Source organism: Onychostruthus taczanowskii, unplaced genomic scaffold, assembly GCF_017590055.1.
Source record: "Onychostruthus taczanowskii isolate IOZ18803 unplaced genomic scaffold, ASM1759005v1 scaffold83, whole genome shotgun sequence".
Taxonomy (NCBI): Eukaryota; Metazoa; Chordata; class Aves; order Passeriformes; family Passeridae; genus Onychostruthus; species Onychostruthus taczanowskii.
The window spans coordinates 3,170,653-3,240,705 of record NW_024506221.1 but is presented as its reverse complement, the minus strand read 5'-3'; the positions used below and the strand labels follow the sequence as shown (position 1 = coordinate 3,240,705).

General features: G+C 42.4%; 4 protein-coding genes across 11 annotated transcripts in view; 2 read left to right on the top strand and 2 right to left on the bottom strand.

Moving 5' to 3' along the window:
• The window catches only part of ZNF131 (zinc finger protein 131), a 16,527-nt gene extending 8,692 nt beyond the window's left edge, over positions 1-7,835 (top strand). For 2 of the 3 annotated variants that reach the window (XM_041424632.1, XM_041424633.1), the window contains 3 exons: positions 32-254; positions 3,775-3,905; positions 6,157-7,835. In XM_041424632.1, the coding sequence (XP_041280566.1) occupies positions 32-254; positions 3,775-3,905; positions 6,157-6,819 (1,017 nt within the window). In that variant the 3' untranslated portion in view covers positions 6,820-7,835. Of the gene's footprint in view, positions 255-3,774; positions 3,906-6,156 lie in introns of all 3 variants that reach the window. The other variant, XM_041424631.1, reaches the window with a different exon arrangement.
• Positions 7,836-28,693: 20,858 nt separating this feature from the next.
• NIM1K (NIM1 serine/threonine protein kinase) lies at positions 28,694-38,739 on the top strand. Of its 3 annotated transcripts, XM_041424581.1 has the most exons (5): positions 28,694-28,712; positions 29,081-29,271; positions 29,839-30,077; positions 35,709-35,977; positions 37,888-38,739. In XM_041424581.1, the coding sequence occupies exons 2-5, from the start codon at positions 29,201-29,203 to the stop codon at positions 38,635-38,637; spliced, it is 1,329 nt and encodes a 442-aa protein (XP_041280515.1). In that variant the 5' UTR covers positions 28,694-28,712; positions 29,081-29,200; the 3' UTR covers positions 38,638-38,739. The 3 variants fall into 3 exon arrangements, with proteins under 3 accessions (XP_041280515.1, XP_041280517.1, XP_041280516.1); XM_041424583.1 differs by lacking the exon at positions 28,694-28,712 and having other exon boundaries at positions 28,924-29,172; positions 29,689-30,077; XM_041424582.1 differs by lacking the exon at positions 28,694-28,712 and having other exon boundaries at positions 29,142-29,271; positions 29,689-30,077.
• A 1,574-nt stretch (positions 38,740-40,313) lies between these two features.
• On the bottom strand, positions 40,314-51,561 carry HMGCS1 (3-hydroxy-3-methylglutaryl-CoA synthase 1). 4 transcript variants are annotated; one of them, XM_041424588.1, is made up of 10 exons: positions 51,449-51,561; positions 46,648-47,105; positions 46,152-46,277; positions 45,472-45,636; positions 44,595-44,763; positions 44,305-44,475; positions 43,402-43,508; positions 42,931-43,056; positions 42,496-42,659; positions 40,314-42,098 (listed from the first exon to the last, which is right to left on the bottom strand). In XM_041424588.1, the coding sequence occupies exons 2-10, from the start codon at positions 47,093-47,095 to the stop codon at positions 42,006-42,008; spliced, it is 1,569 nt and encodes a 522-aa protein (XP_041280522.1). In that variant the 5' UTR covers positions 47,096-47,105; positions 51,449-51,561; the 3' UTR covers positions 40,314-42,005. The 4 variants fall into 4 exon arrangements, with proteins under 4 accessions (XP_041280522.1, XP_041280521.1, XP_041280525.1 ...); XM_041424587.1 differs by lacking the exon at positions 51,449-51,561 and adding an exon at positions 48,299-48,344; XM_041424591.1 differs by lacking the exon at positions 51,449-51,561 and adding an exon at positions 48,103-48,292.
• Positions 51,562-58,211: 6,650 nt separating this feature from the next.
• On the bottom strand, positions 58,212-69,469 carry CCL28 (C-C motif chemokine ligand 28). Its single transcript, XM_041424643.1, has 3 exons — positions 69,372-69,469; positions 59,109-59,235; positions 58,212-58,368 (listed from the first exon to the last, which is right to left on the bottom strand). Exons 1-3 carry the CDS (start codon positions 69,433-69,435, stop codon positions 58,212-58,214), a joined length of 348 nt encoding a protein of 115 aa, XP_041280577.1. The 5' UTR covers positions 69,436-69,469.
• Between the last annotated feature and the right edge of the window lie 584 nt (positions 69,470-70,053).

Below are 70,053 nucleotides of genomic sequence, written 5' to 3'. Positions count from 1 at the left end.
CCGTTCATTTAAATTGTTTTACCATTTTAAGGAACACATGAAAACACACTCTACTGAGAATTACAAATGTGACATATGCAATAAAAGATACCTACGAGAGAGTGCTTTGAAACAGCACCTCACCTGTTACCACCTTGATGAAGGTGGTGCCAGCAAGAAGCAAAGACCTGGCAAGAAAATACATGTATGCCAGTACTGTGACAAGCAGTTTGACCATTTTGGGCATTTTAAAGAGCACCTTCGGAAGCACACAGGTAAGAACATTGCTACAGTCCTGTGCTTGTGGCCTTCATTCTAGTATTTTGGGCTTTTGCATGTTTTGGGGAAATAGATAAAATGCTGAAGAAAATAAATGAGTCCCGAGTGCTAGAAATACTTGGCTTCTAGTTATAACTAAAATGGTGGTATGTATTTTTGTTTGTTCATGTTTTTTTTGTTTTCCATTGATGTTGGAAACTTTTGGGGGATTGAGTCAATTAAAAATAGGCACCTAAAACCAGAAAGTAGTCAGGGATCTTCTCTGTCAAGTGTATTAAATCTTAAGAGTTTTTTTTCAAAATACTCCCTTAAGTCATGTTCCTTTCTTCAGAAATACCAAACTGAGGAACCACTTTTATTTTCAAAATTTTCTAGTAAATATTTCTGTTGAAATACTATTTGAATCACAATCTTCTTTGTGGAATACAGTCTAGAGAGTTTCTTTATCTAACAGAACATCTGAGCAAATGCCTATTAGACATAAAATACCCTCAAAGAATTATGTCTTGTACCATCATGTTTGAAAAGTTTTATGTATGCTCTGGTTTCAATTCATCTATGATTTGAATTTTCTTGGTTAATTAAGGAAATCTACTAAAACTGGCAAAACATTCCTATTCATTATAGTACACTTTTTTTTTTTTACTGTGAAATCTGCCTCTTTGAAGTCTGGGTAGCAAAAATCTTTTGAGTACAAAGTGATTTGTGGTCCTCCCTCCTTCTTTTTAGTATAGGAGATTACTTCTACATCTCACTGAAAGGTCAGCTGACTGAACAGACACTGAAAATGACACAGATAACTGAATGTAAAATATATGTCGTCTTGACCTTCAGATGCTTTCGTTTAATGTGCCAGTCATGAGTCCTAAGTAAAAGTTTAATGGAGGGTAGCAGCTCTATTTCTTTTGCAGTTTGTTATTGTTAAAGCCTTTTAATTTCATTTTAAGAATGTCTTAATTTAATTAGAATGTATCTGTGTATGGGACTGCTGAGTATTGATATATGGCAGTGTCTGGTCTGTTCCCAATAGTCTCTTAAAAGTTCTTTTTATCAACAAGCTTTGGGAAACCCTTATCCCCTGTAAAGCAGGGAGTGTTTCTCCATTACAAGCAATTCAAACAGGTGCTAGTTAGCAAAAATCTATTCATAAAAAAAAATTGTGGCAGATAACCACAGTAATCCAAACTATGTAATATGTTGGTTGCTCTTGCAAAGAAAGTATTTTCAATTTAAAGCAAGTTAGCACATCACAAGAGGTACAGGATAGTTACTAAATATATACTGATGTAATAAGTATAACATACGGAATCTAATTACTTGCAGTTTAGCATTTTCAAAAACCTTAAGGTTAAATCAGAACGGACATCAGCATTTAACTGTGGTCTCCTGAGGAGAATAAAAAAGCTCCCATTCCGTTATAGGCTTTCTAAATTCTGAGTTCTGTGCAGCACTGGTTGAATGCTAAAATGAACTTGAAAGGTCTGTGAGAAAATGTCCTAAAATATTTTACCCTGTTGTTGTTCAATCACTACACCAGCAATCACATTAAAGTAGCAGTGGGGCAGTAATAGGATGATAAAATGTCTTGGGTTGGAAGGGACCTTACACATCCTTTAGTTCCACCCTCTGGGGCCATGGGCAGGGTACCTTCCACTAGACCAGGTTGCTGCGAGCCACATCCAGCCTGGCTCTGAACATTTCTTACAGAGGGCATAACCACAGCTTCTCTGGGAAACTTGTTCCACTGCATCACCACCCTCTGAGAAAGTAATTTCTTCCTAATATCTAACCTAAACCTACTCAGTTTCAGCTTAAGGCCATTCCACCTTTGTCATTATCACTACATTCTCTTATAAGTCCCTTCCAGCCTTCCTGTAGACTGCCTTTAGGCACTGGAAGGTGCTCTTAGACCTCCTTGAAGCCTTTTCTTCTTCAGGCTGAACAACCCCTTTCAGCCTGTCTTCACAGCATAGCTACCAGGAGGATCTGCTCCATAATTTTTAGGGCATGGAGGCGAGACTGACTGGCCTGCAGTTGCCCAGCTCTTCCTTATGTCCCTGTTTTGAAAGGGTTGTGCTTCTGCTTTTTCAGTGATCTTGAACTTCATCAGACTGCCACACCTCAAATTTTATGGATAGCTGCTTAACAACTTCCTTCACCAGCTCTCTCAAGATCTCACGAGGACCTCCCTTTTATGTTTTGAGTTTGTCCAGAACCTCTTTGGTCATCCATGCGTGCTCTGTAGAATCATAGAATTACAGAATGGTTTACAGAATTGGTAGGAACCTTGAAGATCATCTAGTTCCAAACCCACTAGTTGCTTGGGCAAAGTCCCATGATTTTTGACCTGCAACACTGAAGGCAGTTTAGCATCCTCTGCCTTTCCTGTAGGACACTCTCCAAATATGTAGCGTTTTGTAACCATTGAGGGGAATGTTCCCACCACTTAACATCTTTTTGTAGCTTTCAGGTGTATAAATGATGCTTCAGCTACTTGTGAATTTCTTTTGAAATGCTAATTAGGAACTTGTAAATGTTTCTGAAGATTGTTTTTCCACTGCATGTCCAATAACTATTGCATGCCTGAAAATGCAGGCTTTTAAAGTAGCCAGGAGTGACCCTCATGGTATGCACTGAAATGGCTCAGCCTCTTTTGGAGTTCATTATCCATTTGTTTCAGTAGTGGTGTTGGTAGCAGTACCTATACAGATTTTTACAGTCTTTCAGAGGAAACACACTCTTCAAGGTTTTTTTGTAATTTAATTTGCTTGATTGTCATTGTGTTTGTTCATGGTGCAACACCCTTTGTCTATTACCACTTGATGATGGCACAGCACCTTGGATGATAAAAAGACCTACTTTCAGCTTCCCCTGCTGTTGTCCTTAGCTGGCTTCTGTGTTTGATACCATGGTTGAAATGAAGTGGCCAAACTGAGAGGAATTTTTATCTTGCTTGTGCCCATTTATGTCCCTCTGTGCTTTCTCTTCCATGTATTTTGGAGGAAAGTTGGATGCAGGGTTTTTTTGTTTTAGTATTGATGCACTGTTATTTCACAATAATTCTGTGCCAGCTTCGTTTTCTGGGGCTCAGTTTCAAGCATAAGCTGTTATTACTGAAAATAAAAGGTTGTACTATTTAAATTTTTCCTTCTTTAATATGTCATTTTGTATATTGACTTATGTTGATTCTTTAACTATTATCAGATGAAGTGTGTGAAATAGCTCCTATTTCTCTAAAATATTTTGCCAGAATAATAATATAATTTCCACAACTACCTTAAAAGCTACTGGTAATTGTTACATTGGTTTTCTTCTAAATGAGACTTACGACTCTACATCAGCTTTTTGCCCTTTTATATTCAATTTTCATTTCTTTTTCTGCAGAATAATCCCATTGGCCACATCTTTACAGTGTATTTATCAACCTAGACAGGAGAGAAAGAGAGAGAGAAGAGAGACCTGAAAGAAGACTGGGTAGCTTTATACACTTACAAGTCCTTGTATCTGTCTCAACAGGTGAAAAACCCTTTGAATGTCCAAACTGCCATGAACGTTTTGCTCGGAATAGCACACTGAAATGTCACCTGACAGCCTGTCAGTCTGGAGCTGGCGCTAAAAAGGGAAGAAAGAAGCTGTATGAATGTCAGGTGGGTAATGGAAATAGGTTCAGTACCTCCCTCCTTCGGGGAGCATGGGAGGACTGAACAGGAGAGGCAATGGGAGTGGCTTATGTCTCTGAGAGCTACTTCAGTAAAATAATACAGAATCACAGAAAATGCTGAGTTGGAAGGGACCACAAGGATTGAGTCCAACTGCCAGCCTTGCACAGGACACCCCGAGTCTCACCCTGTGCCTGAGAGCATTGTCCAAATGCTTCTTGAGCTGTCAGGCTGGTGCTGTGACCACTGCCCTCGGAGCTGTTCCAGTGCCCAGCCACCCTCTGGGGGAAGAACCTTTTTTGATATCCAGCCTAACCTTCCCATGGCACAACTTCAGGCCATTCCCTCAGGTCTTGTCACTGGTCACCACTGAGAAGAGATCAGTGTCTGCCCCTCCTCTTCTAACCAGGAAGTTGTAGACAATAGTGAGGTCTTTAGATCACATTCAGCCACAATATGCAGATAAATTCTCACATCTAAGAATCTCCATTTAAAATTTGGGATTACTGATGTGGAGCCTCATAATACTTACAATCATAGAGATTCTTCTGGGTAGGCTGCTTCCTTTACAAGATTCTTGAAACAGTGACCTCGGTCTTTCTCACTTCTGAGCATGCTTCACTAAAAGTGAAGCCCAAAGTCCAAAATACAAATTATTTCATTTATTGTTCTATTATTCTCTGTTGTGATACCAATCACACTGATTTTGTTTGGAAAGTAATTCAAATTTATTATGGCAGTGTATTTTTTTAGCAAAATAAATGCTGTAGAGATTGCTAGGATACTTGGTCACTAGATGTAACTGACATTTGAAAAGCTGTTGAGATAAATCTTACTTCACTTTTGAAGAGCTGATTCAAGTCATAACTCATTTTGTAAACTTCCTCGTCCTCTCACAGATGTTGTGAATGTGGCTTTGTGTCCCTTCAGCTTGCAGAAACTGCAGCAATTCTTGGATAAATTTTTAGTTTTTCTCTTTAGAACTAAATTTGAACAACTTTGTTCACTGAACAAAGATGAGAAAAAGTTGTGCTTTCTTGATGAGTCCTTTTGTGTTCTTCAGGTATATGCCTTGAATACTGAATTAGATTCTGTGTGGCAAGAACAGTAATTATGTGCCTAGGCATTGCTGATAGTCATTATCTTAATGTATGACCAAGTAATTTTGAGTGCTTATTTATAACATTAGTATTTTAAAAACTGTATGTGCAATGTCTTTCTGAAATGTGAGCCTGGGAGGGGGAAATGTGTGGCAATAGTATTACAACCCATTTTAGCAGACTTCAGAAAAATGGAGATGTTTGTCTTGACTACACAGACTTGCTCGAGTTAATCCTGTCAGATACTCCCTCCATCACATTTCTCTGCAGTTACTGAAAATCATGAAGAGATGGAATGTCCTGTTTCTAAACTGTTTGTCAGCAGTGAACGAGTGTTGATATGTATGTTCTTGTTGCTTTCTACAGCTAAACGTATTTCCATGGACAATTTCCTGAGCCTCTGGGTTTTTTTACTCCAAGCCTGACTCTACCCCACTCTTCTGTCTCCTCTACCCTGCATCTCATTTATTTCTGCATTCTCTCTGTGTTGTTTTCCAGCTATTTACCTTCAGTGCCCGCTGAAGGGAAGGGAGCTCATGTGCTCTGTAAAAACAATATGTTTGATGTTAAGGCAGTACTTTTGGCTGGAAGAGAATCAGAAGGATGGAGTTTTAAAAGTTTTACCTGCTGAAATCACTCACGTGGGCTCTTTTTAAAACACAAAATGGGAGAGTTCAGCCTCACAATGTCATGAGCAAGTGAAAGCTGATAAGGAAAAGTTGTTCAGTAGTACTGCATCTAGAATGTCAGTAAAACAACAATTTGTATTAGACTTTCAGTGGGCCCTATTAATGCATAAATATTTTTCCACCCAAAACTCTAGTGCCAGACATGTATTGCTTGGGTGTATGATACTTACATGAATATCAGATGAGAAAACTTTCAAATGTTCTACTGACTTATGAATTTTGTAGGTATCTTATGCATGCACAACTCAAAATATCTCACAATTCTTAAAAAATAAATGTCAAGTTTTCTGTTTATTTGGAGCTTTCTTCTCAGCTTTTACCTCTAAAATGTAAGTTTTTTGAATCCAAGTAGCAAGAAACTATAGAATGTGAAGCCATGATCTCAGATAGGCACTGTGTTTTGTCACATTTCTGTTGGCACTGCTTAACATGCTGTATCTTTTGTTCCAGGTTTGTAACAGCGTGTTTAACAGCTGGGATCAGTTCAAAGACCACTTGGTAATACACACTGGTGACAAACCCAACCACTGTACCTTATGTGATCTGTGGTTTATGCAAGGCAGTGAGCTGAGAAGGCATCTCAAAGAAATGCACAATATTTCAGAACTATTAGTGACAGAAGAGGTTCTTCCAGTGGAAGGTATGGAAGCTGAACCAGTAACATCAATGACAATAATAGAACAAGTTGAGCAAGTGCATGTCCTACCAGTAATTCAGGTACAAGTGGATCCTGCACAGGTAACTGTGGAACAGATGCACCAGGATCTCATCCAGGACAATCAAGCGAAAGGCACACAGATGGAGGAACTACAGGAACAGGTGCAGATTAGTTACTTGGAAGTTGAACACATTCAGACTGAACAAGGTGCTGAAGTTCATGTGGAGCAGTTACATGTTGAGCATGTAAATCAAATACAGATGGAAGAAGTACAGGCAGAACTTATAGATGGAACAGACCTTGAACAAGTAGAATATCGAAGTGTTGATCAAGGAGAAGCAGAAGAAAAGGATCATAATCAAGCAGATGATACAGACAAGGAACATCATGAACCAGCTGAAGACTTAAAAACACAACAACTAATGGATACACAAAATGCAAAAGTGGATGAGTAGGACACATAATGACACTGCAGTTTTAAGAATGAAATACCAAATTATTTTTGTTAACTTTTACATTGGTTTTTGAACCGTCACTGGTCACCTTTCCAATATGCTGTCCATAGGGAACTGGACAAGTGGACCAAAACTAGCTTTCTTCATGTACAATTAAACTTCTCTCATATGTGAAAAATACTTCCCCATTCATGTAGTGCCATGAAACAGAAACTACCACAGTCACGGACAGTTTTGTGAGATTTTTAGCAATGAGTATCTTGTATCATTGTATCATTACACCATTCCTGGGCATCTGTAAAAGTAATTTCACCTCTTTTCCTCTTGCCAGTAGCAGCAAAGTCTTGTACAAATTTGCAGGATGTCTGTAGCAGGAGAGTCAGTAAAATCTGAGGGGTTCTGCTGTAAGTGGCAGTTACATACCTGTGAATTTTTGGATCTTAACTTTCAGGCTGGGCTAAAAGCACTGTTGCTGGAGGTCTCTGAGCACAAAAGTCCCGTGCCTTTTCAACACTGAGTGGTTAAATTATCACAAGGTTTCTAGAGTTTTTGAGAACTTAGTTCTGTGAAAGGCAGTGTAGGTAATGTTATAGTGCTTTATATTTTTGCTTGAAATTGCCGGTTACTGATTTTCTTTTTGCATTAAATTTAGAGGCGGGGGGGGCTGAGGGAGGGAACAGACTTCACTTGGAGGCAGCAGGACACGCTAAATGGGACACTTAAAAATAGGAAGAGCTTGGTAAAGTCTGTGATAAACATGATTTGGAAGAAAGCTATGAGCAGGCTCTTTTATAAATAATCACTTTTGAAAATGAATTTGTTTAAACATAAACATAGAGACTTGTCTATATGGTATCAGGTTCTTGGGTTTTTTTTTAAATGAAATTCTGACACTTGACTAAAAGATATGCTAAACATAAAAGTAAAAGCCATAGGTATGAGTGCTAAACTGTGGATTGAAAAGTAGAAGTGTAAATAGTTTAATCAATATTAGAAAATAAAACAATACCAACCATCAAATGTTGCATTATTTGTTTCATCAATATATGAGGAACAACTGAATGACTGGCAATTAAGTGCCAAGTTCCAGTGTTAAAGATCAATCTCATTTATAATAGGATTAATAGCTTTTTACTGTAAAGTTGGATTCATTTAGAAAATGCTTGTCTGTCTATGGTCAAGGATGTTAAGAATGTCTTAATTACTGCTGGAGGTTAGAGGTGCTCCAAACTCCTAAAGAAACTATTTTCAAAGCCTTAAATGAAGGGAAGAATTTGCAAGGACAGTCCGTACTGCTCTTAGTAATACTATAGATCTTAGTTAAAATCAGGCTTTTCTATTCCATCTTCAAATGCCAAACTGTTTCCTGGGATTTGTGCTTTTATTTAGTTTCATTATTGTGTTTCATCATAGCCTTTGAGAAACTGTTGCAAAAGAAACATGGATCGATCGCAATTAAAATTTCAAACAATCTGATTAATGTAACTTGCATTTTTTTTTAATTACGTTTTGTGTTTCCTCGGATGCAAGTAACCTGTGACGAGATTCTGTGCAGGGGAAATGATGTGGCCCAACACTGATCGTGAGAGTAAATTTTAGCTATTATACCTGGCTTCTGATAACATGGAGGGGACTGGCCTGTTTGGTTAGCTGCCAAGCTCCAAACCTTTTAGGTATGAATGCATATAGACAAAATCTGTCTCAGTGGAATTAAAGGAACAATCTGACTGTGCATCTGACCAACAAAACTAACTTTTGTGTAGTTTTTCAGTCGAGTGTAAATTGAACAATTCCATGCTATTGCCAGCAAGGCCATGGTTGGTAAGCACAGTTGTGCTGTTTCTTGGTTCTGTTTGCTGTGCCCTTTCCAACAGCGGTTCACGGGGATTTATTTGCAGGACAGGAGCGGTGCTCGGCGGTGGTGCCCAGCTGTCCCGAGTGCCAGTGAGGCCGGGAGGGAGCACGGTGTCCCCTCCTCACCCCGAGGGACACGGAGGAAAGCTGTCCTCTACAAGTAACGTTCCCCCGTCCCCTGGAACTTCCTTCCCAAACGACTGAAGCCCAGATTTTGCCAGCGCCGTCCTTCGTGCCCGTTCCCACACCAGCGGACCTGTGGGAGCAGGGAAGGTTGCGCGGCATAGGGGGCTCCCGGCCGGGAGGCGGGGAAATGGCGCGGCCGCCCAGAGCAGCAAATGGCGGCGCCGGGCGGGGCCCATGGCCGCGGCAGGAGCCCGGGAAGGGCCGGGCCGGCCCTCCCCAGGCGGCGGGAGGCAGCCGGCTCTTCCCGCAGGAAGCTCGGCCAAGGGCTGGGAGCGGCGGGCCGACGGTCGAGCCTCCCCGCCAGCTTCCGCCGCAGTGCCGCCGCAGGTGTTTCGGTAGTCTCAGTAATAGCGCGTCGCTGCTGTTTTACCCTGTGTGTTGGTTTGCCTAGAGACGAAGTACAGTGGCGAAGTGGAGTCATGGAGACACTCCACACCCACCTGGACGCCTTGCTTTGTCACCTGCTCCAGGTGATCGTGCCTTGGCAGGGGCTTGGGCTGGATTATCTTCAGAGGCCTCTCCAACTCTAGCGAACCTGCGCTTTTTCCCAGAGATTACTGGTGCAGCGTCCTTCATTTTCCTAATGCCGAGCCTCTTCAAACCCCTCGGCAGCACCTCGGTGTGAGCCCCCCGGGTTCCAGTGTTTATTAAATGCAGATTGTTTAAGGCATATGCGTGTTTTTATCCAAGATACTCTCACACTTGGGGCTAACTGGAGCCTGAGGAGAAAACGTTTTGATTCAAAGACATTTCATCCCATGTTTGACCTACAGAATACACGACAAATTCCGTGGGAGGAGCAGGGACATGCTGCAGTGTTTTCTGGGTTGGGTTGTTAATTTGGACAGTGCAGTCGGTGTTCCTACAACTTCACAGCAGGAGGGACAATCCCCGTCAGACCAAACCTGTCATTTCAGGACCTGCTCCTTTGAGGATGCAGTCTGGCATCTCAGTTCATCTACAAGTAGATTTGTTGACATCATGGATGCACAGGTGTTCCAACCTGTTCAGGTGATCCCAATTCAGAAAAACGAAAAACTGGTGCTTGTTATCAGAAAGAGTATTTGCTCATGTGTACCTAAAAAACCCCCATTTGCATTTAAGAAATCTATCAAAAAGGGGCCCAAATTACTTTTTTTTTTTTCTTGCACTAAGTAATTTCTTTTAAAGTATTTTGTCAGATCTGCAGCAGTTCCAGGGCTTGAGCAATCTCATGAATGGAAATGACCAAATAATTTGGTTGAGATTATTTATTTTTCCTGAATATGTTAATTTTATCGTCCACTGTCTTTCATTCATTGGTGGTTGTTTTCTAAATAGTGCCTTAACCAACAAATGGAGGTGAGGACTTTAGACTAGATAGGCAGTCTGTTTGGGAGTCAGGAAATAAAATACCTGAACATGCCAGTTCTCCTACTCTTACAGTTGCTTGTTTGGCATCTTTTCAGAATGTTGTTTTAAAACTGCAGCTCTGGAGTGAGTGTTCACAAAAATGCCCATTTGTGGAGTCCTTAGATGTACCAGATGGAAAAACAGTGATTTCGTGAACTAACATGGGATCTGTGCTATTGCAAATACAAATAATTCATTATAGCACATTAAAATGTACTGATTCTGTTTTGAAGGCAATTAAATTGCACTGGCAGATAATTGGTTTTTTCATACTGCAGCCACATTACAATAAGCTGATCTGTTGGCCCTTTGCTAAAAAGGATTTTTCTTTGGTTTCTGTAGGCTGAACTTCATGGCAGGATTTTCTGGACTTTGCCACTGAGAAAATGCTCCGGAGTGGGGCCACTTCCCACTCCATGAGGTACTGACCTATGGAAATGCAGAATTGAGTCAGCTGTAGTCCTTTATCTGGGAGAGGTACATGTGACAGAGACACTTGTAAGACACGTGTTCAGAAGCTGCTCTTTGTGGGAGGATTTGGGGTTGTTGCCCTTTTTTGGGCTGGCTTACGCTGGGGTGGAAGAACACAACCAAGGACAGTGCATGATTTTGAAGCACACTGACAAGTGATGGGATTAGCTCCTTACAGCTGGAACATCACACAATTTCTTCATGGCCAGTTTTAGCTCCACTGTTGTTCCAAAGCCCTAGCAACTGGGTGTGTTTGCTTATTTTCTTGATATTTTCTGTGAGTTGGGAAATAAATTTCAACCTTTGAAATTCTTGGCTAACACTGAGAAAATCTCCACCGTGGCTCTTCTGTGTGTTTGGAAGAAAATAGTCCTTCATGCATAGACAGCTCTCAGGACACTTGGCAACTATTATTTAGCTCAGTGAAGTACCTGGCTTTTTTCCCCCTCTTTTTAACTTTTTTTTCAGAGTTTTTTATGGTTACACAGACTAAATAGTCCTGCAAGCAGGCAGTGATGGAACTGAAAATACTGTCCTGTATGTATTTCAGAAAACTGAAAGCTTTCTGACTTTCTCTCTTGAAGCATGAAACCGAAGACTCTTCTCATTGCAAGGAAAACAAGTTACCAAACTCCAAAATATAGAAATCAGTATCATTTTCTTGAAATATGAGAGGACTATGCCTAGTGTGGGAAGAGTAGGGTAATACTTCCTTTCTTATGTTGTGGAAGCCCAGGGCACTGGGAATATTTCTCTGACTGCTCTGGGGTGCCCTGACCCTCAGGGAAGCACTGACTTTGACCCTGATTCATGCAGAAAGTTTCCTAGACTTCAAGATAGACTAAAATCTAGATTATAGGGAGTAGTGTAGGTGTATCACTTGGTGAGAAATTTAGGTTTTGCGATTTTTAGTATGTTGTGCATGGAAGCAAGATGGAGTGCATGGGGTGTCATCCTGGGTTTCTTCTTCATGCTTCTTCTTCCATCTTCTTCTTGGCTTTGGGTGGCATTTTGTAATTGGGCAGAAAAGTCCACATTGAGGGCTCTTTGGGATCAGTTACTGGGTTAAAAGGGAAAATAATCTAGGTGTCAGTTCTTAATTGGATAGTTTAGTCTTAAAAGACCTTGTAACAAGAGACCGTTAGCCATTTTGTGCCTTCTAATGAAAAGCTGCCAAACTCACAGTAGTGAGACTGTTCTGCTAATAAGAAATAATAAACACCTGAGTCTGAACATGAACTACTGTCTCAAGTGCCTTCAATCCAGATCCAGAGAAACCAACAACTGGAACACCCACATTATCTTAGTAAAATAAATACAAATTTACTCATTGCCCTGGAAAATTACTTGGAAACCACTAATATTTTCTAAGAAATTACACATTTCAGATAGTAACCAAGGTTTTTCATTGCTTGTAGCATTAGTGCATCATATTAGTGTCTCTTCTGCTTGTGAATTGGTATTTTAGGATGCAGAGAGAGTTAGAGATTATACCAGTCTAGCTGTCCGCAATGAATTCATTGAAAATATGACTGTGCTAGTGATAAATCTTGTTAGTGCTGCATGGAGACAGATCTGCTTTATTCGGGGAGAATTACCGGGATACATTTTCTCCTGGTTGCCATGGGAATCATAAATCCATGCAGCTGTAAAGCAGTGCGTTAATCTGTGTGTGCAGTGTAATCTAGTTTCCAAATTAGGTTGTCAATTCTGAGCAGACTGATAACAGCTGGATTAAATGCTCTCCATTCACTTCACTGGAAATAGTGCCCACAGTCCAGCCAATACACCTCTGATCTTCTGAGAAAGACACAGTGTTATATCATGGTGCAATTTCATGTTGTAATGGCAGTGTATGACTTGCCTCGAGTCCCAAGCCCCATGTTTTTCAGGTGTTTATAATAAATAATTGCTCTCAGCCTGAATTATTATCTCATTTGTGTTTTAGAGATGGCATCAGAAGTATAAGGACTCTTTAGTCTCTCATTAAGATAGTCTGGTTATTACATTGTGCAGCAATGCGTGCTGATACTATCATGACTTTTAAAGCTCTAATTGCAAAATAAGATTGTGTTTAATCTGGAAGGAATTTAGAAAACATACTACCTGCAAGGCAATTGAGTAGTAGAGTGCGCTTGAAAACTCATCTGTCTTTGTATAATTCAGGACAGCTACTACGGATGTGACCTGATTCCTCTTTTACTATTTTGCAATTACTTTTTTTTTTTCTTTTGCAATTACTATATTATTACTTCCACTGCATTTCCTGTAGCTTGCTGAAATGTACTTAGGAACTCCAGTGTTTGATAAAGTTCTCACTAAGTCAAGATGAGCAGGCTCAGTTCCTATGTGCAAGGTGGCCTCTTTGAGAGGCTGTGTTTGTGTAAAATGACAGACCTGTCCTCTACAGCAGGCCTGTAGATAAGGCAGTTTTTTGGACAGCACAGTTGAAAGAAATCCATTTTTCTTTGTCTCACAGGGGGTTGATTGTACTGCCAGTCTTCTCTGCCCTGCCAGGCCACTGTGAATTAAGCTAATTGTGGGCTGAGAGGAGCAGCATGAAACTGGGCTCATAATTACAGAAGAATATAATCATGCTTCTCATTTTCAGTTTCATTTTTACACACAACAGAATGGTGTAAATTTGGGGATTTCTCATGGTTATGGGTTCCACAGAATGCTCATTTAGGAGCTTGTTTTTCCAGAACTTAGGTTCAAGAGTCTGTTTCAGCTCGTGGCCAAGTCCAAAAATTATAGTGTAGGACTGAGCCTGGGGCTCTGCTTCTAAATAAAGTTCCACTTCTCTGCCCAAGCATGGCAGAATTGCACCGAAGGAGAGCTGATCACTGAGTAGTCAGTGTTTAATTCCCAGCGGCACATTTCTGTTAGCATTTAATGGGGAAGTCTTGCTTTACTTGCTCTCAGCAGTGTGCAGGATTGTTTAAGACACCAAAAAGCATGCCACGAGGAGCACAGGGATTTCAGTTTTCCAGGGATGTTAAGCATTGCACAGCTGCGGCACCAGACTGAACACAGACCTGCAGACCTCTGTGGCTGTACGCGTTGTGTCCCTCAGCTTGGAAGGGAGCACATTCAGCCTGGGCTTCCTTTACCTGTGCTGCTGCAGCAAGGGCAGAGGGCAGCTGCACTCTCATCATTAAGGGCTTGTGTTTGCAACTGGCACCTCACTTCTGCAGGTGTCACCCAGCGGCTGGGGCTGCACCTGGAGAGCTGCCCTAGGGCTGGGGGCATCCGTGACAGGTTGAAAAATGCTCAGATTCCGAAAGGATCAGATTCTGAAAAAACATCAAAGGAAAGTAGTTCAGAAGTAGTGCAAAGTGTCAGCTCTTTTGCAGGCTATGAATAGCTAGTTTTTATATGAATTTGAAGTGTAATCAGCTCTGTTTGGGGATTTCTCTCGACAGTATTTAATTTGTAATTAAGATTGACAACTTTTTGCAGGAGTAATGATTTTCAGAAGTATTTTATTTCAATGTCTTTCTTCTTCCTTGGGCTTTTGGATTTTTTGGGTTTTTTTGTTTGTTTGTTTTTTGGGGTTTTTGTTTGTTTTTGTTTTCTCTCATGCTTTTGTGTCCCAGCCCCCTTTGGCTGCTTTACATCACTTGAAACAGCTGATAACTTTGCTAAGTAGAAAAAAAAAGGGCAAATTTCTCTTAGTAATCAAATAGCAGGAGCATCAGTACAAGCTGGGTTTGGCCTTTTTCCCAGATGTGGATTATATCATCCTCTTTGCTGGTCTTTGGTGACACAAATTCCGAACATGTTTGGTAGAAAAATAGAACATGTTTGGTAGAAAAATAAAATATTGAAGTTAAGAAATACCTGTAGTCCTACACATGACATAAAAATACAGATGTTAAGCAAAGTATATTAAATATTCGTGGAAATATATATATAGTTGCTGAAACTTCTGTACTTAACAGAACAAACACATTGAAACTGAGGTTTAATTCTTGCTAAATATCACATTTCTTTTTTCACATGCCTTCCATAGAGCTGTGCCTATAACCCTGATACTGAAAAATTATTTCTTAACTTTGCATGAAAACGTGATAGTTGCATACATTACTTTTGTGTATAATTGCTACACGAATCTGCATCACAGTAATTGAATTGTCTTCTCTCCAGGTTTCTAGAAATTTGCTTTAATGGTTTTCAATGCTGGTAGTATAGTTGAGCAGTGACAGTACATTGAAAGACTGCATCTGCATTCCTTCTTCTGGGTTCAGCACAGGAATTCAAATACACCGCTAAGATGTGTTTCATCATGAGACTAGTTTTGAGAAGCTCTTTTGACATGGGTTCTGTTGGTTTTGTTTGTTTTGTTTAAAAGCATACAGAATTTGTTTTGTCCAGAAGTACCTACTTCAGCTGGTAGACACTGAAGTGACAATTAGTTGTAATACAGTTCCCCAGAAATTTTATTAAACTGTGCCTCTCCAAGTGGCCATGGAATATCCTGGCTAGCTCTGGCACACTAGCAGCAGGGGACACCCTCCTGCTCCTCAGAAGGTCAAGAGAATGGCTAAGGCTTTCCCTTCCATGGACAAGACACTTAGCAACACCAGTAGAAGCAAAAACAGGAGACTCCAATTGGGGACAAAGTCCGGGTTTACTTGTAGACGAAAACATGTCTACAACCCAGCAAGGCCAACCAAGCGAACACCCCAAACAGCGCTGTGCAAGGGGTTATAAAGGGGGGAGGAAGCAGGGGAGGGGTTTGCCCACCTGCCAATGGGGGTGCAGGGGGGCCTGGGAAGTGGGAAGATTGACACTGAAATGTGCCAATGGAGAACCCTGGGAGAGGGCCCCAGCCCTTGAACGAATGACTTGACGCCCCAGGTAGAAGTCTCTGGAAAAAGGGGATGGGTTGGGACAGGGTACTAGGGAGGGATTAGGGGAATGACTTGGCACATTTTTAAGGAGCAGGGTGTGGGGGCAAGGAGACTGACATTGAGGAGGAAGGTGGAGGCAACAGGGGCAGAACCATTACAATGGGAGAAACTGGAACTAACCAAAGTGTAACTTAAAGCTGAACCTACGAAAACACAACACAGCAATTTTTTCCTTCAGAAGTGCTTTGTGAAATTTAATAGCTTTAGCACTGGGAGTTCACTTTTTTGATTTTGGTCTCCACTAATCCTCCCAACAGTAAATATAGCATGGCGAGTGAAAGGGATTTCAGGGCTGTGAACAGGAGATGTCTGCCAAGGCCTCTGGAGTTTTAAAGATTATTTGCATTCATGTTCTGTGTACAATTTGTACAGTCAAGATTTACATCTACTACTATAATTTTCATCTATGTAAGACATTCTGCCAATAGAGGGATTGACAAAGGCATTTCAGTACAAAAACGATACAGACATGCTCAAAAGATATCTGTTTTGTCTGATTCTTGGAGTTCAAGCACTAAGTCATCCAGCGAAACCACTGAGAAAGGATGAAAAAATGCCTATATTAACAGTACTTTTTCTGTGTTCCTTAAATTACTAAGTTAGAAAGCAGAATTAAAAGAAAGTCTAAATTACTTGGAAATAATAATTGCATGAAAACTGTGTTAGAATTGGAATTCCCATGTGGGCTGAAGGAAGGGAACTCAGCTTGATCCAGCCATATGAGAAGTCCCTGTATAATTTTGTTTTTCATCTGATTCAGTAGTATTGCAAAACTTTTTAAAGCTCAGAACTCTTCTTACATTTAGTGCTGTAATAAGAATGTCAAGAATTAGTAAATGTATTGTCAAGACTTCTTTACATTATGAGAAATTTCATTGTTGGTACTCAAACAGAAAATGTGAACAGATCCCCTCTTCATCAGAAATGAGACTCCATTGTTTTTATTACATCCATCAGGCTAGCAGTTGTGGTCTAGCAATCTTTAAGGTTCAATTTCACCTTTGTGGTCATCTGTGTGTGATTGTCTTGGACATACAGCAACAATTCACTAAAGCTGTTGGCTTAACTCCTTCTGTACAGTGACATGTGCATACAAGCAGTAATTTTTGTGCATTTTTTTATTACAAAGGAAAAATATGTAAAACATCTTAAATTAATATTAGAAGTATCATTATCAGAAGTAAAAAGCAGGAACTGTGACACTCTCTAGAGTGAACAATAAGTCTATATGCACATCTAATTTACTTTTCATGAACAAGAAGAAAGCACAGCAAGGAGCGGTTGTCTTTTTTGCTTGGCTTTGGATTGGCAATGCACACACATAGTTCAATTCTGTATCATGTCTATGAAAAGTCATGGAATTCTATATTGAGAATGAAGAAGTGAAGGATTGCTGTGTTGTGTTTTTGTATGTTCAGGATTGTTGCCTTGGTTTGTTCCAGTTCTCTGCTATTGTAAAGGTTGTGCTCCTTGCCTCCTCCCTCCTCCTCTCTGTCAATCTCCTTACCCCACCCGTTTCCTCCTGAAAACATTTAGTCATTCCCTGGACCTCTCCCCGGTGCCCTGTCTGTCACTCAGCAGCCCATCCCTTCTAGAAGCTTCCACCAGGGGCGTTGAGTGATAGGCTCTGGCACTGGGGCCCCTCCCTGAGAGTACCCTCACTGGCCCCTTGGAGTGTCTGTATCCCCAGTTCCCACTCCCCCACAAATATTCCCATTGGTGGATGGGTAAGCCCCTCCTTTGTCACTACCCCTGTTTATATACTGTTGCACAACCCAGCTCCTGGACTTCTGTGGGCTGGTTCCTTGGAGTTGTGAGTCTCCCTGAAGCTGTCCCCAATAAACCCGGACTTAACCTTCGACAGCAGTCCGCTCCTTTCTTCCGCCTTTGTCATCGGTGTCTCGCCCATGCAAGGCGAAAGCCTTAGCCACCCTCCCGAAGAATGGAAGAGTGTTCCCTGCCACTCGCTGTGCCGGAGCGAGCTGGGATCTTCGAGTTGGACACACAGAGTGGCACAGCGACACAGGATATAGGCTTGATGCTGGTTCTGAATCGGGAGTGGGCTTTCAAATTAATGGTTTTCTGGTTTTTATGTTGAATAAATGATTCTACAGTGTTAAATAATAGAATGGTAAATAACTGTATTTTTGTCTTTAGAGTGGTTAGGGGTGCCCCTAGGTTTAAAAATGAGAGACATGAGAGAAATATATGAAGTTCTTTGGCCCAATTAACCAAATTATGCCAGCCCTGAGCTTTAGAGGCTATGAGAATAATCTCAGTCCTGTTGAGCTTTGCGTGGTGTCATCAGATTAAATGGTGTGATTAACTGGGTTAAGTACTAATTATGTGAAGAGGATGCAAGAGATATGCAATTTTTCTTTATCAGCTAGTGTTGTGGCACTGAGAAATGCTGCTGCTGTGGGGAGACACAAGAGTAAATATTGTCAGTGCATGTTCAGTCAGAGATCTTTGGAGGAACCAGAAAAAGCAGTTAATCTTTAAGCTGGAGTCTTAAGATCTTGGTGCCAGCAAAGCAGTTCTAGCTCTGGTACATCACCAGGTAATACTATACCAGGACAGTATTGTGTCTACACTGAAATGCTTGCTAGAGAATTTCTTCAAATACACCTCTTCAGAGCTGCTTATGAGTCTGCTCCGTGAGAGGTTTCAGACTCTTAATGGAACTTATTTACTACATTGAGGGTATAGGAGATCCAACAAATCCCTGTTTCCTAAAAATGCAGCCATTACAACATTCAACTCTTTGCATGTCTTCATTTCCTGACCTGTTCACAGCTATCACACTGTGGTGCTAAAATGATACAATGTCATTTGTAAAATGCTGTGAAGAGTAAAAAGATTTTGGTCTTGATGCTGCAGTTCCTCATGATGCATTTTTTAAATAATCAGGAAGATAGAAGGGTGCCCTTTCTCTGGAAAAAAATGTTGTCATCATGCCTTTGAGCTTGGGGTGATGCACCCAGGGCATGAGAACTTGGCCTTTTACTGCCAGAGACTTTGACTGTCATCCTGACAGCCGGTGACATACTGCCGAGGCTGTTGTCCTGCCTAGCACCTGACAAGTCAGGGTTTGTCCTGAGAGAATGGGACCTTCTGGATGGCCAGCTGTGCTTTTTTCAGAGCAACATAAGCATGTTCTCAGAGCAACATAAGCATTTCTTATTTTATCTTGCTGGCCTCCTGGTGTCAGCCTGCTGGGTTTGGAAAAATTGAACAGACCATTCCTCTCTGTCTCTTGTTCCTATTTTCCTGTATTTGCAGAAGCTGTTCTAGAAGCCTTAGCAGGTCTTGTAACTTTATGTTTTTAAATTCACAATCACATGAACCACTAGTGACACTGTGTGTGCCTTTAGTAGTACACAAAAACATAATTATGGCTTTAAAGCCTTTTTTCTTCTCAGTGTGTTTACCTGCTTACAAATAATTAAACGGACATACCACTTAAATAGCAGTTTCATTCTTAAGTGTCTCAACAAAACTCCCACTCAACAGATTTTATAGTTTAATTACAGTGATAAATGGAAAAAAATTAGTTGTGCTCAAGCAACTCACAGTATTAAAGTAGTATAGATTCTTACAATATTTTGACTTTATCCATTTTCTGTATCTTTTCTTTATATTTTTTCTTAAACACTAGTTGTGAACTAATTCAACTGATTGTTTTGCTACTGTCTTCCCCCCCCCCCCCCCCACTTTACAAGGTAAAATGAAAACAGAGTTTTTTTTGCTTTTCAGTGAGTTGTGGTGCACTCAGGCAGCTGCTTTTCCTTGAGCTGATAGAAGGCTGCTGGAAAGGGGTGTAGCATTAAGTAAATCCAGGAGAGATTAGTCAGTGAATTAAATGCTAGCAGCATTACATTGTTGTCTATTTAAAAATAGATTGCTATTTCAGAGCTTTAGTCTAATAGGAATAGTATAAAGTAGTCTGCCTATCTCTAGTCTCAGATACATTTCTGGATTCTAATCTGAAGTTCTCCTGCAGATTTCTTTAAGGAAAAGATGGAGGAAAGGTGAGGAACTGGAGTCTCTTACCTACAGACTTTTAAACAAATTTAGGATTTTGGATTGTGTTATGTGTGTGGTGGTTGTCCACAGAACTGTGTCATGGGAGTGGATGCTTGCAGGGAAGATTATGGCTGAAAGATGTTCTAAAATTTGTTTATGCACTTCTGCACATATTTGCTTTCTGCTTCCCTAGTGAATCTATGCTCCCTGAAATAATCAAATGTAATTAGTAACTCTATTAGTATCATAGAGTTATATGTAATGGTAGAGTTGCATGTAATATCATGGACTTACTATTTATTTCCATTTTTGCGGATTTGTCAAAATATCTTCCCTAAGCTTGAACGTTGAATGTGCTACTCATTACCATTTTAACAAAGTATCAGCTGTTACTATCTTTTTTACTCAGATTTGCTCTGTTTTTTCTAAGGAAACATAGTTCATATAACCCTTCATTCTCACAGTAATAATAGTAGTGAGAGCAAGAGTAATAATAATAATAATAGTCTGAGTTCCAAGACAAATAATAAATGTCTATAAGATTAGCTAATGAAATTAAATACTAGCAAAATTTATTGATACTCATTAAATTAAGGAAAGTTTTTGTTGTTTAAATGTGATATGAAAAGTGGCATGGGTTTTAGGGATTTGAATTGTAGCAGCTTTTTCACATGACTGTCTTTCAGTGGATCAGTAGTAAGGTCTGTATTGCTTGGAGCTCTGCAGTTTCCCATGGTATTGGTCTGTGCCTGCCCTCAAATACTGTGTGCTCTGCTGATCCTCCCAGCAGGAGAGATCAGTTGCCTAAATGTGCTGGCAGCTTCCTCAGCACACACTGCTGCACTTGGAAATTCAGTTTGAGACATCATTATGAATTTTTCAGTGCTCCAAAACCAGGTCAGTTAAAAAAAAAAAAGGCAAAAAAAAAAGCTTGTAAAAGAAGCCTAGGAGGATGCATGTGAAGCATTAAGCTGAAATACTGAAACCAAAGTTGCAAAAGAAGAGTAAAATCTAGAGTTGTACTTATTCTTGTTTGGGTTAATATCCCTCACTTAGGATGTGCACCACACTGATGAAGCTGATAGAACATTTCAGTCTGCAGTAGGCTGTCTTGAGTGTTTCTTGCTCCCTTTGTGCTAAATCCTGGTTTCAAAAATACCTATTCTGTTCTCAATCCAGTAGAAGAGGAATCTTTAGTGGGAAAGATGTCTTTGATGTACAGAGATTACTGACTTATGATCTGTAGGATGTCAAATAAGATCAGATTTCTTCCTGCTAAGCTCCTAGCTGCATCTTGAAGATTTGCTATGCCTTAACCAGTTTCCAAAGGTTAATCAAAGCTTCAGGAACACTGGGGAGCTTGTGCTTATTCCCCTGCTCTGTGCCTCTGTGTCTGCAAAGCTTGAGGAGGTCATATGGATGGCAAACCTGGTTGCAGTGCACTGCAGAGGTTTTTCAGCATGTGGTACCCAAATAGAGTTCCAGAGGTGGGAGCTGGTCTGAAGGGCATGTGGTCTGCATGGGAAGGGCACTCCTTCAGTCTGAGAAGGTGGCACACTCTTACATTACCAGAGAAATATGTCTAGGATTGTTTTCCATTTCCGTGTTGTTTTCTGGTGTATTCTAGACATTTCCAGTCTAATGGTCATGAGATGAGAAATGCAGATACCTGCCATTCTATCTAGATTTTTTTTTCTCTAAAAGCTCAAGAAGTTCTCAAAGCTGCAGTCACTTCAGGACATCTAAAATGGGCAGGGACAGAGAAATTGCAACAACACTTTCAGGGCATAATTCTTCAGCATTTTTAAAAGCAAGGAGACAGTCTTTATGATGCTGCTCTCCTGACACTTTTATGTGGGTATTATATTTCTACATCTGTGTCTTCTGTTAGTGAGGAATGTAATTACTGTAATGCAGTGTTTCCTTAATACTGATTCAGGGTAAATCTCAGGTGTCTTAGCGATTACTCTGGAAAATTGAAAGCTCCAGTCAGTATAAAGTATATTTCCAAGTGCAGTGCAGGATTTATGTATTTTCAGGTAGGTCCCTGAAGAATAATACCAACTGCTTATCTTCTGCCCAGTTACATTGAAAAATGCCCTTAAAATGCTTAACCCTTTATTACTCAGTACTTTTGAGTATTGCATATAAAGTGATGCAACTAAATTTTATTACCCTGTAAGAGGTAACCAGAGTTGTTTCTAAGGCCCAACTACTAAGTAAGTGAGAGTAGTGAAAAAAAATTGTGATAGACAATATAACCAGGAAATTTTCTATTGCCCTTGTATGGGAGCACATTTTAGCTTTCTCTTCTCTCTTGAAAATGACAGGGTAATTTTATTGTAGGCTGTCTTCTTAGCAATGCATATCTGCCTAAATATGAAATGATTTTTGTGATCTAAGTATTGCCTGTTTCTTACTTCTTGGGCTATAGCTTGCTTTATCTAGAGTTCATTTTATTTTCACCAAAAAATTGTCAAAGTAATATTTAGAGAAATAACCAAGTTAGATGTAATTTTTTTCTGTTATTTACAAGGCTAATAAAGACATTGTTGCATCTCTGTTGACTCAGAAATACATATTAATGGAAATTTATTTTACCTTGAAAGAACAATTCTGAGGCAAATTGATGTTATTTGCATTATATCTCAAAAAAGGAAATAAAATAGACTGGCCAGGCTAAAGTTTTGAAAGGGTAAATTTAATTTCAAACAGTCAGACTTCAAATTAATCCCTCCCATGTATTTCAAAGACCTCGGAAATCAATGTGTTCTACTAATAAATTTTTTTGTCTATGTTTTTAATGCTATTTTTTGCACAATTCAAAGACTAATTAATTTTAATTCTCTGCCTAGATGTTTTATCAGCAGTGCTGTGAAAGGATGAAAGGAGTTGCCGCCCTGCACCACCCCCCCCCCCCCCCCCCCCCCCCCCCCCCATTTTAGTTTCTAGTTCACAAGTCTTAATGTACTTGCTTAGTGTGGTTTGTGTTATGTTGAATTTCTTTTCCCTGTGCCCTGTATCTGCAGACGGTGGATTTCATGTGAGGCTGCACCCAGCCTGTGTTGGTGGGGTTATGTAAGGTCTGACTGCTGAGGGCTCCGCGCAGCGTTCCCTCATCTCGCCAGGAGCTTATTCCAGCCTGCTGGCAGGCAGCCCACGGGGAGGTGGAAAGGTGAGCCTGTGCCGCACGCTGGCACCGTGTCACATGAAGTGCCTGTCACTAGGTGACATAAATAGGGCAGGAGATCTTTCTCCTTTTTTAATGCCTTTATTAAAGAGATTCAGCTCAGGTGGGGAGAAATCGACGGGTCGCGCCCACGCCGCCGCTGTCCCCAAGAGTGGCACGGAGGAAGAGGGTGATGCAGCTCTGTCCGCTGGTCTGCAGGCAGAGCTGGGGACTGCGTCCTCACGGGAGATTCGCAGATTCCTGCTTTTCGGTCCAACGCTCCGGGTCCCCTCCTTAGTGAACATCCTTTGAGGTCAGGGTGTGAAGCAAAAAGGATCCAAGCAGGCACTGGACTTCACGCCCATCCTTAGACATCAACTAGGGTCCCCTAATTCTATATTGGTTCGTTGTTTTTAGGGGTTTTCCTAGAAAACGGGAAAATTTTGGAGCAGTGCATTTCTTATCTGCATACGTGGTCTCAGGCCACTCCTATTCTCCTGGGCTGCGTGTCCAGGTGTAGCTCCGGGGCAAGCACCAGGGAGGACAATGGCTAAATCACCAACCATTAACGGGCAATTAAAGAACTCTTTAACAATTAAGCTAATTTAACAGCAACTGGTCCCACCGGTTTTTAGCTCTGTAACCTTAAACAAAAATAGATAACTTTTTATTCATAACACTAGGGGCCCCGCAGGATTCCCTGAGCTGCTGCTGCCCGGCAGGCCTTGGCAGCCCCGGCGGGGAGTGTGTGCTGGGCCGGCCCAGCCGGGGTCTCGCCGGGCCCGTCCCTGTGGGGCAGGCCGTAGCGGTCCTGGACGCAGGAGGGTGAGCTTGTTGAAGGTCATGGAGAGATCTTTTAGAGGCAGACCACAAAACAGGGCACACCAGTGTGTTTTTCTTCTATTTCTTATCTCTGGTCTTGGCAAGAAGGAAGTTGGACTAAATAAACGTGGGCGGTTGCTTAGATCTACAGTTTTGTGCCCAGTGACCTGTGCTGAATAGTGCTCAGTCAGCAGATCTGGCAGGGGGCTGGTCAGGTAAAAGCCTTGAGAGGTCATGTTCCATCAGGTTCTAAGGAATTGGATTTGTCTTTAGGGCTCTACCCCAGAATGACTGTGGAGTCAGTCCAGTAGATGAAGGTTTCGGTTTTTCTGCTGAGGTTAGGGGACTCTTGAGTAAGCATCCACCTGTATTCTGCTTCAGTATGAAGGGCTCAGGCTTCTTAAACGTCTAAATAGGTTGCAGAGTTCCCTGTCTTGCTGTAAGTTACAATGGTAGAATTAAGTTACTGGTTAGAGTTAGTGTGTTCCAGTGTCGAGAGATTTTTTTTTGGGTCTTTTTTTGCTTTTTATACCAGAATTTCGTGGTGGTTTTTTTTTGTTTTTGTTTCTGGTGTTGTTTTTTTTTTTTTTTTTTTTTTTTTTTTTTTTTTTTTTTTTTTTTCCTGATAGCATTGTATAGAACAGGCATTTCATTGTGAGGAAGGAGTGTGTACACTACAACTGTTTATTATCTCTTCCCTCTTCCCTTCTTGGTGCTGTGGCCAGTAAGTGAGGTTTTGCACAGAAGCCTTGAAAGTGTTTCTATTCCATTTCAGCCAGGGTTGCTGCGTATGTTAATGTTCCTTGTGTGGGAAAACAATGCCATGCCTTAGGCTAAGAACAATGGAATCACTTCTGTTTGTAAAGGCCCTTAAGATGATCGAGTCCAATATGTTGTGGTTTGACAGTGCAATGAAGTGCCCCATGCCCCTGCTCCAGCTTGGATTTACCCATAGTCTGCAGTGCCTTAGGGCTGTACCTGCTTCAGGTGGAGCCATATCCGTGAGTCACAGTCTCCTCAGGGCTATACCTGCTGCAGCAGAGATTTACTCAGGCACAGTCCTTCAAAGTGCACCTGTTCCAGTGTGGCCTGCAGGGCCATAATCCCTCCAGAGGTGTGCCTGCTGCGGCAAGTCACAGCCACAGCCACTCTGAGAGGTACCTGCTCCCCCCATCTACAGGTCACAGTCCCTCCAGCTGGAGTTCACACTGCGGCTCCAGCCTGTCCAGTGCGGCAGCACAGAACTGGCAGTGATGCCCTGCCCACCTGCCAGGTCAGGCCATCGCTGTGGCTGTTATCAAAGCATTCCCAGGCACAGCAGGAAGCTGATAAGAATGATGTTCTTCATGTCGGGTTTTCATCAAACAATAACTGGCAAACTGAATGCTGTGCCAGCTAACAATAGTAATTCTGGGATGTATGGAAATGGGTGGCATGTGGGCCTGGGCAGAGAGAGCAAGTAGTTTCTGGAGGTTCTCCATGGTCAGTGCCCTGTTAGTATTTTCTCCTGCATGAGCTGGGAACATAGAGGTCTGTGTTCAGCCTGCAACCATGCTGTATTTTGTATTTTGAATAGTTGGGTTTTGGGGAGTTTTTAACCAATTCACGTGAAGCTCTGGGGTGTATTTTATATAGTCATTATGTTTGCTGGCATTCACAGAAATAAGACTGAGAGTGCTTTCCATGTAAATCAAAAGAATGTGCTCAGGACAAACCTTGAACAAATGTTGACTTCCTTTGGCCACAGCAGCCATGCACTCAATATTACTTGAGCACAAGCACAGAAGTTAAGATACTACTTCCCCTGTGGTGTCTCTCTGCAGAGCAGAGCTCTTGTGTCACCTGTGGTCTGTGCTTACAGGTGCTGCAGGACTGTTCTGCTAGCTTCTAATCTTTTGTAAAAGATAGGGCTTCTATATACAGGAGTATACTAGGTTGTTGGTGTTTTCTTACAACAACTGAACATTCAAAGATGTGACTAAAACATGGGGTTGATATTTTTCTAGCAGATGAGTTAAAAAAAAAGAATCCCTGCTACTTTAAATTCAGTTTTGTTCCAAAGCTGGTGCATGGTGCATATAATCTACTAAGCAGGAGACATGCTGTTCTTCAAGGGAATTTAAAAAAATTTGACTAATCCCCTGCCCTAGGGAAATACCCTAAAAATCCCCATCTCCTCAGACTAGACAGCAGAGGGGCTGAAAAGGGAACTGTAGTGAATGAGTTGCAATATCCAGTTACATCCTCATTAGAAACTCCTGGTACTGTGGCAGTTTGAGTGGTAGGAGACCTTCCAGTGTAACTTCTTTCACATTCACTCTAATAGGACCTGCAGCAGTTTAAGCACTCAAAGCTGAGTGAATTTTTGCCTCTGAAAGACAGATTCAATGAGAGAGACCAATTTGCCAAACACAGTGCTATCAGAGAGCGCTGGTCTAGCTGCTTCTGTGCTTTCATGTGCTCCATTCGAAGGTCCCTTTTTATCTATCCATCAAAATGGGATTTTAGGAACCAAATTCTCTATACAGAGTGATCTCTTTCTTGGTTTAATTATTTTTCCCCTCATTCTGAACTTCCTTAGAGTTGTGATGCAGGGTTTAAACTGAGTCTGCAGCTGAAGCCTGAGGGTACTTAGCACTTCATAGAATAGGAGAATGTCCGTTTAAGAAACAAGGTTAAAGAACAACAGTGTTAGGTCTTGAAGGATTGATACATTCGTTCATTGTCTTATGATGCTTTTTATAGTGGCTTGCTTTTGGTTTTGGCTTTCTTTTACTTACTTATTTTGTTTTTTAAAGTGATTATTTGGTCGGATAAATTTTTGTGAAGTTCTTCTGGTCACTGGTCAGCTAGACTGGAGAAAAAAAATCATTGGTCTTTCATTGTGTTTGGATCATTCCTGATTTCCTTGTTTTTCCCTTCTCTCAGAATTATTTTCTTTTACAGTCAGTGCCCTTTTGTATGATATCAGGATAGATTTTGCTAGCTTTGATTACAGGAAGGAATGTAGGCCATAAATAGATGGTATATATACTGCTAACACTAGGAATACTGAAATAGCTCATCTCAAAGACAGGGAAAACCTAGCCAGCTGGCCAAGGGCCAGGAGGTTGCAGGATTGACAGTTACATGTCAAGCCTGAAACGGGGATTAATGGTAGGCTGTGCTCTAAAAAACAGCATGCTGAGCCCCAGGAGAAATTCTGCAGGAGCAAATTCAGGAAGAGCCATGTGCTGATGCCTCAATGCAGTTTTGCCTTTCTCTTGACTCCTCTGTCCCCACAAGGTTGTGGCATTCCCATATTGTTTGTCTCTGTGATCCACATGGACTGGGCTAGCTGCCTTCTGTGCCTTGATGGAATGTACTCAGGAGGGGCTTGTCTACACAAGTTTGTTTGAAGGAAACCCTTCTTGTTGTCTTTTCTATACAGCCAGTTAACTGCAAGAGCACTGATAATTTTTGCAGAAGATGGTGGTGGTTCTGTGTTTCTTCTTTTGTAGGAGTAGAATTTTCCATATCTGCTGCTCTGGAGGTTATAGCTATAAGTTACAGCTATTTGGTGGTGAGGATGTCACTGCCCAACTAAAGAAACTTGATTAAATAATGTACAATAGTTTATTCATGGCATGCCTGACAATGCTCCTGGAGGTTTCCAGACTTTTCATATGGGCAACCTATGCTGCTGTTCTCAAGATCAAAGGGCAGAATGGGGCCAGAATTCTGCCTCTGAATCACTGTGGCACTGTACAGCAGACAAGTGGCTTCCAAAAGCCCTGCTCTGCTAGAGTGTCACCCACCACTAAAACCGTGAATTACAGTCAAATTTCAAATAAAGAGTTTTTGATTACCTAGAATACTATTACAATTGTGATGTGAATCTGGTTAAAGTAGAAAAACTGTGAATCAGAATTCAGACACTCCTGAAAGAAATTGTCTTTTTCCCAAATGGAGAAAAAACAGAGTGTAAGGTGTGGGGTTTGGGTTTTTCAGTTTGCGTGGGGATGGGGTGTCCTTCCACATAGATTTTTTTCTTCCAAGGTATAAAGTAATAAAATTAGGGGAAATGTTTGGTGCTAAGAAAGAGTGGTTTGGTGGGAGAATACTGAAGGATTTTCTCATTTGTCACTTGGTCTCTTCCCTAATAACAATATCAGCACTTGGCCATTAGCTGTATGTACACATGCAGTGTTTGTCAGGAGTTTCACTCTATTTAGCTCCAGAGAATAATACAATTATGTATTTATTATTTTTAGTTTCTGTCAACAATAAAAAGGGCTCTTTTCTTCAAACATGAGTAAGCCAAAAAGGGTTAGCAAAGGCATTATGGAAGTAGTAAATACTCCCTCTGTTCCAGTTACAAACTGCGTCAGCCATTAAGTGTGCAGCACACACAGAAGCATCCCTGGTTCAGAGAAGTGACAGAGAGAGTCACAGACTCTGAGGGAAAGCCAGGCTTTCTGCCTCACCCTGGGACAGGTTTGTCTGCCCGCAGCACAGAGAGGTAAACCTGTGGCTGTAGCACAGAGAGGTAAAGTGACTTTCAAAATTCCTTCGATGTATCTTAAGGCAGGGAGCAGTGTCCCAGAGCATGGGTCAGTCACCTTGGCCTCTCTGAAGGAGCAGATGAGTGCTTCTGTGGGAACTCCAGTTCCCATTTAATGAAACCATCACCAGCTGTTTTTTCTTTGCGCTTAGGTCGTGCATCTGACCTCTCTTCCTCTTGCTCACGAAGGAGATTGCGGGGTTTAGAGGGCAGCTCCACCTGGCAAATGTCACATGCCCTCTGCTAGTGTGGCACCTTAGGTGACTGTCTACCTAAGCTTCAGGCAGTGAGTTACTGGTCTGATTCACTCCCCTCAATCTGGTGCATCTGTCCTGGCAGTCGGGTGTCTCCCGTGTCCATCAGTCGGGTGTGCTGCGGGCTGGGAGCAGGGGAGGTGAGCGCTGCCACTGCCTGCGCTGTCTCAGCTCTGTGCCCAGCTCACCACCCTCAGCCGTGCAGCTGCATGATCAGCACTTGCTGATCAACTCCTGGCTTTCAAGGTTAAAAGAGAAAGGTAAAGAATTAAAAATTGGTGTGCTGCTTTAAAGGTAAGTGGTTTCTTTTGTATTTAGGGTAAGTACTTCTATGTCTGTGCTGCCAGAGCTAAACTGGTATGGGTCATGCTGTCATTCAGTGAAGCGTATGGCTGTTATGTAAAGGTTTTAATTACTTTCTTCATCTGCCTGCTCAGGAACACCACGCGTCTGGCAAAATTTTGAGAAGGCTCAAGGCGTTAAAGAAAGCTCATCTAAATAAAGGAGGGTTAACGTGACATTGCAGTTACTTAATCCTGTATTGTCCTGCCATGTGACTGCAGGGATACTGAGGCGCAGCATTTCTTTTGCATGGTGCACAGATTATGCTTTTCCTGTCATCTTCCAGAATCAGTTGCTTTGTTGAACACATCATGGGAAAGAACAGAGGGACAGCGTACTTTTTGCAGCAAGGCTTCCACACACAGTGACATTTCCAAGGTACAGTGAAAAGCTCACAGGCTGAAGAATGAATCAAAGGCAATCCCTACAGTCAGCTTTTGGACTTTTACCAGAATCAAGGAGAACTGCGCTCTTAAGGTCAGCTATTCAAAATTAGCTAGAAATATCTGGATTTATTCAGAGCTGATATATTAATCAGCTTTCTGTTTGACCTTTATCTGTCAAGTTACTTCTCAAAGGATCAAGCTAAAATCTGAATATTTGTGTCAAATATTTTGCATGTGTCAAATGTACTGCATAGACAGTGAGCACCTTGCCACTTTCTTGCACAAAGTTTGCAGTTTTAATTGCAAAGCCTCTTTTACCTTGCAGCTGAAGATCCTGACACACTAACTCTATTAGTGAAGAATGGATGTTTTATCTCTGATTTTGAACAGGACATGCAATATATAGATATGCCAGATTTGTTTTTGAATGAATTTTCAAACTAGTCTTTGGACTTTCTGCTATTTTTATAGCTGCTATTTTTTTTTTCTTTTGCTGCATTTGTCACAGGGTCCATAATGTGCAGGATTGCATATTCATACAGAATTACTTCATTTAAACTTATCAGGACTTCTTGTTAAATGGGGAAGTGATTACCCTATAGACTATGACAACAGGGTATGTGAATGAAGGAAGTCTTGGAAAATACCGCTGTTCCAGGTGGGATCACGAGGACAGCAGAGAAGATGATGGGCAGCTGGAGTGCCATGAAGGAGATGAAGAGGGCAAACAGCCCAGGCTGACCCCATTTGAGAAACTAATGCAGGATATGTCTCATAATGAAAAAGTGGTGAAAGAATTAACGCTGGGAAAGAGAATTGCCTTCTATCGAGTCAGAGGAGAAATAGGAAGTGGGAATTTCTCACAAGTGAAGCTTGGAATTCATTCCCTCACCAAAGGTAGGCACCATTTCATGCTGAGTAACCTATATAAATGGCTTCCTATGGGCAGAAAGATGCTGTATGAACCTTAAATACACATATAGAGTTTGTGTGTGTATGTGTGTGTGTATTTTTAACGTTTTTGAGTTAATCTGTAGACAGGGTCACACATAAATCCTCAGAGTTGTATTCTGTTTAAAGAAACTAGAAAAAATTTCTCTACATGGCAGCTATTACAGGTGGAGTTCATCGCTGCACTTCATGGAGTTAACACATCCTGTGGCTCACTGCACACTTTGAAGTGTGGTATTGGGCCTCCCCTCCTACAACCTGCCCCGTCCATCCACCCTCTTCCCTGCCCCAGCTCCTGGTCCGCAGGGATACAGGTGATGAATGTCCAGGATAGCGGGTTAGGTATGCTCCTGCCTGCAGCCAGAGGCAGCAAGACTTCCTTTGTTTCATCACAAATTTTACTACTATGGACAAAAAATTTCATTTGGTCATGGTAGTTTTGGTGAGAAATGCTATGCCCACTTAACTGACTTAGTTGTGGATGGTTCTTTACTGTAAAAAGCTAGGATAGGAGCTATGGGTGTGGGAGGAACAGGTGCAGGGGAACAAGCTCTGGTGTTGCCAAACTGGTGTTTGTGTTGAATTGTCAGCTAGTTTTATTGTTTTAATTATACAAAACACCCTGTCTACAACTTCTAGGAAGGACTGGAAGGTCTAGGTAACTGCAGTGGACACTTCAGTCATAGGTATAACTAAGCTGTCAGCAGCTGTCCTGTTTCTTCTTCTGCCTTTGTCTGAAAATAACAGAAATTGGGGGTTTTTTTCCATCAGGATAACTAGTTTTCTCTGTATCTTTGTACACTACTATCTTGCTTTTCTTCTAAGAGTCTTTACTTTTCAGTTTGATTGACTCTCCCTCTCTTCATCATCTGAGATGAGAGAATGAGATACACCCCAAAACTGTGTTACCTTTTGTTATTTTCTTTAATCACCTCTTTCAGCCCAGGTTTAAGGGGGGTGAATTATCCCTCGGGTGCAGTGGTTGTTGCACTGGGAATCTAAGTGGAGAACCGATGGTACTTAATTTTTCACATTTTACCCTGCCAACACCCAAGGGTTGCTTTAACTGGGTGTTGAGTTTTTGGTTATTCTTGTTTCAGAAAAGCATCTCTGTTCTACTTGATCCACAAGTTGTTTCCTCTTCTGTGACGTTTCTTCTTCTTCCCGAGGCAACTGTTTTGTGCTTACTGTTGGAAGAAATGCTGCTCCTGTACTGGGAACACAAGGAATGCTAATGAAAGGCGGTTAGAAATTTGATTCTGAATTAACCCTTTGCTGAACTTACTAAGGAAACAGGTTGCTTTAGTATCTGAATAGAGCTGATTGAAAAATTTTGAACTTCAGTGAATACAGTAAGCTCGGACAAACTAAATACCAAAACCAAAATGGTACTTTTTCTTTCTCTGGAAAAGGTTATTTTTAACAGAAATCTCTCCAATTATTTTTCTTTTGTTTGTTTGTAACTTTTTTTGGTTAAAATGTTCACTGGAAAGGGAGTTGATTTATTTATGCTAAGTTTGTCACTGTCATGAGGAAGGAGGAATGAAAGATAAATATTTTCTGACCCATTCTGCCTGTGAGTTTATCTGTGCCAATAAAATACATGGACGTGGACAGAAGAACAGGAATGTGCACACAGGCATTCATGTACACTCACCACCACCAAAGATGAATCTGTTTTTTTCGGTAGATACACATTTTTGTGTTGGCAATGAAATGATATTCCTGCACAGTGTTAATGAGTGCAAGTCTTCTTTTTAATCTGATTATATAAATAAAAGGCTTCATCATTAATGCTGTTCTGGTCTCTGTGGAAGAGGGTGGTGTGTCAGAGGGCTGTTCAGCTCTTCAGTTACTGCCAGTTTTAATATGGTCTCTCTCCTGTATCATCCTGTATCAAAAGAGGAAACAATTTTTTTTTTTACTAAGATGAGCCTTTGTAAAAATTACATATATATGCTTTTCTGTTGCCCTTGTAATCTGATGCAGCAGGACACATGATTTCTGGAGAGGGAGAGAGAGGAAAAAACTTCAGGATCATACTGGATGATGAACCTTGTTTCCCTCACAAGGGCTGTCTTGGTTGTTTAGAAAACACAGAAAAATCTTTGGTGCTATGATGTGGATGCCATGTCCCATGGCTTGGACAGGCTGGCTGGCTAGCTGGAAACAGGAAGTGGTGCTGAATGGAGTTATATTCATCTAGGGCTAGTCACCAGCAGAGTTCCACGGGGCTCCGTATTGGGGCTAGCTCTGATTAATGTCACTTAGTTTGCAGGTGACAGCACATTAGGCGGGAGTGTTGATCTGCTGGAAGGCAGGAAGACTCTGCAGAGGGATCTGGACAGGCTGGATCATGGGCTGAGGCCAGTGGGGTGAGGTTCAACAAGGCAAAGTGCCAGGTCCTGCCCTTGGGTCACAACAGCCACAGGCAGTGCCACAGGCTGGGGCAGAGTGGCTGGAAAGGACCTGGGGTGCTGGTGACAGCAGCTGAACATGAGCCAGGCTGTGCCCAGGTGGCCAAGAAGGCCAATGGCATCCTGGCCTGGATCAGCAATGGTGTGGCCAGCAGGGCCAGGGCAGGGATTGTCCCCTGTGCTGGGCACTGGTGAGGCCACAGCTCCAGTGCTGTGTCCAGTGCTGGGCCCTCACTGCAGGAAAGACACTGAGGAGCTGGAGAGAGTGCAGGGACGGGCAGTGGGGCTGGGGCAGGGGCTGGAGCACAAGTCCTGTGAGGAGCAGCTGAGGGAGCTGGGGGTGTTTATCCTGGAGAAAAGGAGGCTCAGAGGAGACCTTATCACTCTCCACAACTACCTGACAGGAGGGTGTAGCCAGGTGGGAGTTGGCCTCTTCTCCCAGGTAGCAAGGGATAGAGTAAGAAGAAATGGCCTCAAATTGTGCCAGGAAAGGTTGATGTTTAGGTTGGACATTAGGAAAAATTTCTATACCACAGGGGTGGTCAGGCCTTGGAGTGAGCTCCACAGTGACTGATGAAGTCACCATCCCTGGAGACACGTAAAAGATGTGTAGATGTGCCATTTAGGGACATCTACATGTTTAGTGTTGTGCCTGACAGGTTGGACTTCATGATCTTAGAGGTCTTTTCTGACTTATGTTTCTATGTGTGTTGTGTTATTTAGGGGCTTTGCCCACTACATTAACGTGAATTTTGGTAGAGATTTTCTCCAGAAGTTCATGGCGTTTTCTTGCTAAGGACTGTTAAATTCCTAAGCCCTGTATAACTTTTATTTTACATGCCTTCCATCTGGCAAAGAAAGTGTGAGAGCACAGCTGAATAGAATCAATTACGGGTATACAAAATTTATAGCTAGTAAGAAGTCTGTCGAATATGACACAAATTGCAAAAGCAGGCACCCAGTTTGCTCTTTTTTTTTAAAAAAAAAGCCATTTTAACTTTGTTTTATTTGTATATTTTTTCCCTTCTGCCATCATATCATACACAATTTCTTCCTGAAATTATTTCCCAACTTTTTCCTAGTTTTTATTACTAAGATTTCACCTAGCACTTTTCAAACCTCATACATGGCATATAATCAATCAAAATCTCTTTCAACTCTTTTTGTAATTATTTTGGTAAATAAGCTGCCTGCTAAAAATGTCCTGTTCAGCACAGCTGCTAAGCAAGAGTAATAGAGGATTTATAAACCAAGCATTGTTTGGAAGCAGAAAGGAAGCGTTTAGAAAAGAAAAGGAAGGTGTCAGGTTTCTTTGCATGGAATGCATTTGCAACTGCAATAATGTAGATTTAAAGGAGCTTGGTCCTGATTTATGGTGGTGTTTGAGAAGGATCATGCTCTTCATTTCAAAATCTTTTTTTCCTCTCCTCTTTCCCTTAAAAGTTAGCAGGAAAACTTACCAGGAGGAAAAGTAGAGCAAAATGAAAGGGGAAAAAATTAAGCTAGAAGATTTTATTTTAAAGCCCAAATGTACCCGACTTGCATTGTTAACATTGTAAGAGTTGTAAGCATTTAGTTGTACAAATATAACCTACTGAAAGCTGATGCTCTTTCCTCTTCGTTTAGGAGATCAGTGTGCTATGAACATGAGGAGGGTCTTTCACTAGGTCAGCAGTCACTGTCAGTAGCTGCATTTCCTCCTGGTTCACCCAGCTCCACACCACACAGGAGGTACCTGCTTCCCTGAGGGGCTCTCCCTCAGGTCCAAGAGAAGCAGTGTGACGAGCATAACTGCCCTGTACTCAGCACAGACTCCTAAAAACAGGCACGTCAAGGGATAATTTAGCACCTTCCACCACAAGAATCACGTGTGCTTCAAGCATCTTCTGCACTTTAGTAGGGAGATCAATTGATATATGTATCACACTAAAAAATGTACATATACCAAATATGGAACTTTCTTGATCTGTACAGGCACATGCATAAGTATCCTTAACATTCCTTTATATATGTTGAAATACTAAACTTGAGTTAAAACTTGATAATATTTAGTAAAAACTTGAATGGTTTTATACCTGAACATGTGTAAAAATGTGATAGCCTTCTCTCTCTTTTCTTACAGCAACAAGTGAACAATACCTTTTTTCCTAATTTATTCCCATTTACTAGGAACCAAGGTGAAGTTTTTTTCTGAAAGATTTATTTAAAGTGATTAATTATTAAGAAATCTGTGATTGTTTGACTAAGATAGTCTTGAGGGGGAAAAAACCAAAACCAACAACCAAGAATCCCTTCTTCACAGGAATAAATAGTTGCTTTTATTGCTGTGATCCATTTTAATTTTGCTCTCCTGACAAGTTATACAAAGCCACCATAAACCTGTTTTAACCTGACTAATCCTTCAAATACCAGCTGTGTTCAGAAGTGTGAAGACAAAAGCTGTAACCTACAGACTAAAACAGGAACATAAGGACAACTGTGATTTACCTATTCATACTGCTCTGAGCTACCCTGATGATGTGGTGCAGCTGCAGATACATAGATATATGTGTTTTGTGGCCTTTGGCTTCACTATGTAGGCTTCCAGAAACATGTAGGACTTAACAGCAGGTTTTCATTACCAGAACAGTATGTGCCAGCTAGATTTGCTGTCTTACAGGATCCCTGCAACTTGACTTCAGTGCTCAGAATAAAATAGCCAAAGCCTCTAAATTTCCCACAAATTTGTCTGTCTGGTAGGAAACAAAGCACACAAATTTCACACCTCCATTAGTCTCCAAGTACCTGGCTCCTCTGAGGAGCTCTGAGCTAACAACAAAAGCACAGACTTACTCTACCAGCTGTGAGCACCAAAATCAGACACACATAAGCCTGTCACAGCAAAGCATACCAAGGCAGCAGATGATGTGATCGACCCTTGGAATACTCTACCAGCCTTCAGTCATCCCAGCACTGAGTAGGATGTTGTAGACAGAAAGGGGCAGGGGTTGTGTGAAAGATTGCAGGGCTTAGTGGACACCTGCAGCTTAGTTTATACTGATGAGGTGAAATTTTATTGCACTTCTACAGCCAAGCATTGTTGTATGTAAATGTATGTAAATGGTATTACCATTTTGTACCTGTTGCATTAACAACATGGAAAAAATGTTTTTCTTCTCAGAGAAAGTTGCAATTAAGATTTTGGACAAGACAAAGCTAGACCGGAAGACTCAACGTTTGCTGTCTCGTGAGATATCCAGCATGGAAAAGCTGCACCACCCAAATATCATCAGGCTGTATGAAGTGGTGGAGACACTCTCAAAACTGCACCTGGTGATGGAGTACGCAGGAGGTGGGGAGCTCTTCACTAAAATCAGTACAGAAGGAAAGCTGCTAGAAACAGAGTGTAAAATAATCTTCTCCCAGATTGTGTCTGCTGTGAAGCACATGGTAAGTTGCTCTTACACAGGAATGCTGCCTCTCACTACTCTGAGCTCATTTTTGCATATTTCTTTTGAATTTCAACAGTAGATTTACTGTTAACCAACATTTCAGGCCCACATTTCTAAAAAGAAAAACATCTAACAGCTATAGAAGAGCTGTTAAAGGTATCTGAGGGTTTTCACATCCACGTCAAGTTACTGCCTCTCTGTTGGCAGCTTTTGCGAGGAGACTGGAAACACCTGGTGGGTGGAATCACCCTTCTAGCACCAGTGTTCTGTTTGCTTTAATGTGCTGTGGGCAGCAGTGAACGAAGCTTCGTTTCTTCCCTCCCTGTTTCAAAACATAGGATCAGTTGCTCTTCCGCTTCCAGAGAGGCTGGTTAGGTGTTGCAAACATCCGGCTTGCTCATTAATGAATGTGTGAATCTGTCACTTAAAGACAGTCAATTCCTGTTCCTCACTTCGATGCAAATCTGTGAGGTTAACACCCAACAAGTCACTTGCCTGGTCTTCAGTATGTACACTTAAGATGATGCTATTTGTGTAGAGCCGAAAGCATCTTGTCAAGGCAGAAAAGGAGCAATTAACTACTTCGGTACATCTCTAAACCTTGCAGAGTAATTACAGCTACTTCAAAAAAAAAACAAACAAAAACAAAAACAAAAACAAAAAAAAAAACAAAAACCCACGGAGAATTGTTCTACAAGTCTGAGAAGCAGCATTCGTTAAAATTGGCTCAGGGTGCCCTCCGGTGGCTCCTGTCCTCCTTGCCACACAACAGCTTCTTGCCAAGTCAGAAACAAGGGTGATCCCAGGTCAGACGTCTGGAGACTGCACCGCACACTACTCGAGGCTTACATAAACAGCATGCATTCTTACGTATTTTGATGAAATGATTGTATGTGCTTTAAGTGGTGAGTTAGCTTCAACGTTTAATCCATAGGACAGGCGCCCTGCAGCTACAGGAACTGAATTTACATTTCAAAATTCACATCTATTTCTTAGAATTAAACACAGACTATCAAGCAGGCCAACCTCTTCATTTGTATACAGAAACTTCTGCACATTTCACTTTTGCTAAGCCATCACATCCAGGCTACATAAACCCTATCTCCTTGCTGCCAGTCCACAAGGACAGAGGATCCCTGGCTGTTACTGATGAAAGTTGAAACAGGATGCCAAAGGGTTTCTTTATTGCCTCCAGATACTGTATGGTGTTACTCCAAAGGATAAGGCAGAGAGTGCTCATCCATTCCTTCTAGTTGTTCCAAAGATGAAGCTAAACACTTAATCAAGACAGGTGTGTCATGACTAAGAGCAAATTAAGTTGGAGTCCTTAGCTACTACTGGCATTTCCAATAGAAAAGAAAAAAGTAGAAATTCTGGTGTGTATTATAGATTTCTAAAACTAGAACACCACTAAACTTGGCTGCAACATGAAGTACTGTGAAGCCCAACTCTGTGGTCCTTTTCTCCTGCCACCACCAGTTCCTCATAGGACATCAGATCTCAGAATGTAATAGTAGCAAATTTCTTACTTTATCTGTGATCATGTTCAATTGGTGAACTGTTTAAATCTGTAAGTTGCATGTAGTAATTGCAAAAAAAATGTTTAGTCATGCAGGATGTCGTGCTGCCGTCACACATTTGCTTCATGAAAATAGTTGCTATTAGTTAACAAGTTGAGAGTGCTCTGTTTAAAAATCCCAGCATCCTTCTCCTCCCCCTACTCAATTGTTTTTGTATCCTTGGAGTATTAAGTTAAATTTGTTTAATAATTTTCCCAATTGCAATACTAGTTTCAGAATTTGCTGAAGATAACTCCCTTTCTCCTTCAGGGTAATTAACGAATTAGAGGTAGCCATTGAGATCTTTCCTGGGAACAAACCAATACCAACTTTTCCTCTTCTTCCACAGCATGACAATAATATCATTCACCGGGACCTGAAAGCAGAAAATGTCTTCTACGCCAGTAACACCTGTGTTAAGGTGGGAGACTTTGGATTCAGCACAATAAGTAAAAGAGATGAAACTTTAAAAACTTTTTGTGGCTCTCCTCCTTACGCTGCTCCTGAACTCTTCAGAGATGAAAACTATGTTGGCATCTATGTAGACATCTGGGCACTGGGAATCCTCTTATACTTCATGATGACAGGTAGCATGCCATTCCGGGCAGATACAGTAGGCAAACTGAAAAAGTGCATTCTTGAAGGGACATACACTTTGCCTCCCTGCCTCTCAGAAAATTGCCAGAAACTGATAAGAGGAGTCCTTCAGCCAGTACCAACGAAGAGATACTCTGTCAAACTGATTATGAACAGTGAATGGATGCAAGGAATACAGTTCCCCAAACCTTTACAGACATTTAAACTGGATCCAAAATATTTATCAGACATCAGTACACTAAAAGAAGAAGAAATTGAAGTGAAAAATATTCTGGAAGATCTGGGAATCACAGAACAGCACATTCAGAACAACCGGGGAAGAGATGCACGCAGCTCCATAACAGGGGTCTACAGAATTGTGTTGCACAGAGTACAGAAGAAAAGGGCACTCGAATCTGTTCCTATCATGTCCCAGCCAGATCCAAAAGAAGACGACTCCAGGAACGGAATCGCTTCTTACAGTGGCATTAAACACACATCCAAGCTGTGTTCTATTTTATAAAATTGCACTGTAGGCTTTATGCTCAGCACATTTGACAAAGGGGATTATTCACTTATCCTTAAGCTGCAGTGTTACATTTTTTTGTAATTTTTGAATAAACCAAAAATGCCTCATTTTCTTCGCATTTCTCAATTAACAGTGAAGCACTCTAAAAAAGAGCTCTTGTGCATTTGTATGACCCTTTATCCAGATACTTGGTACTTGGTATAGCCAGAGCAAGAACCCAGTAACTGCCAAGATCATGAGTGGAGGGGATCTTTTAATAAACAGCATGCTACTGCATTTAACCCATTTGGGAGATTCTCTCACAAGCATGTAACAGCTAACTTCTGAAAGCTGTACCTAAGCTCAACACAACTTCACCATTGCAAACCAGGACAGTTTTTGCAGAGAACTAAATTTAAGCAGAGGCCAGACTATAATCTAAACAATTGCAAATTCTTCTTTTGAACTTCCTCATCAAATTGTAACAAGTTAATTTTTAAAAAGCATTTTATTTTCTTTCAAGAAACATCAAAACTGTTGGTGGTTGCAGTTCCCAGCTTGTCACAATTCCAGAAGACAAATCAGGATTCAGTACTTTAACCCTGTATGTGTGGGTGCCTGACTGATTGGGCCTCCATCAGTTACCCTTCTGATGCCTTCCACTGCTTGCACGATTCTGCCACTCTGGAACTGCTTGGACTCCAGCTGCATTCCAATAAAGAAAGATTTAAGCATACTCCAAAACCCATGTAGTTTTTAAATTCTTGCCTTAGCCCTTGTTACCAGCAGCTGAATGCAAGCAGCAGCAAAATCTGCTTATATTCACTGAGCGTTACAGGCTTGTCCTCACTCCTGCTGTCCTGCTTTGGCAACCAAAGCTCGCACAAAGTTGATTGTGGCACTTGATCACTGCAAGTTAAAAGCTGGACAGTCTGACAACTCCAGCTGTTCTGAGCATCACCAAAGTGCAGATGCTCTGATTTTCAGCTTTAGTCACTTATTCCACACTTAGATCTTCAACAGCATCAACTATAGTGCAAAGGACAAGTGTGGCAGCTGTTGTATGAACAGGGACAGCTGACATGCCTAAGCTAATAGGCAGAACCTCTGAGTTTAGCTAAGGAAAGATACGCAACACAAGGTGTGCACAGGTACAGCTGGTGCTCTCACATTTAAAGGCTGGATGCCTTATCTGTTATGACATGAATGAGACAATCATTTCACTTTAGAGGGAATGATTCACATAAATGAGCAGTGGAATGACTCTGAAAGGCCATGCATGGGAAACTGGACTCAGTGAAGCGCAGGTGTGTACAAAGCAAGCACCAAGCCTCCTTCACAGAATTTCTGAGGGTAAATAAAACAATACCAATTTTTATAAAACAGTAATTAATTCCATTTCATAAAGTGGGTATTAATTCCTCCACTATAAACAGTTTCCATATAAAAGCATTTTAAGTTATCTTGAAACATGGCCCTGCTAAAATTGTTTTACACCAGCCTAAGCAACTCTTTTTTCCACTTTCGTAATGGAATTACTAAGCAGAAAGATGCAGAATGTCCACATAGCTTGTGACCCCACAACTCTGGGTTTTTACCAGAGCCCGTTTTCTCTTTCCTTTTAAAGAAAAAGAAATCCATCCTAAAAAAACCAACAAGTCAGCACTAGTCCAACAGGTTTCAAATATCTCAAACTTTATTTTAATAAATGATCAGCCTCACAGACCTGCGAGGCCTGTGCCAGTAGCTCACTTCTTGGCTTGTCCACTGCCAGCAATGGACTTTGTTCCATGACAGTTTGTTTTACAGGTGCCAAGGTTAAGTTTCAAGAGGGCAACCTAAACCAAAATACTTGCAAACACTATCATCATGCATTGCTCCATCATTTTCAGCAGAACAAACAGATTAGTATTCATCAATTTATAATAAACAACTATTTTACCAAGGCTTGACTGTACAATACAGCAAGTTATCAAATCCTAGTGAGTGACAGGTAATACAAACACTTCATTACACACACAAAAAAATGTAATTAACAGAAATAATTTTTTGCTACTTTATGTTAGATAATGTAGCTTCGTAGAATTAGCAAAGAAATAAATTCAATGTAACTTCATTCTGTACATTAGCTCAACTTAAATATATATATACATATATATGTATATATATATATATTACAAGCTTAAAAGGCTCATATCATAGTTCATTTCCAATCTGGGCTTTAAAAATCTACCAGAATGGACTCCCCATAACCACTGTAAATCTATCTACTGCTTGCAAAATGGATAGCTTTAGCTCACACACTGGGGAAGGGGGGAAAGAAATAAAAGACTCCACTCCTACAGTATTACCAATAGAGAGAAGGACTTCAAAGTACAAAGCCAGATTCAAAGCTAGAAAGAGTCTTTTGGAAATGTATTATATAAAAGACAACTAATAGGCTAGAGTTCCAGACAAAGTGATGAACATCACTCTTTTCCTTCGTTTGCCAATTAAAACAGCTCCCAATAGCTCTAAATTTCATTTGAAAAGTCTGCTGTCTTGGATATTGTACTAAACCGTCTATTATGGTGTCAACTTTATTATCCCCTTTCTTTAGAATAAAAAAAATTTACTACCTCCCTTCTTCTTCATCTTTCCTCCCAGTCTCCTGTGACTTAAAATGCAGGTATAAATCACATAAGATGTTAGAAGGAATTACATAGTAACTAACACAGTGGATCACAGAGTTTCTTCTAAGAAAACCACTTGTCAGCCTAGCGGTTCTTGATCCGGTCACTTTGACAGGGAAGAGAGGCTCTATTCCAGCAATGGATGTTCTTGGTTCTATGCCTGTCCCAAAGCAGTGGGGTGATGGGAGGCAGACTAGGAGATGAAAGGGAAGGTGATAAAGTGAAAGAGAATTGCAGTATTCAGAAGGTTGACTGCTTATTGTCAAGGCACTGAGAACCCTAACATTAAAAGCTTGGACTATTTTGCACACACTTGAGTATTAGTAGAAGTTAACAGTGTAGGTTTCAAATAATTTTACATGGAAGAGCAGGCAGAAGATTCCTTTTTTTTTTTTTTCCTTTCTGTGTACGAAGACTTTGTGATAGACTACAGCTACTTCTCAGCAATTAAAAAAGCTCAGACATGTTAAGGAATCCCCACAGCACCTGGCAAGTCCTTCTATCTCCAATATACTCCTGATTTTAGTGTTCTGAAAATACTATAAAATCAGCAAACCATATTATGATGATTTTTTCAAGGAGCCTAACAGTTTTTCCATGCTCCAATTAAGTACTAGTGTACACTGAAACTTCAGTGCTACTGCAATCCTTTTTCTCTCTCTCTCACCCTGCCCTCACACCTCATTTCTTTCCCCACCTCACAGAGGTATCTTAATGCTCCCCATTGGAAATGGCGACAGTAACGCCTTCAGATTCTGTTGTTGCAGGGATTCTTGGCACTTTCTTAGCAGGGCTTGGGATGTGCTAAGAAGAAGGGAAAAAAAACATTAAATACAGTTTTCTAGTTCACAGACATTCATACTTCATGGCTAGTCCAACTCCCAAACAACATTCATGCTACAATGGACGGCTTGGCCTTAAGTCAATCAAATTGGTCATGCTTCATGCAAACAGATCGTGTGAGAAGAGCCAGTTTGTTCCTCTTTCATTCTTGTGCGGTTTCATTCTTTTTATGATGAAATGTACTTTTTAAAATCGCAGTTTCAACTTTTTACTTCTGGCTTGTATGTTACACGTGTTAACAAAGTATTCAATGTAACTTGTAAAACCACTTCCTCTTAATATACATGCACATGCTAAGACAAACATGTAAATGGCTCCACCATTTACATCAAACTTTAAAAGAGTGCCGAGTGTTCACCTCATGAACAATGCCTGGGTGGACAACTCCAACTCTTGCTTCCAGAGGTCCATCACTCATGAGTGGGCGCCGGGCGTAAGTTCTCCTGTGTTTTTCATCCACACGCACAAGGTACCATGTTCCTTCAAAGAGATCCTCGACTGAACACTGTGGAATGTAATTGGCTGTAAGAAAGGGAGTAACACATTGTTAGTTGTTTCCTGGTAAGAGTTTTACCCAGTACAGGCCTTTGCAGACTGGATGCAATGAGACAGAAGAAAACAAGACAACATTTTTACTTCAGACATGTTGGGTGAAATGAACACAAGCTACTTAGAAGCAGAAAGGGCTCGACATATCCTTCACTCTATACCCTAATCATTTAAAGTCTGGCAGATTAAGTGATAAGCATTTTGCTCGAGGACTAGGAATCATTGACATTTATTAGGTTCTTACCCAAATGATGTGTTTCCTGTCTGAGCTTCATGTTTTCAGCAAAGACATCAGGTGCAATACATTTTCTTGAGTCAAGTCTTGTTTTGAGATCAGAAAGGCTGGCAGTTATTTTGTCCAGTGCAGAACCTGCAATACAAAACCATCCATGTAGGGTAGAGTCAGTACTGAGAACTGCACGCTAGTATGTGAATATTTCCAGCCCATTCATAGTTTTCGCAGTAGAGAATCTGAAGTATTAGTCATTTAAAATATTCCCAATTACCAACTGAAAACATTTAACAGAGTTTGAAGACTATTATTTATTTGTTCAGGGAGATGCTTAAACACTCCCTGGAGCTGGACATTCTCAATGTGGTACTGCTGTCATTAAGGCACTGCCCTGCAGGTTTCCTTATACTAGTGGGTTGTGCAACAAGGCATCAAGAGCAAGTTGAGCAAGGGAGGCAGATGACATCACCTCCAGTCACTCACCAGGAGTGGCATCCTGTGTGACCCTGATGGAATACAGGGTAGCAGCAAAACCAGAGCCATATGAGAACACGCTGATTCTCTGTCCCGCAAGCTGCTCTGGGGAGTACCTGCAAATCATGTAACAGCTTTTTAAAGTCAGAACTACGCCAAAGTTCCAGTTTTAAATAACTAGAAACTGCATATAGCTTTGGAAAAGCAACCAGCAAATTATAGTGTCTATAATACACATTTAGCCTACTATGTACATAAATGCTGACTTTTAAAAACACAAATTCAAATACTGCTGTTATGTGATGAGTTTGAAAGCTGACTGGAGCAAAACATGCCTGAGAAATGCCCAGAATATGATGAAGGCAGATATATTTCCTTCTTAAGCAAACTAAAGCCAAAAAAAATAAACATGTCTTGGAAGACAATGTCAGAATAAAGAAAAAGAAAGAAAAAAGAAAAGAAGACACAGAAGTGGTTTAATACAAACTTAATATGATTTTGTAAAAGGCTGTATTTGAAAAAAAACCCGATTAATTAACTACTAATTTGATTTGGCTTTACTTATTATATTAAGACAGAGAAGACATTCAGATTTTTTTTTCCACTTCATTAGTGCTTCTAGTGGAAGGAAGAGGAGGAAAGTTGGGGCTGAGAACAAACAATACCTTACATATAAGATCCTACTTTTCAAGGCAGAAAGCAGCTGTTTTGCATCAGCTTCTGACATGGACATTTTCAATCTGCATGTCACTTGAACTGAATGTGTGTGCAGAATTGTGTTTTAACTTTATTTTTTCTGCTTAAGGCAGTCTTGTATGGAAGGGTTTGCTAGATGACGCTTTTACAAAAGACTTTCTGAAAAAACCTTTTATGACCTTATTCATAGAAAGCTTTTCCCAATTTTATGCTTACTGGGCTAGAAGAGAGGCAAGGCAACCGTAGACTGAAGGGGTATACATATTTCCATTCTGATTGGATACAAGTAATGAAGCTTTGGTTTTCTGATTGAAGAGCTCTGCACTAGCTTTCATAAAAGCTTTTTCCACATCTCTGTCAAAGTATGTATCTTCAAGTTTTATATCCCTATTCAAAAGAGAGGAAAAAAAAAAGTTCAGAAGCAGTTAATAAAATAGCAGAAAGTAAAAACACACCTTGGATGTGTAACAGATTATGTGAATAAGGTACACAGCAACCATTCTCACCTGAAAGCTTCCAGACCACTGAAAACACCATTTGCTGTTTCTGGGTTCTGGTCACTGAGAAAGTCATTCAGCAAGAGTCTAGCCACAGATTTCTGTACCAGTTTACAGTACGGAGAATGGAAGATCATGAATCCAAAGTCATTCAAGGTGAAACGTCTGTCTGTCCCCTCTGGAAGTGGCAGAAGTGTTATGTTACAACCTCTGTTTAGTACTCACTTCAATTATGGACATAAAGCAGGGAGCTGGCAGGACACCAGTTATCCTAACGTGTTGGCATAGAAGAGATACAAACATAAAAGTAACACTAACTGTGGCTGTCAAGTGCACTTAACACACTGCACTGCTTCTGTTTAAAAATTCTTTTTTTACTACCTTTTGCACCAGCTATACAATGTTTGCCCTTTCTCTAGAACAAAAAGCATGTTTAACAGAATCTCTGTATTTCTACCCAGCATTTTGACATAATAATCTACTTTATTTGCCTCTCTTCACACTTATGCCTGTTAACTGAAGCAATTACTAAACATATTGGGTAAAAAAAAACCCAAAACCCAGTATAATTACAGAACATTTAAATATTAGCCTAAGTTTCTTAAAAGTCTGGATGGAGGTGGGTAATAGTATACTTTTAACCAAGGCATTATCTCTTACACCAAGAAATGCCTGTAGAGACTACTGCTTACAGACTGTCAGGAAATTACCCATGCCAGAACAGAAATAATTTCTTACAGGAGACAGCAAATATTTCAATCACTTCAGAACATATAAACATGAAGAGACTCACAGACTAGTTTTTAGATCAGATACTAGAACTGCCTGCGTGGTACGCACTCGAGCATCTGCCAGTGTTGCAGTACGATCAGGAGAGGCTACACACCTTTCTGCCACTGGGCGTGGATTTTGTTGCGATAGACGGTGTAGCAGCGGTCCAACGCACTGAGGTAGCACTGTATGGAGAGCTTGCCATCCACGACAGGATATTCAGAGACCATGTCTGGTTTATAGAAGTCATACGCATGCTGCATGTGGGTCCCACGCAACCCTGATGGACAGAAATCAACCATAGTTGAAAATCAGTTTATTCAGTTGCTTTGAGTCAAATGGGGTGTGTCAGTTGGCACACGTGGGAAAAGAAGCAGTTTTGGCCCCTGTTCAGCAGTTTTTCATGGCACTTCTGGCTTTTAAGATAAGGCTTCACATGGTCCTCAATGGCCCATAAAGTAGAATATGACTGAGCTTGACAAACACATGCAATAAAGGATTGTCATATTGTTCTGGAAGTAGAATGTGGTTTTGTTCAGCTCTAGTATTACTCTATCAATTTTACTGGAGAATCCTTAAGGAAAAAAACAAGTAGGAGCATCTCTAATTGTTCCCTGCTGCATCCTGTAACTGGACTTGGCAGAGTTAGTCCAGACCAAGAAGAGACCAAGAACAATGTCTGCCATTAGTGGGAGCTGATCTGCCACTTCAGCAAGGCACAAAAACCAGGGAAGAGGCTCCAGGGCAGAAGCAGTAATCTGACCTGAACAGCGTATGTTCTCCCACAGGACTAACCTCTCTCAAAAATCAGCGGTGCGTTTGGGCCAACCAGCATTGCAACAGCACCAGCTCCCCCAGTGGGCCTGGCATTTCCAGAGGCATACACAGCGATGTCCCCAGCCACCACGAGGGCATAGCGTCCTGGGAAAAACACACAGGGAAAACAATGAGAAGGAGCCACGAGTCTGACACATCTTAACATCCATCAGCAATTTTTAGACTATAGTTACTGAGAAGATGACACCAAGATTAAAGGGCTCTTCAATTTTTACTTTTCTCCCACATTTCAATTGGCAATCACCTAAATTTACAGAAGACCTTTACATTAGTAGCTATATCATTATTCACGCTGTAACTGAAGTGGCAAATGCCCAGGGTATTTAAGAAAAAGACTTTAGAAGAGAAAAACACTTTACCCTCTGAATTTTTATGGTTAAACATGACCACTGTCATTGTGGGGCAGACTGATGTAAGGATGATGTAACTTTTCAAGAAAATACCCTTGACTTACCATCCCAGGAACTGGACTCAATCCAGTTAATAGCATTAAAAAGAGCAGCAGTGCCTCCATAGCATGCATTGGTGGTGTCGATTCCTTCTACATCTGTATTACCAGACTCTTCAAAAAGCTGCATCAGGACAGTCTTCACGGATTTTGATTTGTCAATTATGGTCTCCGTTCCAACTTCTAATCTCCCAATACAATCATAGGAAAGGTTGTTCCTCTCCATGAGCTTCTGAACCACAGTCAAGCAGAGGGAATTGATATCCTCACGGTCAGAGCAGAACCCCATCCTTGCCTGGCCTAGCCCAATGGTGTACTTCCCCGCATCCACGCCATCGTACTTCTCCAGCTCTGTCTGGTCAACATACTGAGAGGGAAAATATATTTCCAGTGCCACAATTCCCACATCTTTGGGCCAACAGGATTCAGCATTCACTGGAAGAGACCCAGGCATCGTGGCAGATCTTTAAGAAAAAAAAAAGAAAACCACAAAACCATGTTATTTACTCACATATATTTACTGAAGCCTACTTTTAGATCCTGTAATTGTAAGGAAGAAGTTGTGTTGCATGTACTCTATAACGTCATTTGCAAAAGGCAAGCCTCCTCTGATGAAGCTTTGGTATGAGCATACTGTAAACATCATTAGTTTTATATGATTTTTTTAATTAAGTGAAAATACAGATTTCAGCCCTGCAGATGAACAGATGTAGGTTAAACCCAAGCTATCTTTCTGAAGCAAAACACACAGCAAGTATTAAGTGTTGGAGAAATTAATGCTCAGTATCTTACTTCTGCTTATATACAAAGTCTCAATTTTGCATATAACCAAGATAGAAACATTGGATATTTTTATTAGAGTTGCTAGTTGAAAACCTTACTAGGAAATCACCATCTTAAGACAGGCCAGGACTCTTCAAAATAATTTTCCTTTTTAAACAAAGCGACATAGACCACTTGCAACAAGGCAGAATTATTTCTGTGTGGATTAGGGATTTTTTAGTTTTGTTTTCAGGGGGGCTGTCGGCGTTCTTTTTGGTTTTTTTTTTATTTGTTGCATATTCTATTCTGGCATTCTACAACAGTGGAACTCCTAATACCATGCCTGGAGGAGCATTTCATGGGCTGAGATGAAGTGTTCTACCTGACAGGCCGAGTTTCCTTATTCTAACCCCACAACTTTCCTGTCACCACACTTGGGGATTCACTACTCCCAAGGACACCCTACACGCCCCTCCCTCAGTTACACAGCCCGGCACCATCCTCCTCAGCTTGCATCCTGACAGGGCACTCGTCCCTTCCGTGCCCAGCTCCAAGCTTCCAGAAGCCAGGACCAGCTGCATAAAGGAATAACGGCTCCACAGCGCATTGCGCGGTTTTAAGCACAAGAACCAATTTCGCCTTGCTTGTGTCCCCTACTGCCGCCACCCCGCCCCCCCTCCCCCCAAGGTTATCTATAACCCACCCGGGAGCCGTGGGAACGTGCAAACCGGGGGAACCGGGGGTCACAGAGCGCCCGGGAGGAAGGCCGAGCCCAGCGCCCCGTGGACCCCGCGCAGCCCGGCCGCCGTCCCGCCGTGTCCCGGCCGCCGTCCCGCCGTGTCCCGGCTGCCGTCCCGCCGCGCCCCCTGCGCCCCTCACGCCGCCCGCCTCTTACACGCTGCGGAATCCCATGGCAGCCTTCTGCGCTGCGCATGCGCGCCGCGGGCAGTGCGCGTGCGCAGCAGGCGCCAGGCCCGCCCAGCGCGGGGCGAGGGCAGGGCCGGGGCAGTGCTTGGCTCCGCGGCTGGCACGGCGGGAACTCCCACAGAAAATAAAACTGAGTTCGCCCGCATCCGAACCCCCGGTGTGGGGAGGCTTCCTGTGTGGTCTTGGCTGTGTTTGTTTGTTTGTTATTTTGGACAAGCCCTCGGCACCTCGCTTCTATTTCCAAAGTGGAGCGGTGCCGTGTCGCCTTATCTTGCTTTAAACTAGACAGATAAAAAAAGCCCCAAACAACCCACAAACTGAGCAAATCCATAATAATTCCTGCCTCCTGGAAGCTGTCGGGCAGGATTTTGTATTTGTTACGGCAGAGCAGCAGGCTGATGCTGTTGGCGGAGCGCCCGCCGCTGAAGGCACAGGCAGGGTCCGAGAGCCCCAGGAGCCCAGGGAGCGAGGGAGGGCCCTGCCCCGCACCGGGAGCCGGCACACACGCCTTGGGGACACCGCACCGCTGGGCTCCAAAACCTGGCTCCAAGAGCTGTGTGCTAGCCCAGATCGGCACAGGCACTGCAGGAAGACGCTTTCTGGCTCCCGTATGAGTGTAGACACACTGCCCACAGAGAGATCCCAAGGTCCCAGCTGGGATAAGGGCTTTGGGTCCAGCTCCCTTTCTGGCACAAAACACCTCATTTTATCAAAGAGGAAATACCAGCTCATCAATGTCTGGCAGCCACACCAAGGGTGTACCCAGAGTACAGCTCACTGCTGCTACAAAGGCCAGAAAACTTCAATTTGGAGACTCCAGAGAATCTCAAAAGGCCTAACTTTATTTAAGATTCACCCAGGAATCATTGAACAACTTGGATTGGAAAGCACCTTAGAGATCATCTCATTCCAACCTGCCTGCCATGGGCTGGCACACCTTCCACTAGACCAGGTTGCTCAATGTATCCAGCCTGGCTTTAAACTCTTGCAGGGATGGGGCATTCACAGCTCCTCTGGGCAACCTGTGCCAGCGCCTCACTACCTTCACCCTAAAGAATTTCCTCCCCATATCACATCTAAACATACTCTCAGTTTGAAACCATTCACCCTTGTCCAGTCACTACATGTTCTCGCAAGAAGCCCCCTCCCTCTAATGTTTAATAAGCTCATTTTAAGTACTGAAAGGGTGCAGTGAGGTCTCCCTGAAGCCTGCATGGAGCATGTAACGGACTTGATAAATAATGAGCGTAGGAGAACAGCAGCTTTTAACCAGGCAGTCAGTATGCCAAAAGGTATTACATTCTTGATGAGAGCTGATGAAAACCAGTGTTTTCTGTGCTTGCTCCCCGCAGAACTTTCAGATGCCAAAACTGGCATTCAGGTGATATTACTTGCTGCAGTTCTCTCACAGAAAACTTTGTGTAGAACACAACTAAAGGGAGGGTGTTTCTTTTGTGTTCCCAGGCTCACCAAATACCAAGCTCCCCAGTCACACCCAGCAGGGTGGCAGTCTGGGCTGCCAGGTGCTGCTGCCACGAGAAGCACTGCTTTGTAAGCATACTCTGACCACTGAAGGAAATGGGACATACGACATCTTGAGTCAGTCAGTCATTACAGAAAAAAAATAAAATTGTTTACTCAGTGTAAAACAGATAGTCTTTTGTCTTCCTGGTCAAGCAGCAAACAACATCCTTTCATTGAGTTTTTACTGAAAATGAAAACTTTCTCAGGAGTATAATTTGTTTTAAAATGACAAGAACCCTAAATGCTTTGATTTATGGAAATGAGAAACGTGCTTTGTTTTGTGTCTCCTTATGATTCTGCTGGGAATGAACAAGAAGCATAAGACAAGCCACTTCTTTCTGCTTGTGCTACCAGAAACAGGTCCACTTGTAACAACTGGTGGCATTATTGTCTTTCTTAGGAATTTGAGCATATTATGTCAATAATTTGACTCTATTATTTCCTGTCTGAGTTTTTAATTCTAACGGAACACTTTACTCAAAGGTAGGAATTAAGTCCCGGCCTTGTTTGCTACAAGCGATGCCTCTGGCTGCAGAGGCCCAGCGGGACGGGCAGCGCCCGCGGCAGCCCCGGCTGCGACATCCCCGCCCCGAGGTGGCACCCGCGCGCACGGCCCCGGGCCGCCACCAGAGGGCGCGGCGCCGGCCGGAGCGCGGCCACATGCCCGGGGACGCCCAGCTGCGGGGCCGGGCCGGGAGCGGCATCGCCGCGGGATGCTCGCTCCCCGCCGAGCGCCGGGATACAGGCACACCGCGCAGCGCCGAGGGGACGGAGCCTTGGACGGAGCCTTGGACGGAGCCGTGCGGCCCCACCCGCGCGGATGGCGGAACATCCGAGCACGGGGCTCCCTCACAACACGCAGGGTGTGGGCGCCGGGATGCCCACACCCTGCGGCAAACGCCGTCAGGAGAGAAGGCGGCGGCATCCCCTGGGACAGCACCCGGCTGCCTCTGCTCGGGCGACGGGTGGTGGCATGGGCAGGGAGACACCGGACCGCCTTTCCCGGCTTGGGAGGGTGACGCTGTCGCGACATTGAGAGGAAACTAAGGGACACACCGAAGCTCCTCGGTTGCCTCCGAGACGGGGGTAGAGCCCGGCGGAGCCCCGCAGCAGCCGCTCACCCCGGCTTACACAGTCGGGGGCCTCCCCCGAGGGCAGGACGGGAGGCAGCGGCCGGGACCCCCATTCCGGGATGCAGTTCCTTCGGGACGCACCTGGGTGCCCGGGCAGTGAGCGTCGCCCTTTGCGCCGCCCTACGGGCCGTGATGCTCCGGACACCGGCTGGCGCGGGACACGAGGTGACACCTAAGTTAGGACACCCTGACACACCTTTTTGGGGTGTTTTTTCATCCTTTTTTTTTACCTCTTTTTAAAAAATTTTTAGTTTTATTTTTATTCTCCCCCCGCCCGCCCCGTGCGGCGCTACGGGTGTTCCTCCGAAGGCGCTCGCATCCACTGGAAGCCGCTCCCAGCTATCCCGACCCTACGTGCTGCTCCCGCTCCCAGCCTCGCCGCCCCTCGCGTGTTTCCCCCACGCGGCTCCACAGCCCTTCGCCCCCGGTCCGAGTGCCTCCGCGGCCCGAGCCTCGCTCACCCGTCGGAGGTGATGGCTCCCGGTGTCGTTCCCGATGTAGCTCCCGTTGTCGCTCCCGGTGTCGCTCCGCACGCACTCAAGACAGCACCGGCCTCCGGCGGGCGTGCGGCCCCTTTAAGCAGCCGCACCGCCCGCCGCCTGGCGCGCGGCCTGAGCGACAGCGCCGTTCGCCAATCACAGCGGCGGCCGCCCCGGGTCCCGCCCCCCACCCGGCGCGCGGCGGGCGGAGCGGGCGGGGGGAATGGCGTGAGAAAGTGACGCGGCGTGGGCAGAGGGTGGTGCACCAATGGGAACGCGGCAGAGGCGGAGGACGCCCAACGGGAGCCGTGCGCCGTGCGGGGACAGCCAATGGGAGCGCGCGGCCGACCGCGGGTGAGGGTAGGAAGGGCTCGGGCCGGGCGCGAGGCGGTTGCCTGGCAACGGGAGTGTCCGCGTGTCCCGGCCCCGACCCATCCCGGCCCATCCCGCCCCCGGCCCATCCCGGCCCCGGCCCATCCCGGCCCCGGCCTATCCCGACCCCGGCCCATCATGACCCCGGCCCATCCCGGCCCCGGCTTGTCCCGGCTCCCGCCCATCCAGCCCGTCAAGTGTCCCGGCCCCGGCGTGCCCCGGCACCGGGGCTCGCACGGGCTCTGCCAGCAGAATTGCTTCACGGAGGATGTGGTGGATGTCCTGTCCTGCTCTGCCCTGCCCTGGATCTTCCCGTAACATTTTCGTTCGAACTCGTTAAATCGTCCATGTGCCAAGCCGCACATCACGGGGTTTCTGCTGTCTGACAAACTGGCATTGTGTGGGTTCCTCCTGCCAGCCTCGCTTGCCTTTAGGCCGTGTGATGATTTATTGCCACCTAATCCATTGCTGCACACCCCCGGAGAACTGGGAGAACAAACCTCTGGGTAGGTGGGAAGCTGCTTGACAAAAGTCAAACACAAATTTTGTACCCTGGGTAATTGGGTTGTAAACCACTGCTGAAGTCAAGGAAACGCAGTCCCTTAGCAGCTGTCAGGTTCTGTGAGATCTGACTGCTGAAGCCAGCAGAAGACACCAGCTTGCTCACCTCACTCCACTCCAAGGAGTTAAACCACCATCTTAGGGGCAGGCAAAAACACTGCTGAGGAAATGGAAAAGCGTTAATTCCTGTCCTGTGTGTTCAATCTGTTTTAAACTTGCAACTGTTTGTTGTGCCATTGTCATGGAAAATCATCACAGATTTGTCACGTAACTATCTGTAGTGTGAGTGTTGAGAAATACTACTGAGAAATCAAGAAAAGTTTTGCTTGCACGTGCTACCCTGCAGTCTCCTGATAAGCTTGTGCCAGTCACTGTTACCAGCCAGTTCCATTGGTAATTCTGAAAAAACATGTTGACAAAATGCAAATTCAGTAGGTGATGGTGTAGTTACATCATGTAGACATAGTTACCTCCTTTGCCTAGAGACAAAAAGGACTTGTCAGGAAAGTTAATCTTCTGTTCTGGGACTCCAAAACTTCAATTCCTTCTTCTCTTCCACTCCTACCACAGGAAAAAAAACAAAAACAAAACACAACCAAAAAAAAAAAAAAAAAAAAAAAAAACAAAAAAAAAAAAAAAAAAACAAAAAAAACCCACCACACAATCAAACAAAAAACCAAACAAAAACCAACCAACCAAAAAAAAAAAAAACCCAACCAACCAAACAACAAAAACACCCAACAAACAAACAAACAAACTATATCAAAAAAAACCCCACCTAAACAAAACCAAAACCAAACAACAAAAACAAAACAAAACAAAACAAACCACTACAGATCAACCAACCAACAAAAAAACAAAAAAAAACCAAAAAAAAAAAACCTCAAAATGACACAATACTAAAAAACCAGAACCAGAGCTGTGTCCTTGTTCTAGACATCAAAACGGGCTCCTAATTCCAGCCTTCAATATGCACTTGGTGACAAAATGTTTCCTGCCACAGGGATGCCTGGATTGCCCTGGCTTTATGGAAGAGATGCTGGGGAACAGATGGACCACTCCACTTCCCTGCTGCCTGGGGACTCAGCTGCCCGTGCACCAGGCCAGCACTGGTTCCCATGTCTCAGGTAGCCTGGGCTGGGGCTGCCCTGGAGAGAGCAGTGCGATGGAGCTGTGAGGAGCCTCCTTGGCCACCTCCTGCCTTTCAGCTGGGAGCTGTATTCAAACTCGAGCCATTGCCAGAGGGGCACCATGACTGTGCCCATGCTTGGTACAGCCCGCCTGATCCTGACCCAGTGACTTGACTCCCCAGCTTCACCTCTGACCTACTCATCTCTACAGACTTGTCTGAAAACCTGGACTCTTGTTTGACCCTGTTTTGCCATCACGGGCTGTACCTGTTTGTTTGGGCACTGTGAGAGCGTGCCCTTGGTGAGGTCGCTGGCCTGCTTGCTGCCTTGTCACAGCTCTTGCTGCTCCTGGCAATTCAAACCTGCTCACCTGGGAGCCTGCACTCAGGTGGGGGGCTTCCTTCTGGTAAATGTCTTACTTGCTTTCAAAATGGTTATGTCAGAATTGGGCGGTGCAATTTTTTTTGGTCCATGTATAGTCAGCACTAAATGCAGATCTTAAAAATGCAGATCTTCTACAGATGTCATAAAGAAACCCTGCCAAAATTAAGATTAGCCTGGGAAAGTGATCCATGTTATTGCTTTCTTTCCCATAGTCTATGTATCTCTCTATTTAGAGATTTACCTGGCTTTTACACTGCTAAAAGCATTGGTTTTGTCTCCTCAGGATGTGTATAGATCCACATGCTAACTTAAATTTATATCAAGTCCAGATGTCCTCCTCTTGCAGACTGGTTTGATTACTAATCCTTTATAGCCTAAGATCTATAACATACTTTTTCTTATTAATCAGTGCAATTTATTGTATAATTTTTGTCAATAGTGTTATTATTTTTATTCAGCTTTATGACACTATTTGCTTTTCCTGCTTAAGACTGTATTACAAGGAAAGACTTATGGAAAATTACAATCATTTCTTCGCAAGAAAGGATCTGGCTATGCTGCTGTTGCAATAGTCTACAATTGTTTTACATTAATTTCTTGTAAGGATTGCATTAATATCATTAAGCTTGTTGGTGAATGTTATTCCAAACCTCTCAGTTAATTATAGTTTTCTAACCAAATTATGCTCCACACGTGCGATTGCACTATTTCCAGCCCAGCTAGTGAGAATGCAGGGCATTTCCCTTTCATGGCTGTAGAGCATAACCAATCTGCCCAGAGAGATACTCCATCAAAAATTGTATTTGCAAATTGTGTTTATTTGTTTGGATTAAGGACAGATTGTTTTAATAAAAGTGGTACTACCAAAGAAACTCAGCATAACTCAGAATAACATTGTCTCAGAAACATCCTCAAGAGTGCCAGTCAGATGGCAAACGTATCCTCTCCCTCTGTTAAAATCCAGGCTGTTTTGGTAAAAGAGGAGTCTGAGTTTGAGCCTCTGTCAACATTTTTCAACTGTGTAAAAGTGTGTGGTAACTCCTACCCCAGTACTGTTTTGAAAGAAAAATGTTTGCAATGTTGCTCTAGTCTGACTTCTAGTTTTAAGCAAGAGTATCAAATCCAGGGTGGTGGTTTTGCTTTAATAGACCCAACAGGTTCTTTTGTTTAGCACTTCTTAAGCGATGCTATCTGTGATTTCTTTAAAGCATCCTAAAGACTTAGAGGCTGTTACAGTAAGTCAATAACTCTTAAAATAAAAGAAAAAGGTGGATGATAATAATCTGCTAAGTTGTTCCTTAAAATTGGTTAAGAGTGACTTTATTGCAATTCTCAAGAATATTAATTACAAGTCTAATATGGACTTAATTAAATGGAAATTACACTTCTAAGCCAGTAAAATACTCACTGGTGTTTTCAAATGCATCCAACTACATCTTTTAGGCACCTAAACCTATTGAAAAGAGAGCTTTATTCAGCATTTTTAGGGGAAACAAAGTAATGTGCCCTAATAATCTCTTCCACAAAAAAAGATGTTGAGATGACTTTAACAAAAAAGGCATTGATTTTATTTTGTTGCCAAGTACAAAATAGCAAAGGTCAAAAATAATGCTCAGGTACAGAGAATATGAGGTCACTCAAGTGAAGATTTGGAAACTGGGAGATTTTTCTTCTACATATTTGTGTGTCAGCGTTCAGGGATAAATAAATGAAACTGTATGAGGCAGTGGATCTTTCAAGTGTTGTTTTGGTACTTCATATACCAATACCAGGAAATAAAGTTTTTATTAGATTGAATGACACGTAGAAGTTATTTCTAATTCAATTCCCAAAAGAATGCACAGGAACCAAAACTTGAAATACAGCTGGAATCAGGGAGTGGACTTTGCAATCTCATAATTTCTCAATTTGACCTACTGATTCCAGGAGAACCTGATAGGAGACATCACACTGAAGAACTGGAAGATGTAAACAAAAATATCAAAGCCTGTCTTTAAAGTAGGTCCAGTAAATGCAAATATTTAAATAACATTTGTGTTGCAGATTTGATTGTGTCTTTAATTTCAATACAAAGAAGGAATTGCTAAATTGATAAGAATCAAAGATTTGGAGGCCAGAAAGGCTGACAGTACAAAAACTAGTTACTAGTATCTGTACTGCTTTCCAAATGGAAGAGATAACTGCTGCTGTGCTGTGATCCTGCAGCTGTCAGAGAACAGGTCTGCAAGCCAAGATTGTACCTAAACCAGCATGAACCCCTTCCCTTCCCTTCCCTTCCCTTCCCTTCCCTTCCCTTCCCTTTGTTCCATACTGTTACCCTGTGAAATGCTCTCTCCCATACTCAGCCATGGAAATTAGGGTACAGTCCATGCTTTAGTAATTTGTACTCTCTAAAGGTCACTGTTTGCATTGATGGCACAGCTCTGAGGAGCTGAGATGCCATCATAAAACCACCTAGAAATCTGAGGAAAGCAGGAAGGTTCAAAATATGAAAGGCAGAGCAGAACATGAGGAAGAAAATGGAACTTCCAGAAAGAGTAATATGATGCTGCCATATTGTAAAGTGCTTCAGCAGTTTTGCATTCCTGGTGCTCTGCTGACTGGGCCCAGGGGGTTTGGATTCTGTGTGATACCCATTAGCTAATTAGCCGTGTGGTGTCCAGGCAGTGCAAATGGAATGGTGGAAAGCGTGTGCCATTTCAGCTTGCATTAGCCAGGGTCACAAGCTCTGCCTCAGCAGTGCGCCAAGCACAGCTTGGGGAGGAAGAGCTGTGCAGGCTGGGAGTCAGAGAGGGCAGCCCCAGCTCCTGCTCCCAGCAGCAGGCTTCCTGCACACTATTCCAGCAGGCAGAGGATGGAGCGGTGCTAGTATACATGCTGTACAAAATATTCCCTAGATTCTGGAAGAGGAGTTATATCAGTTGCCTCATCCCTATCAGAAGGCAGTTGGCTCGTTAGAGTAGTAATTGTTTCTCTTATCTGTTTTGAACGGAGTCAGGTTTCTTTCACCAGATCTGCATCTGTAGGAGTGTGCTGTTTATCTCTAGTGACCTTGCTGCAGTTGTTCATCTTCCCATTTAGGGAACCTACCAGCAGCTGCTTCTATCCCCTATCATCAGCCTTGCTTTCTCCCATGCTTGCAGGATGTAGTTTTGCATAAAAATTTCAAAGCAAACACTAGAGGCAACTCAGAGGAGCTCATTTAGCTCAAATGCAGTGATTGAAAAAAACCAGTAATTGCTAGGGGAAGATGAGAAAGAGCAGAGTTGTGTGCTATATTAAGTATTTTTGGCTCATGAGATGTGTGCACTCTATGGCACTGACTCTTAAACACCTCTCTTCTCCCTCCCTTTGCTGCTTTCTGTATATGTCTGTGAGGAGAAGTGCTGTTGAAGAGATGTCTTTGTGGAAATACTAAATTACTTTGAAGTTTCCAAGGAAGGAGGGAGGGAATCCAGACTGTGCCACACAGGAGAAGGCAGTACTGTAAGTGGAAGAGAAGCTATGGTGTGGGCAGCCAGACTGTCATCATTGCTGGTCTTTGAAAAAAGGCCTTGAGGGACAGACATAATCCTCAGTCTCAATTATGAGCAATTCAGCAAAGAGAGTAGGAAAGACCCATCTGAAGGATCTGAGTACTTGAATGAACAAAACTGAATGAAAAAAAGCAACAGAGATTATCTTTATTGCATAGCTCTGAATGCCACACTTTGCCTCCACTGTGAAGAGGATCAGATATTATCGATAGTAACAGCTGAGAGCAGAGATTGTTTGGAAGAGGTAAAAGACATGGTTTTGGCAAACAAGCTGGAAGGATCTGAAAAAGTCTTTGTTAACCTATGTAAAATAAAAAAAAAAAAAAAAAAGAAAGATTAATGACTGGAAGAATATAAACAAAACAGGCAACAGCAGAAAGATTATTGCAGACAGGAAAGAATAGGGACCAAGTATAGGACTGGGGGAAAATGGAGGACTGAGAAGGAACAGCATGTTAAAACGCAAGTCACAGGGGAGGTTGCTGTAAAAGCAGGGTGACAGAGAGAGGAAGATTTGAGTCTGCCAAAAGAACCAGGAGGTACAGCGAGCACTTGCTACAAGACATTTCCAGGAACACCTTGTCATTTGTCTGATAGTCTGATCAGCATTGTTCTGAGTTTTCTGCCTCTGCTTGCAGCTTTGGAAAGTCATTTTAATGCTACAATCATCCATCACTGGTGAAATCTGGTATCCTTGCCCGCAATGCCATATGCCACAGAATCTTCAACATGGGTCATTTTGCTTCATTTTCCTTCATCTTGCTACTGCTTCTGTTCTTTCTGTTTGGTTCTTCGGACTCTTCTCTGCTTTCTAACATGAGACTTGCTCCTGTGAATCTTGTGCTTCATCTTCTTCATCATTTTTTCGACTTTTCTATTCCATGGATTCACACAGAACTTTCTGCCCTTCATGTGGAGACTAACATTTAAAAAAATAGTTGTCAGTTTCAAAGAAAAAAAGTAAAAATCCCAGCTTTTAAAAATCATCATCATCACTCACCTATGAAGACCACAAAGTTAGACTTGGTTAATCTTAAATTATATTTCATGCTGTATTTATTAATTTTTTTTCTGGTTTCAAATACATTAGGATCTAAGTTTCACATTATTAAACTTACATTCCAAAATCTTGAAAAAGGCTTTACTGCTTCAGTGCAAAAAGAACCACAGTGCAAAGCAGTACATTTCTATGGCCAATAAATAAGCAGACTACTATATAGTTATTATGACTGTGATGACTATCATGCAAAAGTCTAGAAAATGTACCAATTTAATCCAAATGGTGTGATATTGTACCAGAAAAAAAAATATAGTTTATGTATGAAAATAAAGCTGATTTAATGAGTTTAGGCAAGGGTTTTATGGGATAAATAATTGGAAAAAGCGGAGAAGTCTTAAGGTTCATGAGTAATTTTTCAGTTCTGAAAATAAAGCAAGTGTCAATGAAGGCTGAATAATATTCAGTATTATTACTGAAAAAATAATTAAATTTTAACAATCAAGTTTAAATAGCACAAGGAAGGACAGTTCTTAAATCACATAAAACATTGTTTTTTTATTTTGTGTTAGCTTTCCAAGATTCTACTTATTTAAATGCTTCATGATAGGTTTTAATTTGCAGTAGCTCTTTCACAGTGAAGGTCACAAAATTTCTCTTACATAACAGCCTCTAGGTGACACAGGCCACCAGCTTTCTGGATTTCAAATCTCTCCACTCTTCTGAGAATTCCTTTGGAAATTTCATCTGAAATTTTCATGCAACAGCTAAAGGCCCTAGGAAACAAAGCTGAAAGGAGGAGTAGCAATGTTAGAACCAGCACAGATATAAGAGGGATAACTCATAGTTTGACTGCAGAGAATGACAGAGGGGTTGAGATTGGAAGGCACTGCTGGAAGTCGAGCAGGACCATCTGGTCCGTGGGTCCTGCTTGAGCTCTGCTCCCAGCCCCTGATAATGTAGTTAGCTTAATTAACTCCATTTTATGAGACAAGCAGCCATGACTTTCTGTGACCAAGCAAGTCATGTGTTCATATCCCTTCCCTCATTATCAGGCCCCGGAGGTCCTGTGTAACAAGAGACAAACAAATCAGATTTCTGTTTCTGTTCCCTACCATCCCCCAGCCTGCCATCATTGCTCCCCAAATGCAGGACTTGGCATTTCCCCTTGTTGAACTTCACGAGTTTCCTCTCTGCCCATTTCCGTGTCAGCAAAACCATGTGGTGATCAGCTCGTGCTCCCAGTTTGTTATCATCTGCAAACATGCCACAGGCACATTCTGTTCCATCATCCAGGTCTTTAATGAAGGTGTTGAACTCTGTTGTCTCCCATGGTGACCTCTGGAGTTCGTGGCACCGATTACAACCCCCTGGACCTGGTTCTTCATTCAGTTCTCTGTCTGCCTCAGTCTTTACTCATCTATCCTATACTTTGTCAGCTTCTCTATGATGGTATTACAAGCGACAGTAATCAAAGCCTTTCCTCGGGTCAAGGCGCACAAAGCCCATGTCTCTCCTCTTCACCAATAAGCTAGTCACATTATTGGAGATGGCTACCAGGTTGGTCAAGCATAATGTCCCCTTCATAAATCCATGCTGACCACTCCTGATGACTCTCTTGCCTTTCAGATCTTGGGAAATGCTTTCTCAGAGAATTTCCTTCATCACCTTCCTAAGGACTGAGGTGAGGTTTAGCAGCCTATAGTCCTCTAGATCTTCCTTCTTGCCCTATGTGAAGATAGGGGTAATACTTGCTCTCTTTCTGTCTTCAGGAACCTCTCCCACTTGCCATGACTGTTCAAAGGTAACTGACAGTGGCCTCACAAAGGCATCAACCAGCTTCTTCAGCACTGGTTGTGGTCCATCCTATTTGTCCTGTGGCCTTATATATGTCTTGTTTTTAATAGTGCTCTCTACTTTGGTCCTTCTCCACTGACAATAAATCATCCTGCAAACATTCCCTCTGGTCCCAGGAACCTGGGTTTCTTGTTAGATTGCCTAGTTTGCATGGTAAAGAGCAAGAAAAGGAAGTGTTCAGTGCCTCAGCCTTATCCATTTAATTCGTCACCAGTTTCTCTGTCCAATTTAGCAGTGGGTTTTTGTATTCACCCCTCTTTCTTTTGTTATTTATATACTTATGGAACATTTTGTCACATGTCACATTCCTTGACAGATTCAACTCCAGCTGAGCTGTGTCTTTGTCTTTCCTGACAGCATTCCTGCATGATCAGACAACTCCACTTGGGTCACCTGGCCCTGCTTCCATCCCTTTGTTCCACACATTGTTTTTATGTTCTGATGCAGTTAAAAGCTTTGAGAACATCCAGCCAGACCTCCTGCTTGGGTTTCTATTTGTCAGGACCGACCTTTCTAATGCTTGGAGGGGGTGACCCTTGAACATCAGCCAGCTCTGCTTGACCTCTCTTCTATCCAGGATCACATTCCATGGGATTCTTCCAAACTTTTGAAGAGGTTGTAAATCAGCTCGTATTAAATCCAGGGCCGTGATCTTATTTTTTGCCCTGCTCCCTTCTTCTAGAATCCCAAACCCCACCACTTTATGGACACTGTGGCCAGTGCTGCCTCTGATTTCATGCCCCTGACTAGATCTGCTTTGTTTGCAAGTATCTTGTCCACCTGAGTGCTTTTCTGTGCCAGTTCCTTGATTACTTGTTGTGGAAGATGTCATCAATGCACATCAAAGCTTGTGGGTTGCTTCAGCACTGTTGTATTGCCCTTCCAGCAGGTACCAGCATGGGTAAAGTCCCCCATGAAGACTAAGGCCTGTGAATATGAGGATTTTTCCAGCTGTTTGAAGAAGGCCTCAGCTTCTTCTTCCTGGTCGGGTGGTCTATAGCAGACCCCACACCACCAGATCACCCCTATTGCTCTGCCCACTGATCCTAACCTGTAAGCTCTCAGCCAGCTCATCCTCCATCCCCAGGCAGAGTCCTTGCATTCCTGCTGCTCTCTGCTGCTCCCTCTGCTTGCCTTCCAGCCTGCAGTTCCTGAAAGCCCATATCCCTGAGCTGCAGCACAGCAGCGACATGAGCCACCCCTGGGCACGTCCCTGAGCCCTGCACCTGCAGCCACCCTTCATGCTCCTGTTTGCTCCCCATGCTGCATGCCTGAGCGGGAGGGCAGTTCCCAGTGCTGCCAAGGACTAGCTGTCTTCACAGCTTCTGCGGTGAGATGCTGTCCTCCCCGTTTCCCCCACAAGAGAGATGGGTGGTTTAAATAAGTTTCCCTCACCCCTCTTTCTGCATGTGTATTACAGGCTTGTTACAGTGATATAAAAGTATTTTTAAAATATTTATTTTGACTTGTGGAAGATCACCAGCATTAAAGACACAGGAAGTGTCAAGAGTATAATTTAAAAGCTATGCCTTTTTAGGTTAAATCAGGCCCATTATCTTTTGTAGTCTTTTTGAAACGATAAATGCTCTTGCTGGGCTTTTGTTTTCTTTTACCCAAGGGCTTCCACTGCTGAATGTGCCTCCACTATGGAATTATCTCCTGCACATTTTTTCCTGTTTGCTAATATCATCTTAAAAATAAAAAGTCACTGAACTTTAAAAAGCAAATCATAAATCTAGGTGGTTTTTTTAAGAAAAATAGTTTTGGGGCTTGGTTTTCTTCTGTGCTAGCAGAGAAATAGACCTTCCTCCACTAGCTCAAGGACAAACAAAGTTGTATTGCTCAGGGATTTATCTAGGATGAAGGTCTCAAGATTAAACCCACTCTTCAAAATGAGAACAGCAAGGACCCCTGGGTCCCAGACCTTGAACTAATCTGGGAGAAGTGGAGAGAGAGTCTTCTTCCTATTTGTTTTCATTTTTCTTCCTATCCATGCTTTCCCTAACTAATCATTTAGCCTTGAATGCAAGAGTCACGAATAAGAAAACAAAAACAAAAACAAAAACAAACAAAAAAAAAGACACAGAATCAGTTTCAGCTTCTGTAAGCAGCAGATAAGTCTGTTTAAAAATTTTCCTGTAAGCAAGAGGATTGTGTGCTCTTCTTCTTACAAGGGTGCTTCCTGAGTGCTGGAATAAGAGATGCTGGCACAGTGAGCAGATGCTGCAGCAGTGAGCTTGAGCAGCCAGCAATGGAGCTGGAGTCTTTGGAGAGCACCCACACTGCCCACTGCTGCTTACAGGGGGATTTTGTGTCTGTGGGGTTGATGACAGGGCCCTGGGATTCCGCAGTCAGAAGGGAGGTGGAAAGACAGAAGCTGGCTCAGCAGTTGTCTCCTCAGCAACCCAGAGAGGAGGGTTATAGATAATCATATGGTGCAGAAGGACTAATTAAATGTTGCATGCTACCTGTATTATTTCCCCATTGTCCTTTGTTTTTTTCTCTTCAACAGCATACTTCTTGTGAAGTGAGTTAATTGATGTTCACAAATGGAAATTCAGCTCACTGAGCACCACTAAGTTTAAGGTTTTTTCTGGGTCCTCAAGATAGAATTGGTAGAACTAGAGTATAAACTTTTGCCATTGCTAGTCAGCTCCTGACAGAAGAATTCTGACAGATGAAAACTAAGGAAGGGTAATTATATTTTCAACTCTGTCTGATGTTGCTTGCTGTGCTTTTTGGAGAGGTCTACTCCAGTACTTCTTTGGGGTCTAGTAAACTAAAGTACTTGGCAAGACCAGTACTACCAGATTCTGTAGAAATTCTGAATATTAGAGAAGAGCCAGCTGTCCCCTGAACTATTCCTTAACTGGTTTTGTTGATGCTTGACTGCCTCTTGCCCTCATCCTACTTTATGTACTTAAAACCATCCCTTGTTTTGGTACTCAGATCTGAACTATCAGTATTGCAGTTTACAGTGCACTATATAGCACCATGCCAGCCATTTGTACACTTTATAACCAAAATTTATTAAATTAATGTTGATGTACTTTTATAGCTTTGTAAGGAAAAACATACACAGGCTCAACCAAGGAAAATAAAGCAAAACTCCTGATGCATCCAGGTGGGCTTGTGAGCGTCTCACTGGCCACTTCTGACCGACTGCCCTTTCGCAAAAATCTTAACCAACAGGAATTGCATCCTTTAGCAACTTGTTTATAACTGCATATTTAGACACCACTTACATGACCAGAGTTGCCATTTTAGAGCAAATTCAATCACCCACTGCTCAGTCAGTCTTTGACCTGGAGCATTGGATGCCAGTGACATGCAGCTGTACAAAAGCTGTGCCCCGCAGCTGTGAGCACAGGCAGCGGGCTGCATGTGAAACTGGGGAATGCCCCAATAAAAACCAGGCTGAAATTCTGCATAAAATGTAAATGAGTGGTGCTAAACAGGCAAGAGCATTTCTTATGGACATTGAGAGCCTGCTAGTACATTTTTATTAGAGGTGTTTGCCTGGGGAGGCTTTCTTGCTTTCACATGTATGTATTCGCTGAAGAATTCTGATGTGCACTGTTTTTTTTGATGGAAAAGAAGCTGTCACAATTTTTTTTCTTTACATTTTTGTTATGTGTATGAAAGCACAGCTGCAGTATGGAAAATAGAAATCGACAGTCTGTGAGTTATAAATGAATGAACTGCATGAGGGCCTTTCTGTCAGATTACATGAAAGTGTCACCAGCTACCTTCTGCTGACAGAGGCACTTATGAGAAATGGTACCTTTCTACATGGAAGTCAGTAACAAAAGTGGTTTTTTTTTTCCTGTGTATGAAGTACGAGAGCAGTGAGCCAAGGAAATCCTGTAATTCTCCAGAGCCCAGAAAAACTGATGCTACTCTCATGGAGCACTGAGCTATCCATCCTGCACCTCCACTGTTATTATAACTTCATTATAATCCTGAAAGTGGGAAGAAATTAGGAGGTAATCCTAAACAAAGATAATAATTTCAGCCCAACCCAGGGCCATGTTTTTGTGGTTTTGTTTTTTGGTTTTTTTTTTTTTTTTTTTTTTTTGGCTGTTGTTGTTGTTGTTGTTGTTGTTGTTGTTGTTGTTGTTTTTGTTTTTGTTTTTGTTTTTTTGTGTGGTTTCAGCAATTAGATAAGGGTTATTAGTAATTGTTGATCTAAACAGTAGTTAAAAGAAAATCACTGTGTTTTTTCACATGGATGTTGGGCATGGCCCTTTTTGTGCCATTTATCAGTCAATAGGATTTTTTCAGTGCTGCTGATTTCATTTGTCTCTATTGCTCAGTGACAGTAAGAAATACACTGCAGCTTACCCAAAAATTACTTAGACCTGTTTTCTGACACTGAGACTCTTAAAGCTAAAGGAACTGCTGAAAGGACTAAGCTCAGTGGTGGATCTTGAGACAGAAGGGATTCCTCTGTTGTTATTTTAGCAAGTGATATTATCTATTTTGGTATTTCTTTCCTGGGAACTGTCTCCAGGGAATGACCAGTTGTTTTCAAAGTTATTTAGCACATTCAGAAAAATAAAATAAATATAAAAGAAAGGCAAAAGTTGTCCAAGTTGTCCCTGCACAGGACAGAAGGGGTTGGAATGGAATGATCTTTAAGGTCTCTTTCAAACCTAACCATTCTATGATTGAAGCAGAGTATCTGGGAATGGAGCACAGTGAAAACAAAGCCTCTCATGGAAAAAGACCTCCATGAGTACTGTCCATTATATGTGCTTTTGCATTTAAGTTGATCAGTATCAAATCTCCTTGACAGCCTAAACTTTCCTTTTCCATTTCCTCTCTGATATCTGGCCAAACTTAATCTGTAGAAACTTGTCTTATCCTTCTGCTCTACTTTTTTCATTGCTATTCTCAAACTTGAGAGCCACATGTTAATCAGCTAGAGAAGGCTTCTTGTCTACAGTTCAGGCAAAAAATCCAAAAAAAGTTATTGGCACACGCCCAGTTTTTGTGGCCACAAAGAACTTTTCTGTCCATCCTCAGTTTCAAGCTGATATTCCCAGATTTGCCAGGTCTTTTAGAACTGTTGTGCCTGATGAAGAGCCCTCCTGTGACACACAGTGGGAGCATGCCAGGCTCTTGTAATGCTCTGCTCTGCAGGCTCAGGCAGGTGGGGCTGGGCAGGGGGTAGAGCAGAGCACTGGTAAGGACAGACATGGCAGTCAGTGGTTCTGCCAGCCTCCTCCATGGAGAAGTTAACATTGCAGGGCAGGCCTTTGCCTCATGAAGGAGGGCCAGACGGAAGAAAGAAGAGGAGATGATGCCCCATGGAAACAGATGGTGAGTGGTGGAGCCATGGTGCCCCCAACCCCTGTGCTTGCTCTTAACTATTGGTTTAATTTTGGTCTCTTGACTAAACATGATAAAGAAAAGCTGTGCTTTAAGTAAGAACAGTAGGGAAGGCATTTTTCCTTCCTTTCTCCATTTCCCTCCACTCCAGATCCAACCCAGCTGCCTTAGGCAGGACTTGTGCAGCTCTTTTCTTCACAAGTTTCACTCCAGCAGTGAGTGTTTTGACCAGGTTTTGGTGGTCCCTCCTGAATCCTGCTGGCAGCACACAGGAGCCTGTCTACTGCTGGCAGAGCACCTGGATCACCTTTGTGAACGGGACTGCTGGAATGAAAAGCCATGCTGTACTTGTTCTTTTACATAGCCAAGAAAACAGGACAGTTCTTGAATTTACACAAAATGAGGGAACCCAGAAAATACGGATAACATTATTAAGCAGGATGTGTTCCCCCAACACTTTTTGTGGTCTGAAGGAAAGCGTCTCTTGCACAGTGAGATCCATACATCTGAGGCACTTTCTATGCTGAAATGTGAGACCTGCTGCTAATTGTGCCTCACGTTCACCCTGAGTGGTTGCAGCTCTGCACACATTGCACAATTTTGGCACACCTGTGCTATTAGCAGCAGGCATTAGTGTTTCCTAATGGAATTCTTTTGTGGTTACAAAGTAGGCTTTGTACATCTGGAAAGAAAACCCACACAATTTTGCATTGATTTATTGTATTACCGACTTGCTTAGTCAGAACATGGTGTTTATTGATATGCTCTGGTATCAGTACAGCCACTTCGACAGACGAGTTTCAGCACTTAGTCCCGTGATGTTGGCTTATGAACATAAAATCCAGGCTCTTTCCTTGGAGCTGGACTATCACATCATCTACACTTGATATTAACTCCTGTAAAGCAGCTTATTTAGCATTCATTTCATAAAGCTGCCAGGAAGTGTTTCTCTCATACTTTAGGCTATTTTAAGAGTTCAGCGCCTCAAGGCAGGTCTTTTCATCTTAACCTAAAGCAAGCCAGTAACTATTTCATTATGCAGAGGACTCTGATCCTGGTTGACAGGTGAACAAAGCCAGATGCTAGAATTCTTGGGAAATGCAGCATAGACATAGACTGTAAAAACAAGGAGGTTGCTTAATAGCTGGACTTGACAGGGTAACTCAAATGCTGAAAAATGCTCCAGTGCGTCCTACTCTTTTAACATGGTAATGCACACACTTAAAGCACAATTCTGAGACAGAGTTTAAAAAAAGATAAAGGGATCCTAAGCTATAGCCCTATAACCATAAACAATAATACATAAATCTAAAAAGCATATATAAAGAATAAATATAATTGAAGTTATGCGGTCATGCTTTTCCTGTTTTGCTTTGAGGACTGCTATTAATATGGATGTTTTCAAAGCTGGAAGGCTGACTGGAGATGGATAAATGGGTATTTCCTATAGGTCAGGATTTTAGGAGGGGGTTTTGTCCATCAAATCGTGATCAGTTTGCAAGCTGTCTGTCTTCACACAACATCCTTGGTGCTTGGGGTACAGAGCATCAAAGAAATGCAGGCTGAAAATTGGCAAAACAAAGTATAATATAGACGTGGTCAAAAAAATATCTACTGCCTTACCAGAAAGGAAATTTCTGCTATTCCTGGCAAAAAACAAACATCACAATGTCTTGCATATTAAGATGCAGAAAGAAGCTGTCATAGCAACATAAATCTGGTTTGTTTCAATAAAGAAATACATTTTGATAAGAGGGAACCCTTCTCCCACACTGCACAGACCAGACTAATATTACTGGAATACCTTCAGTAGGATGAGTGCAGATAACTCCTTTGGGAAGTGTCAGACAGTCTTATTTAGTTGTTATTCCTATGCTGTAGCATCAAACATTTTATTTGGATGCAATTACTGTATGTGAATTACCGAATTTCTCCTTTCATGTCTTCAAGATGAAATACATGTAGGAGCTTCCAGAAGAGAACTTTTGTTTTCTCAAACTGAAATTGAAACTAACCATCTTTGGAATAAGCTCCATTGTCCATCCTGCTGCACACTTCATGCAGTGCTGCCTCCTTCACTGCATGTGTGGCACCCTGTAAATCCCTGGCACTGAGATGCGATCACAGAAGATTACTGGGAGTTTTGAGGTAAAATTGCAAAAACTTATTTTGAATTATATTATGGGAAATGGGGATAGAGGGGTAGAGTTTGTGGAGGGGGAAATCCCCATCAGACTCTACAGAATACCTTGATCTTTGTTTTCTGGCCTTGCCTGGCTGGGCCTGTAGCTAAATGTGATTTTGGACAACAGATGGGTTCCCTGGCCTCTGTCAACAGCTGCCAATTCACGTCCACAAGCAAAGAAAACTTCTGTAAGTACTAGCCCAGATCTTACTTGTATGTCTACTGTCACCCTGAAATAAATGGATGCATAATGGTGAGCCTAAGAAGCGTAAGCCTAGGTAGGGTTAAGCCCAAATCTGGTTCAGCTCAGGTAGGGCATGCCTGTAACCCAGCCAGACACCTGAAATTCTGTTCATTTTTATTGTGGGTTCTGCCATTTGAGCATTGTAGTCAAGTATGGAGCACGTCTGTTTGAGGAGAGTTGGGTGGTAAAGGTATTTGCCCTGTGTCAGGTGGTTCAGTGCAAAAGAACACATTCTGAGAGAACCTTTACTCTGACCTGCGCCTCTGGCTGTCAGTTCTGTTGCACAAGACCTTGCTGACTGGCCATATCATATATCTAGACCAAAGGCACTTGCAGAGCATTCCCATGCCAGCAGGTGCAGTGGCCATTTTAACAGGATAAAATTCTTAGGCAGATTTTGTCCATGTGTTATCTAAATCTTCAAGGAATTCCACAATTCCTACTCCTACTGAAGTCAGAAGATCCTGAGAAAGGATCGTCCTGAAGAAAATGCTCCAGAATCTGAGTTACTTTCCCTGTGAACACAGTCTATTTTACAGTAAATAATTACAAAGAAAAAGTAAGATTCAAGCACAGCATTGCCTAGATGGTCTAAAAAATTTTAAAGTTGTTTAATTTTAATTTTTTTTTTAATTTTAAGTTTAAAGTTAAGTTTAATTTTTAAGTGTTATTAGACCTTGTGAATCCTTGAGACATGCTGCACTGACTACAGAGCAAATTTGCTTGCAAAACTGCTTTTCTGCTGGGAGAAATCTGTTGCTTGAAGTTTGTCATAAAAAGTTTTTTGAAACCTGTGCCATCCAGGGCAACTTCACTTTAAAGGAAAAAGACCAAGTGACTTTCTAAACACATTTCCTCTGGGTAGTTTGTAAAGGAGGAATTTACACCTGAACTTGAGAGATCCCTTTAAACAAATACTGACATTTTACTAGGTGTTCCCTCAGGAAATCACTGCTTTAACTTGCAACTTCAGCATCTAAAATCTTCTTGATAATGTCTCCTGTGACAAGTAGCTCACATGGCTTTTCCTTGCTCAAGCTACTTCACACAATTACAGTGTGCTCACACCTGTTGTGGAAATATCAGGTTTGCAGAGGAAATTCTCAGGTGAAGCCCTGATCCGCTGAAAATGCCAATTGTTCTGTGCAAGTTTGACTTTTTGAAGAAAAGCAGCACAGACCTTTAAGCTATCACCTCTGATCCTGTGCAGAGCTCAAGCAGACACAGTTCCAGGTAGGCACACTTCAGGTTTTTTATCTTTAAGAAATTAAAGTATAGAAATAGATAAAGTACAATTTTACTTACTCTCAGACGTTTGACTAACCATGACTGCTAGGACAACCAGAACAATGACAAATTTCACATCCATTCCTCCTGGGAGCTGCGGGAGCAGAGCAGAGCAGGTGGTGACTGCAGGACTAACACCTGACCCTACCTGCTGGCTCTTGGGGATGAACGTGCCTTGAAGCCCCACCCTGAGCAGCAGCTTGGCACCAGTTCTGTCCTGTGTGGCACTATGGACTTCAGCAGGATTCCTCCTCTCGCCTGAAGACGTGCGGTTCAGTTTTTTGCCAGATGGGAAGACAGGCTGTATTCCACACAGTTCCCCAGGGAGGTGCTGCCTTACAGCCAGATCCTTGCAGCCCCCTCACTGGTGAGGCTCTTCAGCAACAGACTTGCCAAGGGTGGGAGTACTTCAGAAACAAGTACTTGCAGGATTGAGGAGTAAATAAAAAAACCCCTCTGCTATTAGGTGTCATCTGCATGGAAGCTACATGTGCAAGGCTGTGGGCCAAACCTGCTGTAGGACAAAAAATACAACCTCAAGGAGACCCCAGCATTGCCCTAGCTTTGTGTTTGACCTGGGCATTTTCAGTCTGTAAGGACCATGTTATTCCTGACACACTTGGCGTTCAGCACTGTTTCAAAGCTTCCAAACCCCTAGAAAGATTACGGTGTGGCATCAGTCTGAACTGGGCACAGTGGC

Coding starts and splice junctions, on each gene's coding strand:
- HMGCS1 (XM_041424587.1), bottom strand. Junction 43,057..43,401: donor CACACAGGATGCCACTCCTG/GTGAGTGACTGG, acceptor TTTGTATTGCAG/GTTCTGCACTGGACAAAATA. Junction 42,099..42,495: donor ACCCAGGCATTGTTCATGAG/GTGAACACTCGG, acceptor CCTTCTTCTTAG/CACATCCCAAGCCCTGCTAA.
- CCL28 (XM_041424643.1), bottom strand. CDS start 69,435: ATGGATGTGAAATTTGTCATTGTTCTGGTTGTCCTAGCAGTCATGGTT. Junction 59,236..69,371: donor GGTTAGTCAAACGTCTGAGA/GTAAGTAAAATT, acceptor TCCTCCTTTCAG/CTTTGTTTCCTAGGGCCTTT. Junction 58,369..59,108: donor TGTCACCTAGAGGCTGTTAT/GTAAGAGAAATT, acceptor TTTAAATGTTAG/TCTCCACATGAAGGGCAGAA.
- NIM1K (XM_041424581.1), top strand. CDS start 29,201: ATGAATCAAAGGCAATCCCTACAGTCAGCTTTTGGACTTTTACCAGAA. Junction 30,078..35,708: donor AATTCATTCCCTCACCAAAG/GTAGGCACCATT, acceptor TTTTCTTCTCAG/AGAAAGTTGCAATTAAGATT. Junction 35,978..37,887: donor TGTCTGCTGTGAAGCACATG/GTAAGTTGCTCT, acceptor CTTCTTCCACAG/CATGACAATAATATCATTCA.